The 72089-nt window shown below is 44.7% G+C and overlaps 1 long non-coding RNA gene across 1 annotated transcript; it reads left to right on the forward strand.

Annotated features, from left to right (window-relative positions):
- The first annotated feature begins 40039 nt into the window (after positions 1–40039).
- On the forward strand, positions 40040–51745 carry LOC121002788. The gene is made up of 3 exons (XR_005779330.1): positions 40040–40052; positions 46959–46961; positions 51597–51745. It is a non-coding gene; the product is annotated as an uncharacterized LOC121002788 (long non-coding RNA).
- Positions 51746–72089: the final 20344 nt, after the last annotated feature.

The following is a 72089-nucleotide window of genomic DNA, read 5'->3' on the forward strand; positions in this document are numbered from 1 at the left end:
CTTGAATCTAATGAGATCGTCCTCCATTTTTTGAAGATCATCCTTTAGTTTGTTATCCAGGTTAATAAATTCAGGGTTATTAATCTGTGTGCATAGGGTTTCTTGTGTTTTTTTGATGTTTGCCCTGTAATCCACAAGAGCCTGACTTTCATTGGTGATGATTAAGTCCATTAATTTCAGAGAACACTCTGACAGAATGATTTCCCATTCCTGCAAAAAAGTATCCGAATATATGGTGGTTGGTTTTTTCTTTAGTCTGAGCCCTCTAGGGATCATTCCTTTATCTGTATATTTTTTCAAGGAAGTAAGATCCCACCATGTGCGGAGCTCTCTAGACATGAGATTTTCAAGTGAAGACATTGACATAGTAAGTTGTATGTTCTCCTGGATGGATCTATTGGGTGCATCATATATAGCATTCATTCGCTGTAGTCTATTTTCATCGTCCTCTAAGGGACGCAGCGAAGCATGTGCCATGACAAAAGCACCCTTATGCAAACCGCTTGGTGAAGCTGAGGCAGGGAGTGCACGCAGTCCTGACTTGTGATTAATAGGAAAAGAGAAATGTAGCAGCTCTCACCTGCCCTTCCTTTAGTTGTGAGCACGGATGGCCGTGTCAGGTGCGGGCAGCAAATGCAGAAAGAAGTTGAGAAAAATCCAGCTCCACTTTAAAGGAATTGCGTTTATTCAGCTTGCGGTTAAAAACTCATCCAAGAAATACAAAATTTAGCAGTCTTGTCTTGTCTACATGTTTCGGGCTACCAGAGACATTTCCAGCCCTTCTTCATGACACAGAAAGACATTAAAAGTGAGACCTTTTAAAGGGGAGGGTGCACCTGTGTTCACTGATTGTTTCCACAGGCCTGTAACCGCCCCCAGGAAAAGGTGCCACACTTCCAGTTAACTCTTCTCATGAAAAGTCGCAACCTGTGTGGTTTAGGACCAAGGGGAGTTATAGGTGTGGACACCACAGATGCATTTGCTGCACACATATGATGAAATCCAAAACCTTTTCATCAACTGCAAACAACAGAGTCTTTCCAATAAAAGCGTATCTTAACTGCAATACAACCCACGCTGTGTACTTGATTACCTGCACAAAGTGCAAACTGCAATACGTGGGTTGTACTATTAATGCAATAAAATCTAGGATACGCAAACACATCTCTGATGTGCCCCACCATGGCAGTCGCAATGTGTCTGCAGCTAGTCTGCATTTTGCTGTCTGCCATGGTGGGGACACATCAGATATGATAGTACAAGGCATAGAAAAAGTTTTTCTGCCTAAACGTGGAGGAGACCATAGAAGAAAATGATTAAACAGGGAATCCTTTTGGATTTTTTCACTGAATACACGCCAACCTGAGGGGCTCAATAAACGCCTAGATCTGATTTTGCAGCAATAATTCTCATGCTAATAATATTTTGGCATGTGAATTTCTTCCTTTCCTGAGAATGTTACAACACATTTCTGGTGACCTGATTTCCATTACATTCCACCATGGTTTGCTAGAATATTGCTGTATATCCGGCTCATACCCCATGTATCCTCTATATATGTATACCCTTGTATGACATAGTTTTTTTCATAGTCATTATACTTTTATTTTATTTTCTCTATGCATACATATGGTTATATATTTTTGTTTTTTCTTTCATTTCATTTTCATGAGAAGAGTTAACTGGAAGTGTGCCACCTTTTCCTGGGGGCGGTTACAGGCCTGTGGAAACAATCAGTGAACACAGGTGCACCCTCCCCTTTAAAAGGTCTCACTTTTAATGTCTTTCTGTGTCATGAAGAAGGGCTGGAAATGTCTCTGATAGCCCGAAACATGTAGACAAGACTGCTAAATTTTGTATTTCTTGGATGAGTTTTTAACCGCAAGCTGAATAAACGCAATTCCTTTAAAGTGGAGCTGGATTTTTCTCAACTTCTTTCTGCAACCTTGCCAATAGTAGCAAATGGAAAGTTTGCTTTAGAAAACTCCATGAATCTCCTAGAGGGGCAAACATTAGCCAAATTATTTATACCCCCACAACAGAAAAAAAAACCTCCTCTGAGAGCTGAATCCTCTACTATCAGAGGCAAGCAAACCCAGCTGCATGGCCTCCTCCTCAGAGGGGATTGAGAGAGACTGAGACCCCTGCACACTGAATGAGACAGCCCCACTGTCCTTGGGCTGAATATGACAGGAAGGAGTCGTCTCCTCTCTCTCTCTAAGATGCCTGTCAATACGAACAGCTAGAGACATGGCAGACTCTAACGAGGCTGGTCTCTCATAAAAAGCAAATGCATCTTTCAATCTTTCCGAAAGACCATGGCAAAATTGACTTCGGAGTGCAGCATCATTCCAACCAGTATCAGCTGCCCATCTCCGAAATTCAGAACAATTTATCTCTGCGGACTGTTTACCCTGGCATAAAATACGCAGTTTAGATTCAGCCAGAGCAATACGATCCGGGTCATCATATATCTGCCCCAGGGCTACAATAAATTCATCCACCGATGGGAGGGGCCGTGCCCCCACCGGCAGCAAAAAGGCCCAAGACTGAGCATTATCCCTGAGCAGCGAGATGATGATCCCCACCCTCTGCTCCTCATCACCAGAGGAATGGGGAAGTAGGCGAAAATGGAGTTTGCAAGCCTCTCTAAAGCGAACAAAATTCTTACTACCCCCGGAGAACGTATCCGGAAGCGAGATCTTAGGCTCAGAACAAACTCCATGAATGCCAGCAGAACCGGTCACCTGAAACTGAGACAAAGTTTTACGGAGATCTGCTACCTCCAGCGAAAGACCTTGCATGCGGTCAATCAAGGCTGAAACCGGATCCATGCTTAAGACGGTTATGGCGGTTTATAATGTCACGGATGATGTTGGAGATAGCTGGAACTTATAAATAAACATCCGACTTGCTTGATCCCAAACTAAGGAGCATATGGGTGAGCCCTATAAAACCCTAAGAGCTCTCCCTGACTGCTATGCCCATGCAAGGGTCTGAATGGTAGACGATTGCATGCCCACGTACCTAAGACTGTGTGACACCCGAAGACCCTATGATAGTGAGGGGACACGACCACCGGCTCCCTGCACTTAATACGGACGGAGTCAGGGTCACCTAGAATTAAGCCAGCAAGGAAACACAAATAAAGAAAAAGACTTATGTTAGCAAACAGCAGCAGCCTCCAGCAGTGAACACCTCATCCAGGAAGTAGTATAAACCACAAAGGGAGGCAGTATGGGATGGAATATAAAGGGAGACAATTAGTCTAAATAGGTGACACCTGGGAGAAGGAAAGGAGATGACAAAGTGAAACCAAAACAAAGAACGTCATGCAAGAGGTAGAGAAGAACGTCTGCCAGACCTTCTCACAGAACTGGCGGTGACAATTATATGATCAGTGTGTGCAGCTCCACAAGACTCGTCATTCAGGTCTCCAACACTAATGAATGTCAAATTTGCATAGACAGACAGTGAGAATTCCTTCCTGCCTCTGTAGGCAAACTTGACATTTAGGCAAATGGGAAAGTTGGGGTTGCATTTTCTATAATGGCAGTGCTGTGGTTCTGTCTAGCATAAGTAGGAGAGGTTTTGTAAGAAATTTCAGAAGATTTGCAGCTTTCATAATCTATCATATTGTCTAACAGTCTGTCACGGACGTACCGAGACATACGGACGTCCCGGCGACAGTGAGTGGCAGAAGATCTGTGAGACTGGCAACATGTGGTTTGATCTGACAGGTTTTCCTTGTGGATCAATAGATGTCTGTGTTGTTTCTGGTAATGGCCACACCCCTTGCCTCCAGGTGTTGCTTATGTGGTAATTTAGCCTTCCTTATTTATAGTTGCTTCTCCCACTATGCTATGCGGTTTATAGCTTCTGTGCCTGTGGATTGTTTGTGGTTGGATCTCTTCTGAGTTCCTGGTGCTTCCATAGCCTCTTGGAAGTTAAGTCTTTCCTTTCCCTTTTGTATTTTTTTGGGGGTTCTGTGTGTTGCATTTCTCCATTGTTTGTACTAGGCCTGAAGTAGACTCCTGTTGGTCCTTCCTTTTGGAGGAACAGGTAGTCCTGTTTCCCCCATACCTCCTATAATCAGTGTGATGCTTCCCTCCCACACCGAAGCATGACATTATAAACCGCCAAAACCATAATTTTTTGTATGTTTGTGTGCAGCCATGGATCCTATTGGCAGTCGCTGCTATGTGTGGACTATCTGCAATCCGCCCCCTTTACCTCTGCTGAAATTATATTTTCACCCCGGATGAATAGTAATAATATAGTTTTATAGAACTGCATGGGTGAGTGCCGCCTTTTTGACCTTCTGTTATAGCTTACATCTTTTTCTGTTTTGACTGTTTAACTAAGACATTACCCTCTTTTATATCTGATTTTGCAGATGTATTTTCTGAGAGTGGATGCCAGGATTTACCTCCGCATCAGGAATATGATTGTCCTATCAACCTTATTTCCTAAACTAAATTGCCAAAATCTAGATTGTATAGCATTTCTGGACATACAAGACTGGCCATGAGAGAGTATATTGCTGAGAGTTTGACTAATGGACACATAAGACCTTCCAAGTCTCCAGTGCAGCAGGGTTATTTTTTGTTAAAAAAAAGGACGGAGGTCTTCAGCCATGCCTGGATTTCCGTGAACTCAATAGGACTACTGTCTGTGATCCTTACCCTCTTCCTTTGATTCCCGATTTGTTTGACCAGATTGTTGGTGCCAAGGTGTTCTCCAAGTTAGACTTAAGGGGGGCATATAATCTGGTTAGGATCAAGGAAGGGGATGAATGGAAGACTGCATTTAATACTCCTGAGGGGCACTTTGAGAACCTGGTCATGCCTTTTGGGTTGACTAATGCTCGCGCTAAGGTGACACATACTCGGCCTTCCGGATCTCTACTTCCGTTGCCTTTCCCGTCCAGACCATGGACTCACTTATCCATGGATTTTATCACTGTTCTACCTAATTCTTCAGGCAGTTATTCTGGTGGAAGTTGATCGTTTTAGTAAAATGGTGCACTTTATAGGGTTGCCGGTAGTGTTGGTCGAGCACCAAAGTGCTCGGGTGCTAGAGTAGAACACCTCGGGATGCTCGGGTGCTCTATTGAGCACCCGAGCACAATGGAAGTCAATGGGAGAACTCGAGCAATAAACCAGGCACCCCCTGCTCTGAAGAGGGGAGGGTGTCTGGTTCCCATGAAAAGGTCAGAAATTGATGGAAACACCACTGAAATTGTTCAGGAACAGCATGGGGACGATGTCTGGATGCATCTTGGACTCCCAGGTCGCTGCTTGGAACGATGTTGTCCGAGTAGTACGCCAATTTTACAAACTGACAATAATACGCACAAAACCGAAGATAAAATCGATTTTAGAGGAAATATTGTTAGGAAACATTCTTTCCTGTATATTTATGTCACGACTGTGACTGATCCAGACAGGTCTGGGAGGAGAAGGTCGCAGCGACTTGCTACTCGCGATAGCTTGTGAGTTTGCTCCGTGGTTCAGGGTATGTCATCTGGGTTTTGCCTTGTGAACCTTTTTGTCCTGACTGGGAGTTTGTAGGCATCCTTCTCAGGTGAGTCCTGTCTGCCACTCCCAGCTACTATATTAGTTTCAGTTTCACTTGCAGTCATTGCCAGATATAGTCCTTACTTCCAGTGCTACTCTGACCTTGGAAGGAGATCGTTTGATGGTGTTGCTGTGGAGCTCTTGTCCGGCGTGGACTGTCGTGTTTGGGATCGCCTTCTCTGCTCGTGACTGGATAAGTCTATCTCTGCTGTTGTTTGTTTGTTGTTGTCTTCCCCTGTTGTTTTCCTAGACGTGAGTGATGGTGACTAGCGCTCCCATCGGCCTTTCCCCAGTCCAGTGTTAGGGCGACTGAGGGTTTAGGCATCCTGCTCGCCGCACGGGTTCACACCCCGTCTAGGGTATCAGGGCAGGCAGGTGCCAGCTTAGGGTTACTCAGGGGTGGCCATTCTATTTCCCATCCGTAGATAAGGGTCCCCCTTCCCCTCCGTCTGGTGCGACACGACTGCTGCTGGGATAGCGGTCGTGACAATTTAATTGTATATAAATTGCAAGTGCTGCCAAAAATTGCAAGGAAGAGGCACTCTGATACAACCTGTATATCACATAAAGGAGGGCCTCATTCACATTGTGGTACAGATGTTCAGGTAGTGGGACTCCTACACTCATAAAGTCTATGCACTAAGTGAAAGGGCTGCCAAAAATTACAAGGAACCGGCACTCCAATACACCCTTTACTACACATAAAGGAGGGCATCATACACACCCTTGAAAAATTATGATTGATGGCCTGCTGGTGACTAGTGATGAGCGGGAGGTGCCATATTCGATTTTGCAAATATTCGATTGAAATCGAATATTCGGCATTATGCTATTTATCGCGAATAATATGCAATTTAATTAATCGCGTATTGCGAATCAGAAAGAGACCAAAAAAATTAGACAAAAAAAAAAAAGATTATAGCACTACATTAGTGAAATTTCAGTCTATATGTGTAATTTACGAATATTCGCTATGTTGCTAAATATTCATCTTACAATATGACGAATATTCTACAAAACAAATATATAGCACTATATCACATATTTGTTTTTTAGAATATTATTTTTTTTCCCCCCAATTAGTACAGTTATTGCCCTTCTGCATACTCCTCCCCGACAAGCGTCCCCATCACCATGGGAACGCCTGGTGGTTAGAATATACCATCAGATCTGAGTTTTCACGATCTAACTCAGATCCGATGGTATATTCTAACCACCAGGCGTTCCCATGGTGATAGGGACGCTTGAAGTTAGAATATACCACCAGGGCGCTGTGATCCGCGCAATTAACCCCTGAGGTGCGGGTTAATTGCGAGGATCACAACGCCCTATGCGCCCTCCCCCCCAGTATTAAAATAATTGGTGGCCTGTGCGCCCTAACCCCCCCTCCCCAGTATTAAAATAATTGGTGGCCAGTGCGCCCTAACCCCCCCTCCCCCAGTATTAAAATCATTGGTGGCAGTGGCCACAGGGTCCCCCTCCCCTGGCACTGGTGGCAGTAGGCAGTTCCGATCGAGTACCAGCGTAATGGCTGGGCTTCGATCGGTTACCATGGCAGCCAGGACGCTACTGAAGTCCTGGCTGCCATGGTTAGTTAATCACTCAGCAGCATTTACTTACCTGCGGGGTTCTCCTCCTTCTGCGAACTCACAGGTCTATGCGGCGCATTGCTAAAGGCAAGTAAATGCTGCTGAGTGAAACTGCCTGCTGCCACCAATGACGGGGGGGAGGAAGGGGGACCCTGTGGCCACTTCCAGGGGGGGAGGGGGACCCTGTGGCCACTGCCACTAATGATTTAATACTGGGGGGAAGGGGGGTTAGGGCGCACTGGCCACCAATTATTTTAATACTGGGGAGGAAGGGGGGCGTACTGGCCACCAATTATTTTAATGCTTGGGAGGTGAGGGGGAGGGCGCACAGGGCACTGTGATCAGCGCAATTAACCCGCACCTGAGGGGTTAATTGCGTGGATCACAGCGGCCTGACGGTATATTCTAACTTCATCACCATGGGAACACCATCTAAACTCTTGATTCCTCCCTGCTTCTTGCTTGTGGGTCAATGAGTCATTGTACACAATTCTGAATTAAATATTTCTTTGCCCAAAATGGCTGTATTTCAAATGGCTGTATTTCAAATGCCTGAATCAAACCCCTGTATGTAAATGGTGTATCTCACAGGGTCTAAACCAGTATAGGCCTGAATTAAATATTTCTTTGCCCAAAATGGCTGTATTTCAAATGGCGGTATTTCAAATGCCTGAATCAAACCCCTGTATGTAGAGTGTGTATCTCACACGGTCTGAACCAGTGTAGGCCTGAATTAAAGATTTCTTTGCACAAAATGGCTGTATTTCAAATGCCTGAATCAAACCCCTGAATGTAGAGGGTGTATCTCACAGGGTCTGAACCAGTATAGGCCTGAATTAAATATTTCTTTGCCCAAAATGGCTGTATTTCAAATGGCTGTATTTCAAATGCCTGAGTCAAACCCCTGTATGTAGAGGGTGTATCTCACACGGGGTTATCCGCAGCAAGTTCTGAGGGAGGCCTTTCATAATGCATCTGAATGTGAGCGAAGCTTTCTCTTGATTCCTAGAGAGTCAAGGGAGCAGAAGGAGGAGACGATTAGAATTATTTCTACATTTGACACAAAAAATAAGGAAGTCAGGGAAATTATCAACAAATACTGGCCGATCCTCCGGATGGATCCGGACGTGTCAGATATTCTATCCTCCTGTCCAAGTATTTCATTTAGAAGGGGGAGATGTCTTCGGGACCGATTGGTTCACAGCCACTATTCAGGACCGGTCCCAAGGGGAACATGGCTCGACCGCAAGCCATTAGGCACATTCCGATGCGGGTCCTGCCTAGCCTGTAAAAACATTAACCCCTCTAAACAGAACATCTGTTCACTTACGGGCAGAATGTATGATATACGGGTCTTCATAAACTGCCGCAGTAAGGGAATTGTTTACTTGGCCCAATGCACGTGCCCAAAAGATTACGTCGGTAAAACATCCAGGGAATTCCGTAGACGAATCCTGGAACACGTGAATGATATAAAAAACAAGAAGGACACACCGATAGCCAGTCATATGTGGGATGTCCACAACGGGGAGTCCCGATTAATTCAATTCTCCGCTCTGGAATTAATCAGACCATCCCCAAGAGGGGGTGATTAGGATCGGAGGATCCTCCAAAAAGAAACGGAGTGGATCTTCCGGTTCCGCTCACAATCTCCAGGCGGCTTAAATGAACAACTAACCTTCTCCAGTTTCCTATAAAATACACAGTTATCCTGTCAGAACCACTTTTCAGCTTCTTTCCTCACTTAAGACGAAATTGGATATCGACACGCGAAGTGTCTATTTTATTATCACTAGGACCTATCCAATGATCTAGGTCGTATAAGTATCGTATGTATCTGTCACACATTGCACTAACGACTACCCTAGCTCCAGGTTGGAGGGCAAATATCTCCAATCCTTACCCATGAGGTGTCATACCAATATCCCTAACGCATGAGATGCTAACGGTCTGGAAATGAATTCATTATGTATCACAATTCTAATATTGTTGGTCTATCTGCTCTCTCATATGATCAGGATGTGACACTTATTTGGGTGTAACACAAAATACACAACCCCCATCCTGAGGCATATATATGTGTATGTATGTATATATTTATGTATATATATTTATATATATATGCATGGAGGAGTGACCCACACGAGTGTCATTTTTATGAGTGGGGTCACCTCCTCGAATTGATTATTAACAGCAGACCCCCATAATCCCGTTGCCGGATCACCCTACCTACTGTCTGTAGTAAGATTAGGTCTCTGATGACCTCACGTCAGTAACGACCAGCACCTCCCCTTAGCCGGCCCTGTACAGTGGGTGGAACGCATAGCCACGCCCATAGGGCGCCGTGCTGGAACGCAAGCATGACTGCGCTCCGGGCATCGCGCTCTTCTGATGACGTCGCAGGCCTGGATTGGCCGGTTCATGGTGGAACGCACGGCCATCTTGGAGCCTCGGCGTGCGTTCCACCTAGCATGATTCAATATATGAAAATATAATTAACTTGAGTACACTATGGCGATTTTCACTTATAGTAGTTGGAACAGGTAAGGGGTTTGGTGGAGGCACGGATGCATAGGTTTACATCCATATCTTTTATTATGACATCTGTCAACAGGTGATTGGTGAGTCACTTCTAAGTACCGCCCCACCTGGGGGTTTAAATCAGCTAGGGACTAGCACACAAATTGGAGCCTCATTTTCAGTGCCCCCTGGAGCACCCCAATCTGCAGGTCACCGCTTGGGACTCATACAGCACCAGATAAGTATCTACCTATATCATTGTTCTTATTGGAATTTGCTGGCATTTGTTATAACACATCATCGTTGTGAGACCTTTGGCGGTTATAACATATCATCACTGTGAGATCCTTGGCGGTCATATGTGACCTTGGGGTTGCTCCAGTTATTATTATTTTCTATTGTTTTCTCTCTTGATTTTGGTTCATGTTTTTTGAACCATTGGTGTGTGGCCACCTAGCATTGAGGGTGGGCCACCTTATTACCTTCATTGTCTCCTGATGAGCCTATATGTTATAGGGGAAACGCGTCGAGACTGGAAGGGAGACCAATACTCTCTATTGGATAATTATTGACGCATTGAATGACCCGGGCATCTATTTGGGCCAATCTTTGTGGTAAGGGCTTTTTCAAGGACAGACAGTTTTAGGCACGGGGACAGGGTGCCTCTACCATCTGGGGGCATCTCTGGGCAGAGAATAGACCAGGGACACCCTAGGGTTATACCAGGGACCCCATATGGTTGCCCAGTACCCGTTGTCAGTAATTGAGCTTCTCCATCTGTCTCTTGTCGGCCGCTTACAGCTGTTTTGTTGTTTGTCTGTGTTGTATATATTCATTTCCCCAGAGGGGGATATTGTCTATATTATGGTATAAGAATAAAAGTTAAGTTTTAGGTAGTTGGCTTCTGTGACTCAGTTTCTTTACACAACTACCCAACCAGTATTTTTTCAGTCAATTAAGGTGTATCTCACACGGCCTGAACCAGCGTAGGCCTGAATTCAATATTGGTGCACCAAATGGCGGTATTTCAAATCCCTGGATCAAACCCCTGTTTGTAGAGGGTGTATCTCACACGGCTTGAATCAGTGTAGGCCTTAAGTAAAGATTTCTTTGCCCAAAAAGGCTGTATTTCAAATGGCTGTATTTCAAATGCCTGAATCAAACCCCTGTATGTAGAGGGTGTATCTCACACGGTCTGAACCAGTGTAGGCCTGAATTAAATATTTCTTTGCACAAAATGGCTGTATTTCAAATGCCTGAATCAAACCCCTGTATGTAGAGGGTGTATCTTAGAGGGCCTGAACCAGTATAGGCCTGAATTAAATATCTCTTTGGCCAAAAAGGCTGTATTTCAAATGGCTGTATTTCAAATGCCTGAATTAAACGCCTGTATGTAGAGGGTGTATCTCACACGGTCTGAACCAGTGTAGTCCTCAATTAAATATTTCTTTGCCCAAAATGGCGGTATTTCAAATGGCTGTATTTCAACTGACTGAATCAAACCCCTGTATGTAGAGGGTGTATCTCACACGTCCTGAACCAGTGTAGGCCTGAATTAAAGATTTATTTGCACAAAGTGGCTGTATTTCAAATGGCTGTATTTCAAAAGCCTGAATCAAACCCCTGTATGTAGAGGGTGTATCTCACACGGCCTGAACCAGTGTAGGCCTGAATTCAATATTGGTGCACCAAATGGCGGTATTTCAAATGCCTGAATCAAACCCTTGTATGTAGAGGGTGTATATCAAACGGCTTGAATCAGTGTAGGCCTGAATTAAAGATTTCTTTGCCCAAAATTGCTGTATCTCAAATGCCTGAATCAAACCCCTGTATGTAGAAGGTGTATCTCACAGGGCCTGAACCAGTATAGGCCTGAATTAAATATTTATTTTGCCAAAATGGCTGTATTTCAAATGGCTGTATTTCAAATGCCTGAATTAAACCCCTGTATGTAGAGGGTGTATCTCACACAGTCTGAACCAGTGTAGGACTTATTTAAATATTCCTTTGCCCAAAATGGCTGTATTTCAAATGGCTGTCTTTCAAATGCCTGAATCAAACCCCTGTATGTAAAGGGTGTATCTCACACGGTCTGAACCAGTGTAGGCCTAAATTAAGGATTTCTTTGCCCAAATTTGCTGTATTTCAAATGACTGTATTTCAAATGCCTGAATCAAACCCCTGTATGTAGAGGGTGTATCTCACAGGGCCTGATCCAGTGTAGGCCTAAATTAAAGATTTCTTTGCCCAAAATGGCTGTATTTCAAATGGCTATATTTCAACTCCCTGAATCAAACCCCTGAACGTAGAGGGTGTATCTCACATGGCCTGAACCAGTGTAGGCCTGAATTCAATATTGGTGCACCAAATGGCGGTATTTGAAATCATTGAATCTAACCCAAATGTATTAAGGGTGTATCTCACAATGACATCTGCATCAAAGGCTGCCTTCAATTTTTTTTTTGCCCAAACGAGTGTTTGTTTAACAACTGAATTTGACAGCAATATATAAGCCTGTAATTTCACACGTGCTGATGCTGCAAGGCCTGAAAATAGTGTTTTTTGTCAAAAAAAGTATGTTTTTAAAAACCTAGAAAATTATGGGTGTATTTCTAGCTTAAATTGCACACTGACTAATACAGATGTTGTAGATTGCCAAAAACGTGTTTTTTTGATAACAGAATATAAAAAAGCTGTATATATTAAACTTGAATTTAACACAGCAGATCAGGAAAATACTGTTTTTTGACAAAAAAAAGTGTGTTTTTAACCCCTTAAGGACACGGGCATATTTCACCTTAAGGACCAGGCCATTTTGTTGATAACTTTAAAACGCTTTGACTTATCCAGGCCATTCTGAGATTGTTTTTTCATCACATATTGTATTTCATGACACTGGTAAAATGAAGTAAAAAATCATTTTTATTTATAAAAAATACCAAATTTACCAAACATGTGTAAAAAATTGCAAATTTCCAAGTTTCAATTTCTCTACTTCTATAATACATAGTAATACCTCCAAAAATAGTTATTACTTTACATTCCACATATGTCTACTTCATGTTTGGATCATTTTGGGAATGATATTTTATTTTTTGGGGATGTTACAAGGCTTAGAAGTTTAGAAGCAAATCTTGAAATTTTTCAGAAATTTTCAAAAACCCAATTTTTAGGGACAAGTTCAGGTCTGAAGTCACTTTGCGAGGCTTACATAATAGAAACCACCCAAACATGACCCCATTATATAAACTACACCCCTCAAGGTATTCAAAACTGATTTTACAAACGTTGTTAACCCTTTAGGTGTTCCACAAGAATTAATGGAAAATAGAGATACAATTTCAAAATTTCACTTTTTTGGCAGATTTTCCATTTTAATAATTTTTTTCCAGTTACAAAGCAAGGGTTAACAGCCAAACCAAACTCAATATTTATGGCCCTGATTCTGTATTTTACAGAAACACCCCATATGTGGTCGTAAACCGCTGTACGGGCACACGGCAGGGCGCAGAAAGAAAGGAATCTCATACGGTTTTTGGAAGGCAGGTTTTGCTGGACTGTTTTTTTTTACACCATGTCCCATTTGAAGCCCCCCTGATGCACCCCTAGAGTAGAAACTCCATAAAGGTGACACCATCTAAGAAACTACACCCCTCAAGGTATTCAAAACTGATTTTACAAACTTTGTTACCCTTTAGGTGTTCCACAAGAATTAATGGAAAATAGAGATACAATTTCACATTTTTGGCAGATTTTCCATTTTAATATTTTTTTTTACTTTTACAAAGCAAGGGTTAACAGCCAAACAAAACTCAATATTCATGGCCCTGATTCTGTAGTTTACATAAACACCCCATATGTGGTCGTAAACTGCTGTACGGGCACACGGCAGGGCGCAGAATGAAAGGAATGCCATACTTTTTTTGGAAGGCAGATTTTACTGGACTGTTTTTTTTTTTTACACCATGTCCCATTTGAAGCCCCCCTGATGCACCCCTAGAGTAGAAACTCCAAAAAAGTGACCCCATTTTAGAAACTATGGAATAGGGTGGCAGTATTGTTGGTACTAGTTTAGGGTACATATGATTTTTGGTTGCTCTATATTACACTTTTTGTGAGGCAAGGTAACAAGAAATAGCTATTTTGGCACCGTTTTTATTTTTTGTTATTTACAACATTCATCTGACCAGGTTGTCACGGATGCGGCGATACCTAATATGTATACTTTTTATTTATTTATGTAAGTTTTACACAATGATTTCTTTTTTTAAATGTTTTAGTGTTTCTATAGTCTGAGAGCCATAATTTTTTTAGTTTTTGGGCGATTACCTTAAGTAGGGGATGATTTTTGCGGGATGAGATGATGGTTTTATTGGCACTATTTTGGGGTGCGTGTGACTTTTTGATCGCTTACTATTACACCTACTGGTAAGTGGAAGGTCTGTGCTATAAGCAATGCGCCGCACAGACCTTTCACTTACCAGTAGGAAGAGCGCCCGGCCAGCCACAGACAGTGCAGGCAAGTATAATGCTTCTAAAATTGCTAAGTAACCATGGCAGCCAGGACTGCAGTAGCGTCTTGGCTGCCACGGTAACCGATCGGAGCCCCAGCGATTAAACTGGGACTCCGATCAAAACTCTCCGCTGCCACCAATCATGGGGGGGGGGGGTGATTTTAATTAGGGGGGGGAGAGGGGAGGCCGCACTGGCCACCAATGAATTTAATACTGGGGAGGGAGGGGGGGCCGCACTGGCCACCAATACATTTTATAATGGGGAGGGAGGGAGGGGGGGCCGCACTGGCCATTAATGAATTTAATACTGGGGAGGGAGGGGGGTCTGGCCCCTGCTGCCTGGCAGCACCTGATCTCTTACAGGGGGCTATGATACGCGCAATTAACCCCTCAAGTGCGGCACCTGAGGGGTTAATTGTGCAGATCACAGCCCCCTGTAAGAAATCAGGTGCTGCCAGGCAGCAGGGGGCAGTTATGTCCACAGTTCTTAGTATATTTTAACTTGAAGCGTCCCCATCACTATTGGAACGCCTCTGTGATAGAATATACTGTCGGATCTGAGTTTTCACGATCTAACTCAAATCCGATGGTATATTCTAACATAGAGGCATTCCCATGGTGATGGGGACGCTTCAAGTTAAAATATACCATCGGATTGGAGAAAACTCTGATCCGATGGTATATTAACAGGGACTCCTGACTTTACATTGAAAGTCAATGGGGGACGGATCCGTTTGCAATTGCACCATATTGTGTCAACGTCAAACGGATCCGTCCCCATTGACTTGCATTGTAAGTCAGTACAGATCCGTTTGGTTCCGCACGGCCAGGCAGACACCAAAACGTTGCAAGCTGCGTTTTGGTGTCCACCTCCAGAGCGGAAAGGAGGCGGATTGGAGCCAAACTGATGCATTCTGAATGGATCCTTATCCATTCAGAATGCATTGGGGATGAACGGATCCGTTTGGGGCCGCTTGTGAGAGCCCTCAAACAGATCTCACAAGCGGAACCCCAAACGCAAGTGTGAAAGTAGCCTTAGGCCTCTTTCACACGGGCGTTGCGGGAAAATGTGTGGGTGCGTTGCGGGAACACGCGCGATTTTTCCGCGCGAGTGCAAAACATTGTAATGCGTTTTGCACTCGCGTGAGAAAAATCGCGCATGTTTGGTACCCAAACCGGTCGGTGTTCTGTAGATTGCTATTATTTTCCCTCATAACCATGTTATAAGGGAAAATAATACATTCTGAATACAGAATGCTTAGTAAAATAGCACTGGAGGGGTTAAAAATAAATAAATAAATAATTTAACTCACCTTAATCCACTTGATCGCGGAGCCGGCATCTCCTTCTGTCTTCATCTTAGCTGTGTGGAGGAACAGGACCTGTGGTGACGTCACTCCGGTCATCACATGATCCATCACATGATCTTTTACCATGGTCATGGACCATGTGATGACCGGAGTGACGTCACCACAGGTCCTGTTGCTCCACACAGCTAAAATGAAGACAGAAGGAGATGCCGGCTCCGCGATCAAGTGGATTAAGGTGAGTTAAATTATTTATTTATTTATTTGAACCCCTCCAGCGCTATTTTACTAAGCTTCTGTATTAAGAATGCTATTATTTTCCCTTATAACCATGTTATAAGGGAAAATAATACAGATCGGGTCTCCATCCCGATCGTCACCTAGCAACCGTGCGTGAAAATCGCACCACATCCGCACTTGCTTGCGGATGCTTGCAATTTTCACGCAACCCCATTCACTCGCTCGCTCGTGTGAAAGGGGCCTTAGTGTCTCCATATTCATAGTTTTTTCAGTTTTTGGGGGATTATCTTAAGTAGGGTCTCAATTTTGCGGGATGAGATGACGGTTTGATTGGCACTATTTTGGGGTGCATATGAATTTTCGATCGCTTGCTATTACACTTTTTGTGATGTAAGGTGACAAAAAATGGTTTATTTAGCACAGTTTTTATTTTTTATTTTTTACGGTGTTCATCTGAGGGGTTAGGTCATGTGATATTTTTATAGAGCCAGTCGATACAGTTTTACACAATAACAGCTTGTTTAAAACAAAAAAAATGATGTTTTAGTGTCTCCATATTCTGAGACATAGTTTTATTTTTTTTTGGGAGATTGTCTCAGGTAGGGGCTCATTTTTTGAGGGATGAGGTGACGGTTAGATTGGTACTATTTTGGTGGGCAAACGTCTTTTTGATTGCTTGCTGTTGTACTTTTTGTGATGTAAGGTGACAAAAAAATTGTTTATTTAGCACAGTTTTTATTTTTGATTTTTTACGGTGTTCATCTGAGGGGTTAACGTATTTTTCGCCCCATAAGACGCACTTTTTCCTCCCCAAAAATGGGAGGAAAATGCCCCTGCGTCTTATGGGGCGAATGCTGGCAGTTTTACATCGCTGGACGCGATGTACAGAGCGGGGGCCGGGGGAGGGACTGGGAGGAGGAGCTGGGGGCCGGCAATAGCGGTGGGGCGGTGCGGTCACTGTACTATAGCCCCGCCCCACCGCTCCGGTATACTAATATAAAATGTATTATTGAATTGAAAGTTATTACACATGCCCCCCTTACTCCTAATAGTACCGTATATCCTAATTGCTTCTCTATAATGCCGGCAGGTAGGCCGGGCGGGCGGCAGCGTAACTCACTGATGTCACGTGCCTGCTCCGCCTCCTTTTTGAATGAAGCAGGCGGCGCAGGCAAGTGACGTCAGTGAGTGACGCGCCGGCCGCCCGGCCCGCCTGCCGGCATTATACAGAAGCAATTAGGATATACGGTACTATTAGGAGTGAGAGGGGCATGTGTAATAACTTTTAATTCAATAATACATTTTATATTTGTAGTCTGGGGAGGCGGCGGGGGGGGGGGGCACACGGAATCTGTGGATGGCACAGTTAAGGGGTGGGGGTCTGTGGATGGCACTGTTATGGGGTGGGGCGTCTGTGGATGGCACATATATAACACTGCCATCCACAGACCCCCCCCCCTGTAACAGTGCCATCCACAGATCCCCCCCCTGTAACAGTGTCCGTCATCCACAGATCCCCCCATAAGTGTCCGTCATCCACAGATCCCCCATAAGTGTCCGTCATCCACAGATCCCCCCATAAGTGTCCGTCATCCACAGATCCCCCATAAGTGTCCATCATCCACAGATCCCCCCATAAGTGTCCATCATCCACAGATCCCCCCATAAGTGTCCGTCATCCACAGATCCCCCCATAAGTGTCAGTCATCCACAGATCCCCCCATAAGTGTCAGTCATCCACAGATCCCCCCATAAGTGTCCGTCATCCACAGATCCCCCCATAAGTGTCCGTCATCCACAGATCCCCCCATAAGTGTCCGTCATCCACAGATCCCCCCATAAGTGTCCGTCATCCACAGATCCCCCCATAAGTGTCCGTCATCCACAGATCCCCCCATAAGTGTCAGTCATCCACAGATCCCCCCATAAGTGTCAGTCATCCACAGATCCCCCCCATAAGTGTCCATCATCCACAGATCCCCCCATAAGTGTCCATCATCCACAGATCCCCCCATAAGTGTCCGTCATCCACAGATCCCCCCATAAGTGTCCATCATCCACAGATCCCCCCATAAGTGTCCGTCATCCACAGATCCCCCCATAACAGTGTCCGTCATTCACAGATCCCCCCATAACAGTGTCCGTCATTCACAGATCCCCCCATAACAGTGTCCGTCATCCCCAGATCCCCCCATAACAGTGTCCGTCATCCACAGATCCCCCCCATAACAGTGTCCGTCATCCACAGATCCCCCATAACAGTGTCCGTCATCCACAGATCCCCCCCATAACAGTGTCCGTCATCCACAGATCCCCCCCATAACAGTGTCCGTCATCCACAGATCCCCCATAACAGTGTCCGTCATCCACAGATCCCCCCCATAACAGTGTCCGTCATCCACAGACCACCATTAGTTCCAAACCCACCAAAAGCACACCTTTTGGTTAAACATTTTTTTTTCTTATTTTCCTCCCCAAAAACCTAGGTGCGTCTTATGGGCCGGTGCGTCTTATAGGGCGAAAAATACGGTAGGTAATGTTATATGTTTATAAAGACGGTCGATACCTAATATGTATACTTTTCCCCCCCCCCTATTTTTTAGCAATATAACAAAATAGCAAAGACAGGTGCACTCTGCGGTCTTACTAAACCCTCAAACTGATGTTAAAATTGAGAGATTAGCCAACATATCCTACGGTGTAGGACATGTCTGAGCCCGAGCACCGCGCCAAGGTTTCTCAAGTAGCTCGGGAACCTAACACTCACCTACCTGCGCCGTATGGGCACTACCAGGAGCCAGTGGGCAAATTACAGGAGCATGAGGCCGACTCACAAACAACTCACCAGTTACCTCCAGCATGTAGCCATGCTTGCAAAGGGAGGAGGAAGGAGTCTGCGAGTCCCACTCAAGACTGGCTGGTATGGCCCAGGCCTCACAGGTGCACCTAAATGTAGCCTGTAGATGGAAAACAGGCACATTTAAATTGGAGTTTAAACACCTCCAGGCATCTCTATAAATATAAACTGAAAAGAATGGCGTGGCATTAACCAAGCAGGAAATGCTCAAACCCACATGCAGTTGTGCATATATATAGGGGAGCAAATCCTGCACCTGTGGCCCGTTGCTAATGACGATCCCCAGCAAAAATGCATACAATGGAGGATGCCCGCAGCGAACCACAAGTATCTTGTGTAGGATGTCTATTGTGGTACTTGTGGTTCGTTGCGGGCATCCTCCATTGTATGCATTTTTGCTGGGGATCGTCATTAGCAACGGGCCACAGGTGCAGGATTTGTTCCCCTATATATATGCACAACCGCATGTGGGTTTGAGCATTTCCTGCTTGGTTAATGGCACGCCATTCTTTTCAGTTTATATTTATAGAGATCCCCTATTTTTTACCAATTTTTTTTTTACTTTTTTGGGGGAAAATGACTTTTTGGGTTATTTTTACTTGAAACAGAATTTTTTGGGGGGAAAACTTTATTTTTTCAACTTTTTTTTTCACTTTATTTTTTCAACTTTTTTTTTCACTTTATTTTTTGTCCCACTTTGGGACTATAACTTTTAGGGGTCTAATCCTTTACAATGAATTCCATTACTTATGTATTGGAATGCATTAGCTGTATGAGTAATACTGTGTGTATTACTCATACAGCTTCCGGCCTATGAGATCCAGGGGGCTGGATCTCACAGGCTCGTCACCGGAAGGCTGCGCAATGCTTTCCTTAGGCATCTAGCTGTCTTCCATGCCATCGGGTCCACCCTACAGCCGCATGGGGACCCGATGGCACCGCCGATCTCCGCCGCAAACCGCAATTAAAGCCGCAAACCGCAGGTCTGAATTGACCTGCGGTTTGCGGCGATCGCCGAAATGGGGGGGTCACGGGACCCCCCCACGCATTTAGCCAAGGTGCCTGCTCAATGATTAAAACCCCAGAAAATGATGGGTGTATTTCGAGCTTAAATTGCACATGACTAATCCAGATGTTGTAGATTGCCAAAAAAGTGTTTTTTTGGTAACAGAATATGAAAGCTGTATATATTAAACTTGAATTTTACACTTGCAGATCAGGAAAATACAGTTTTTTGACAAAAAAGTGTGTTTTTAAAACCCCAGAAAATGAAGGGTGTATTTCTAGCTTAAATTGCACACTGACTAATCCAGATGTTGTAGATTGCCATAAAAATGGTGATTTGCAATGTCCCAAAAGCTCAGATGCAGTGCTAGTGCACTGAGCATGCATAAAATGGCCGCCGCCGCCGCCCACCTAACTAACAGAATTATAAAAGTTTAATTTTTTTGGTCAATGGGCTTAGGGCAGGGTAAAACGATAGTGCCCTGCACCCACACAACTATTTCTTTGTGAATCGCTGAGTTAGATTCTCTCCTATTCTCTCCCGGAAATCACAAGTCCAGCAGCATCCTCTCCCTACACTTGTAACAGCAGAGTGACGTGCAGCGCTATGTGACTCAAGCTTATATAGAGCCTGGGTCACATGCTGCTCTGGCCAATCGCAGCTATGCCATTAGTAGGCATGGCTGTGATGGCTTCTAAGGTCATACAGTTAATCGCTTGTTGATTGGCTGCTCTGCAGCCTATCAAAAGCGCCAAGAAAGCGCCGAACACAGAACACAAACTTTTACTGAAATGTTCGGGTTCGGGGTCCAAAAATCCTAAAGTTCGGGTTCGCTCAACTCTACTTCTGATGATTGATTATGTGCAGATTGGATATTCTACCTCGGGACACTCGTACTGTCTAGTCATGACAGATCACTTCACAAAGTGTGCAGTGGCTGTATCCACTAGAGACCAGACAGCAGAGTCGGCCGCTGAAGCGGTCTGCAAACATTTTATACAGGTGTTTGGGTGTCCACGGAGAATTCATTCGGACCAGGGGGCGTGTTTTCAGGGTACTCTAATGAATGAACTGTACCAGCTGTATGGAATCGAATGTTCTCGTACTACTCCGTATCACCCCCAAGGAAACGGGGCGTGCAAACGCTTTAACCGCACCTTGCTCCAGATGCTGCGGACTCTGGAGGATAACCAAAAGGCATTGGTGGCCCGAATACCTACCTGAACTGATGTGGGCCTACAATAACAGGGTACACAGTACCACCGGATACTCTCCACATGTGCTCATGTTTGGGAGAGCCAGTCAGGAGATTGAAGACCTCCACATGCCCAACCCGATGGAGCCACCACCAAGAAGTACCACCGCATGGGTGCAAGAGCACCGCCGCCGGCTGAGAGCAATCCACAAGCTTGCGGGGGAGCGCCTGGGGCAAGTGGTACACCCCAACCCAAGACCAGTGCAGAGAGATGGGTATGCCCCGGGTGATCGGGTGATGGCGACGCCCTTCTGGGTAGTTGGATGGGCGGTGGGAGGCGGTCCCATATATGGTGAAAAGGAGGGTAGACCATGCCATCCTGTTCTATGAGGTAGAGTCAATAGGGACTGGGGGACCCTCACGAAACTTGCACCGTAACATGTTGAGGCGTTGTCATTTTGATGAGCCAGTGTGCATGGAGGAGATGCCTCCTCACACTCAGAATACAGAGGAAAGCCCTTCTGAGGAGGAATGGTGGGTTGTCCCTGCCCAGATACCCACAGAGGCCCCGGCTGTGGCAGGTTTGCCACCCAGAGAGAGTGCTGAACAAGTAGTAGCTCCTCCCCTGACAGATGTGCCTGACGTCCCCAGTGCTTCTGAGCCTTCCACTCTGAGAAGGTCTACCAGGGCCAATGCTGGTGTGACCCCACAGCGCTATGCGCAGGATGAGTTTGTATGGGGGGAGTTGCCGAGGTCGACAACCACTAGTGGGGTGGCAGTGTTAATTCTGCTCGCAGTAGGTAAATTGTTCCGGCTACCATTAGAGGGCGCCGTGCTGTGCAACACAGGGGTCTCAGCTCCAGGCTGAGTGTCTGTAACTTTATTTCATGCTAACTGTATTTTAGAGCTGTAGTTTATATTGCTGTGTTTCAGTAAAGAAGTTTTTGTTTGCAAAAGCCGGTGTCTGTGTCGCTTTCCTTGACTGTGACTTCGCTGTATCCTGGGGAGACCACCCCGGTACACAGCTTACACATGGAAGCTGACAGCACAAGGTTGACATCCTTATGCTGTCCAAATTTTTAAGCCCCATATAAATGTATAGGTCCATGTGCAATCTGTAAAAAATGTGGTCTTGTGCATGTGGCCTTATCATGTACAGTAGCTGCGATGTCTATGTAATTCTTCATTAACATATGTGTTGGAGGCTCCTTTGCAAATTCCACCTAAAATGCTGGACAAAATAACACAGCATAATGCACTTGCATTTATCCATTAAAATGATGGCCCCATGACAAATAACCGATGAACCCCTTTATAGTCTATTAGGTGCTGTTGGTGTTCGTCATGTGATGGGACTGTCTTTGGCTTGCATTCCATTTTTTCTGTTTCTAAAATGGAATGCCCAATGCACCTGTGAACAAAGACTAAGCTAGACTTATGTGCAGTCATACAATCATCCTCTTCATCTTTATCTCCTTCTTGTATGACATCCAGTGCACCAAACACATGGTTTTCTCACTTCAAACCTTTTATGTAACCTTTTATCATATGCCTTGTGTCTTCACTGCTTCCTGCTCTCCCCTCTCTTCATGTCTCCAGAGAGGGAGCATGTTATAAACTGAGCAGCAGATATTTAAGTGAGTAACAGAACAGCAGACTTAAAGATGGTGTGCAAAAATAGGGAGTTTTTTGGCAAACCCCCTTCCTCCACTTGACAAGACCTGTAAAGGGAAGATTACTCACCTGCTTTCCATTGAAAACTCCCTGCTCCTTCTCCTCCAGGCCTACTCAGCTGGGCTTCCTTGCTGTAAACATACGGTTTGACAGCATCGCAGGCAATCATTGGACGTGGAGGCTAGCTCCCTTTATGTCATAACAAATAGTCCCATGTCACAAAGTAATCTGGTCTCCACTGTGACCAGCAATTGGCTGTGGTGATGAAAAACTAGATATTTACAGTGAGGGAGCCCAGCGGAGCATTGCAGAGGCAGCACGAGAAAGCAGGTAAGTAATCTTCCTTTTACAGGTCTGGTCAAGTTGAGGGGGGGTTACCCCCCCATTCTTGCACAACCCCTTTAAGGTGGCTATGCAAATTATTCTAAACTTTATCAAAACAGATGATTTCAACCAAAATGAACACTTTTTAGGGGAACTTTAACAACAAATCATCATCTAAAATAAATTGTCCATGTTTGAAATTGTCACCTGATAATCAGATGAAAAATCTTTTGTTCAATAAAAGATCATTTGTGGATTAGAAATCTTTCTTTGCAAGAACGTACCCAGAAAGATCTTTCTCCCTTCGCCCATTTTCATTGAACATACCTGGCCAATTTGAACAAGTGTAATGACCAATATGCGTAATAATCGTTCAACAGATAATTGTTCAACTGCTGTTCAACCATCAACCTACTTCTATGTAATGTGTGTGGCCACCTTAAGTCACAGTAGAAGATCTGCGACAATTTGAGGACAGTGAGTAATTACAGCGCTGCCTTAAATATTGCAATAACAGGACACGTAGACATCCATAAATAGAGGAATAATAGTATTTGTGAGAGCGCAGAGGAATTTTCAGGAACTCGCGTTCTTTTCTTTGTAATCCCACCTATAGAAAGCTCTGGTGGCATAAAAACAAGGGTGCAGCACGAATCTAGGCAAAATAATGAAAATTATAAATGATAACTAACTACTTTTGATCTTTTGTGCAATCATCTGGTAAGCATTCAGCCACGTATAGGTACTTTTCTATATTTTTATAAACTCTGAATATTTAAAGCTGTCAGTATATTTGGGACTGTGGAAGGACATCAGATAACTTGTACCCCTGCAAACATGTTGAGGAAATACAAACTCTATGAAGATGATATCCATGGTCTGATATATATACAGTACAGACCAAAAGTTTGGACACACCTTCTCATTCAAAGAGTTTTCTTTATTTTCATGACTATAAAAATTGTAGATTCACATTGAAGGCATCAAAACTATGAATTAACACATGTGGAATTATAAACATAAAAAACAAGTGTGAAACAACTGAAAATATGTCATATTCTAAGTTCTTCAAAGTAGCCACCTTTTGCTTTGATTACTGCTTTGCACACTCTTGGCATTCTCTTGATGAGCTTCAAGAGGTAGTCCCCTGAAATGGTTTTCACTTCACAGGTGTGCCCTGTCAGGTTTAATAAGTGGGATTTCTTGCCTTATAAATGGGGTTGGGACCATCAGTTGCGTTGAGGAGAAGTCAGGTGGATACACAGCTGATAGTCCTACTGAATAGACTGTTAGAATTTGTATTATGGCAAGAAAAAAGCAGCTAAGTAAAGAAAAACGAGTGGCCATCATTACTTTAAGAAATGAAGGTCAGTCAGTCAGCCGAAAAATTGGCAAAACTTTGAAAGTAAGGGCTATTTGATCATGAAGGAGAGTCATGGGGTGCTGCGCCAGATGACCTGGCCTCCACAGTCACCGGACCTGAACCCAATCGAGATGGTTTGGGGTGAGCTGGACCGCAGAGTGAAGGCAAAATGGCCAACAAGTGCTAAGCATCTCTGGGAACTCCTTCAAGACTGTTGGAAGACCATTTCAGGGGACTACCTCTTGAAGCTCATCAAGAGAATGCCAGGAGTGTTCAAAGCAGTAATCAAAGCAAAAGGTGGCTACTTTGAAGAACCTAGAATATGACATATTTTCAGTTGTTTCACACTTGTTTGTTATGTATATAATTCCACATGTGTTAATTCATAGTTTTGATGCCTTCATAGTCATGAAAATAAAGAAAACTCTTTTAATGAGAAGGTGTGTCCAAACTTTTGGTCTGTACTGTATATATATATATATATATATATATATATATATATATATATATATCTCTTGTTTGTGTGGAGGGGAGGATTGTCTAAGCAGTAATACAGCCAATAAGTGTCACTTGCTAACTATCTCAAAGGGTGTGTTGTACTCTAGAAATGATGACAGTATCCATAGCCTTTTACAGTGTGTAATTTATCTGTATATACGGCACATGCATCATACAGAAGTCTGGGTAGCACTTACCATAAGTAGTAGGTCTATCAGTAGGAACAAATGGGTTCAAAATTATAATAGTTAATACAATCTAGCAGCACAACCACCTTAAAGAGGACCTGTCACCTCTCCAGACATGAATATTTTAGTAACAACTTTCATTGGATCTGGAACATATTTTTATTAATCCTATGTTGAAACAGTCACAGAAAATAATGCACTATAGTAATAGATGCAAGCATAACATATGGACTAAGCCCACACTGTAATGATAAAATCTGACAGTCTTAGCCAATACATTTTGATCAAAACACATCTGTGCCCAACTATGCAGTGCCAAGGTGGTCTCAGTTCAGGCGGGTTCTACGCTAAACCTACCTATGCCGTTATGCATTTATGTTTAGGAGCGCAGACCCTGCGCATATATTGTGTTGCTCTTAGTTACCTCTCTGTGCATCAGCAACCGGTGGGAGGAGGAGCACACACAACTGTATGTACCACCTTAATCAAGGTCGCCTCTTAGATAGGTGGGGCAAAAGTGCACATGAATACCAGAGTAGGAGCACATTCACACCTGAAGGTGCCAGTCCTTCAAGACAAATTAAACAAATCACAGAAAAAAGATACAAAACATCCTGCACGATATGATTGTGCATTATTTTCTGTGACTTTAGAACTGTAGCCATGCACATCCGCATATTTACTATCATATCTTGAAGGATGTTTTGTATCTTTGTTTCTGTAAACCTATGTTGAGCACGGTGGCTCAGTGGTTAGCACTGTGGTCCTAGGTTTGAATCTGACCAAAGACAACATCTGCATGAAGTTTTTATGTTCACCCCATGCTTCTGTGGGTTTCCTCTGGATACTCTGGTTTCCCCCAACTCTCCAAAGACATACTGATAGGTTACTTAGATTGTGAGCTCCATTTGGGATAGCAAGTGATGATAAATCGCTACTAAATATGTCAGCACTATATAGCCTCTTCAGACAAGCCTACAACCAGTGACCCTGCTGCTGGTATACTGCCATAACCAGCTTTACCCTCACCTACTGTGTCCTTCCTCCATATCTTGTACATTGCAAGCCTCACAGGCAGGGCCCTCCCTCCTTCTGTACCAGTCTGAAATTCGTCTTGTTTATGCTTAGTGAAATTGTCTTTACTAAGTATGTACACCCTTTATCATATATACAGCGCCATGGAATGAATGCAGCTTTAAATAATAATAATAAGTACAAAAATGATAAAAAATATATTTATTTCTAGATCGCAGATAAATGGATACTAACAAGGATACTACATTGCCTGTGATTGGAGTGAGAAAACTGACTCTAACATGCCGGTTGTAGATAGGATAATAAGATTGTGAGCTCTACTGGAGACAAGAAATGATGTAAGTGATCATTTCTGTACTCTGCTCCAGAACACATTCGCACTATGTAAGCAATTGTCCAACTGGACCATCTTATATAATAATAAAATTAGCTGGCAATGTGTTTGTTTTATGGGCAGCAGGGCCGGCATTACTAGGGGGCAAACTGGGCAATTGCCCAGGGCCCCCATCATCTAAGGGGCCCCTGCTTTAGTGCTGCTGTTCAGCTCAATGTTTGTGGAAGCAAACGGGCGGACAGCTGAAAAGCTGCACTTTACAATGCAGTGTACAGTCCCCTCCCTCACATATAGGAGAAATCATTACCACAGTGCTGACAGTTCTGGACACCAGCAGCGCTCTTCTACTGGAGCTGTAGGACCTGCAATGATGTCAGATGCAGGAGGCGGAGCATGTGACCAGAACAGGAGGCGGAGCTCAGCAGGGCAGTAAAGTAATATACTTAAGTAATATAATCCTCTTATACCTCCTGTTATGTAATATCAGAGTACATTATAAGAGGAGGTATGAGGAGAGGACTACAACTCCCAGCATGTCCAACTTGTTATGTAATATCAGAGTACATTACAAGTGGATGTATAAGCAGGGTCGGCGTTAGGGGGGAAAACTAGGCAATTGCCCAGGGCCCCCATTGTCTAAGGGGCCCCATGCTTCAGTGCTGCTGTTCAGCTGAACGTCTGAGGAAGCAAACGGGCGGACAGCTAAAAAGCTGCACTTTACAATGCAGTGTAAGGTCCCCTCCCTCACATGTAAGAGAAATCATTACCACAGTGCTGACAGGAACGGCGATAATGTCAGATGCAGGAGACGGAGCTCAGCAGAGAAGAGGGGATGAAGGACCTGCGATGACCTCATCATCATGTGACCATAACAGGAGGCGGAGCTCAGCAGTGCAGTAAAGTAATGAAGAAGAAGAAGACCAGCCATGCATGGGAAGAAGTATGGATTCAATATAAGTGCCATGGAAATGCTGGGAGTTGTAGTCCTCTCCTCTTATACGTTCCCTTGTAATGTGCTCTGATATAAAATAATAGACATGCTGGGAGTTATAGTTCTCTATTGTTATACCTCCTGCAGTAATGTGCTCTAAATTAGGGCCAGGACCATGGATAGGGGAGGGTAGTCATCTGCCTAGGGCACCACTTAGCTACCCATAAAGGTGGGGCGCACTCATGCCTTTCCAACTTCACAAGCCTCAGGCCGCTAGGCCTCAAGACTGTGAGGCATTAGAACAGAGCAAGAAGCTGCAATTAACTTCCTGTTATGTACAAACCGGATTCCAAAAAAGTTGGGACACTATACAAATCGTGAATAAAAACTGAATGCAATGATGTGGAGGCGGTAACTTCTAATATTTTATTCAGAATAGAACATAAATCACGGAACAAAAGTTTAAACTGAGAAAATGTACCATTTTAAGGGAAAGATATGTTGAATCAGAATTTCATGGTGTCAACAAATCCCCAAACTGTTCAATCGTCTTGGGCCTTCTTTGTTGCACCTTCCTCTTTATAATGCGCCAAATGTTCTCTATAGGTGAAAGATCTGGACTGCAGACTGGCCATTTCAGTACCCGGATCCTTCTCCTACGCAGCCATGATGTTGTGATTGATGCAGAATGTGGTCTGGCATTATCTTGTTGAAAAATGCAGGGTCTTCCCTGAAAGAGATGACGTCTGGATGGGAGCATATGTTGTTCTAGAACCTGAATATATTTTTCTGCATTGATGGTGCCTTTCCAGACATGCAAGCTGCCCATGCCACACGCACTCATGCAACCCCATACCATCAGAGATGCAGGCTTCTGAACTGAGCGTTGATAACAACTTGGGTTGTCCTTGTCCTCTTTGGTCCGGATGACATGGCGTCCCAAATTTCCAAAAAGAACTTCGAATCGTGACTCGTCTGACCACAGAACAGTCTTACATTTTGCCACACTCCATTTTAAATGATCCCTGGCCCAGTGAAAACGCCTGAGCTTGTGGATCTTGCTTAGAAATGGCTTCTTCTTTGCACTGTAGAGTTTCAGCTGGGAACGGCGGATGGCACGGTGGATTGTGTTCACTGACAATGGTTTCTGGAAGTATTCCTGAGCCCATTCTGTGATTTCCTTTACAGTAGCATTCCAGTTTGTGGTGCAGTGTTGTTTAAGGGCCCGGAGATCACGGGCATCCAGTATGGTTTTACGGCCTTGACCCTTACGCACAGAGATTGTTCCAGATTCTCTGAATCTTCGGATGATGTTATGCACAGTTGATGATGATAGATGCAAAGTCTTTGCAATTTTTCGCTGGGTAACACCTTTCTGATATTGCTCCACTATCTTTCTGCGCAACATTGTGGGAATTGGTGATCCTCTACCCATCTTGGCTTCTGAGAGACACTGCCACTCTGAGAAGCTCTTTTTATACCCAATCATGTTGCCAATTGACCTAATTAGTGTTAATTGGTTTTCCAGCTCTTCGTTATGCTCAAATTTACTTTTTACAGCCTCTTATTGCTACTTGTCCCAACTTTTTGGGGATTTGTTGACACCGTGAAAATTGGAATCAACGTATTTTTCCTTTAAAATGATACATTTACTCGGATTAAAGGTTTGATCTGTCATCTACGTTCTATTACAAATAAAATATTGACATTTGCCATCTCCACATCATTGCATTCAGTTTTTATTCACAATTTGTTTAGTGTCCCAACTTTTTTGGAATCCGGTTTGTAATATCAGAGTACATTACAAGAGGAGGTATGAGGAGAGGACGACAACTCCCAGCATGTCCAGCTTGTTATGTAATATAAGAGTACATAACAAGAGGAGATATAAGAGGAGAGGACTACAACTCTCAGCATGTCCAGGCCATTATTATATAATATCAGAGTACATTACAACACCCTGGATATGCTGGGAGTTGTATACCTCCACTTATAATGTACTCTGATATTACATAATAACGGATTGGACATGCTGGGAGTTGAAGTCCCCATCCTCTTTTATGTCCCCCTGTAATGTGCTCTGATATTAAATAATAAACATGCTGGGAGTTAGTCCTCTCCTGTTATACCTTCTGCAGTAATGTGCTCTGAATTAGGGCTGGGATGATGGATAGGGGAGGATAGTCATCCGCCTTGGGCGCCACTTCGCTACACATAAAGGGGGGCGCACTCATGGCAGTCCAACTTCACAAGACTCAGGCCGCAAGGCCTCAGAACAGCGCAAGAAGCCGCAATGATATCACTGCAACCTCCTGTTCTGGGTCTCGCATGATGACCTGATCACGTGAGACCCAGAGCAGGAGTGGTGATGTCATTGGGACCACATGTATCAGGACGCAGCAACACAAGCCACAGATAAAACGGTGGTCTGCATCGCAGACAGCGGCGGAGGGGCAGGAGGGAGGCGTTTTTTTTTTTTATTATTCTAAATGTCCACACTGCTGGGGCAGAGATTGTGGCAAACCTAGCCACTTACAGAATGTCTTTGTATATATCTTGCTCTTTCTGTAATGTTATTGCCTATATGGTCTGTGTAGTAGAATGGATACTCTGGCTACATTATTTCCCTTTTGTTAGGCTGTCTGTACGGCTCAGTGTGTTTACTGTTCACTATGTTCAATGCATTGCTTTTCTGTACCTCTTCTCCTCCCCCTTTTTCCTGTCCCATTGTTTCCCCAGCAGGGTGTTGTCTCAGGGACACTGGGAGACTAGTTTAAACTAGCTGCTCTGTCCCTCCTCAATCTCCTATCAGCCCTTGCTATTGTCTGGCCCCACCCTTCCTTGTACCATAGTCATCTATGTACCCTATTGTATGTAAATGATGCTGTTGGGGGGTTTAAAGTAGGTGTGCTATGCCTAAATAAAGCTAGTTGACTCCCAAGCTATGTGTCGTCTAGTTCTTGGGAATAAGGCATTATTGCAAGGCTACCTGGATTATTGTATGCTGTTCCTGTCTACCAGCGGAGTTATTGTGGATTATACGGCCTCTCCGCTACAGAGATCATTATATATACTTGGCACTACTGGGGAGGAATGGAGGAGCATTATATACTGGTACTACGGGTACATTTTTTATATATATATATATATATATATATATATATAGGCACTACTGGGGAAGCATTATATATTGGAACTAGTAGGGGGCACTACAGGGGAACATTAGAGCCACTGGGAGCATTATGGTTATATTATTACTACTAGAGTACTGTAGGGGCGTTATTATTATTTGACGCAATATGGAGGGCATTGCTACTGATGGGGGCTATCTTGGAGAATAGTATTACTATTTGGGGCACCATTACTAATGAGGGAAGTCTGGGTGTATAGTATAGTAAAGTGTTTGTGGACGGGGGGAGTACAGCAGGCACAGTATTAGGGGTAGCTTTAAGAGGTTCTCCGGGTATTTTCATATTCATGACCTATCCTCAGGATAGGTCATCACTATCAGATCAGTGGGGATCCGACATCTGGCACCCCCGATGATCAGCTGTTTCTGCTGCTGTATGTCTATGGGACAGCAGCAGTGAACAGCACGCGCTGTCTCCTCAAACAGCTGATCGGTGGGGGAGCCAGGTGTCGGACTGTGTTTTTAGCACATTATTAGATTTGGGGCCCAACTTTTGATTTTGTCCACGGCCACATTTTGTCTAAAACCGGCCCTGATGGGCAGCACTGTAGCTCTGTGGTCAGCATTGTTGTTTGTGACACTGGGACTGGGATCCTGGGTTTGTGTTTCCTTTGGATTCTTGGTTTCCATCCACACTCCAAAAACTTACTGATAGGTGGTTGTTTTCTTATTAGTCACGATACATGTAACTGAAAAGGCTTAGAAAAAGGGTTGGATGCTAGTTCAATTTGGCATTCTGAATGTCATTATTTGCAATGATATATATATATATATGGCCCATTATGTTCTAATACCTGCAAAAGCGCCAATAACCCTCATCTGAATACTACAATTAGCATGATGCTACATCTTGAAGAGACAATATATGACAGTGAAATATAGACAGGAAAGGACAGGTCAGCTAGTATAATTCTCATAAATTGCCTTCTTACATACTGTATTATAGGTTACATTGCCTTGGTTATTTTCCAGAGAACTCATCAAGAGATTGCAGATGACAACCGGTGATTATTGTCTAGTTGCTGTCTGTCTGAGAAGCTGATTTCTGGACATTTTCTCTCTGTGTATTTGATTATCTCTTTAAAATGTGGAATCACTACAGAATAGAGACACTGGTTCCTTTCACTGGGCATAGATGATATGTCTTCCTTTTTAGGTTCATTTTCCATTTTTCAGTTAATTTGTTCACTTTCACTTAAATTTCAGACGTGTATGTCTTTTATAGAACATCATTACATTATCCTGTTACCCTCCTCCTTCCCAGGTCACCTCATCTTCAGCGTTGTTCTCCTTCTTCCTATTCCCCTTTGTCTTAGACCTAGCCAGTATTGTTTCTTAGAGGAGAGCTTCATGTCAGTCAACAATGACAGTGAATCGTAAACTCCGGGAATGAGAAACAGATACCAGCACCAGAGCAGTTAAAATCATCAATACTTTATTTCTTCGCAAAGGAACCAAGCATACATCATATTATATTCCGTTTGGATAGTAGGAGAAGTCTCCAGGACCAAGCAGAAAATGGGGGGTAATATGTGCCCTCATGGAGAGTGCCTAGTAGACATAAGAATTATTGTAGGTCAGGCAATGCTCCTCTAGGAAAAATATATAATTTAGCTCTTTCCAAAAAGAAAAAAAAAAAGTTGAGCCTCAGATGCCACCCCAAATAGTAATGAAGGCATCTCATCTAGAGCTAGTTCTGTCAGTTCTGCACTGATAAGGGGAAATCACCCTGAAACAGCTGTCTGCAGATGAGGTACTGGGTTAGCTATAATCCTAAACTATGTTTTAAGACCTGTTTTAAAAGGTTGAGCATTAACTTTTAGGATTGCTACCTTATATCTATCTGGTGGCTTTGGAGGCCACCAGAAGAGAGAGCTAATTTGCAAGTAGAATATGATACAATAAATCCTTGATGTCTGTGCTGCTGCTGATTTTATTGAGGACTAGCAGAAGGACCCGGCTTCGCACGGGTACATTTCATCTATTTCATTTAATGTTTGTGTGTGTCGTTAAAAGATATTAACAGTATCCACAATAACAGTGAGATCTACAGTACCCCGTCCCTTCAACAGTGACCTCCACAGCGGCCTGTCCCCTTAACAGTAACATCTACAGCGCCCTCCCCTTTAACAGTGACCTCCACAATGGCCGCCCGTTTATTAGTGACCTCCACCGTACCCCGTCTCGTTACCAGTGATTTCCACAATAACCCGCCCCCTTAACAGTGATCTCTACAAAGCTCTATTCCGTTAAAATGTGACCTTCACAACACCCCACCTCCTTAACAGTGACCTCTACAGCACCCCAAACCTTAACACTGACCTCCATAGTGGACCGCACCCTTACTTTGATCTCCACAGTTCCCTGTCCTCTTAACAGAGACCTCCACCGCACCTGCCCCTTTAACAGTGACCTTCACAGCATCCCGTCCCCTTATCAGTGACCTCCACAGCAGCCACCCCTTTAACAGTGACCTCCACAGCATCCCGCCCCCTTAACAGTGAGCACCACAGCAGCCCGGCCCTTTAACACTGACCTCCACAGTGGCAGCCACTTTATTAGTGACCTCCACAGTACCCCATTTCCTTAACAGTGATTTCCACAACACCCCATCCCCTTATCAGTGGGTTCAACAGCAATCTGCCCCTTAACACTGACCTCCATAGTGAACTGTCCTTTTAACTGTGACCTCTATAGCAGCCTGCCCCTAGGGTGGCCAGAGGTCCGGTTTTAGGCAGAACAGTCCAGCTTTCAGACTCCCCGTCCTCCGTCCGGCGCAGGACCTGGGCGGACACAGGGATGTTCTTTTGAACAGCTCATTCTCAGACAGCAGCACTGTGCTAATTGAGCGTGAGCTGCAGGGAGAGAGAGCCACCCTCCCTCCTACCCCTGCAGCTGACAGAAGTTGATTTTTACCTTAATTTGTTCAATCCCCGTCGGCTGCGGAGTGGGAGGGAGCGTGGCTTAGCGGGACCTGGGGGCGGGGTTTTTAAGTCCATCTTTTGAGGGTGGCCTGAATGGCCACCCTACCTGCCCCTGTACTGAGACCTCCACAGCACTCCACTCCCTTAATAGTGTCATCCACAGCACCATGCCCCTTTAAAGCTGACCTGCAGCAGTGAAGAAAAATGGCTGGGTTGTTATGGAAACCTGGTGTAAAACTGTGTGTATGTGGATACTAAGGGCCTGTGAGCTTCTATTGGCTGATATGTGACCGTGTGTATGGCTGTTGGGATATGAAGAGAAAGACTTGCAGGCTTGTATTGGCTAATGGAGGTCATTTTTTGGTAATATCTCAGGAACGGTACGTCCTAGAGAGCTTTGACCGCCACAAGATTTCTTTCCAGGTAGCAAGGGATGTATATACCAAGCTTCGTTGAAATCGATAGTTGCCTTTTTGGGTGATCGCAGAACATACACACATACTTACAGTATATACATCCTTCTTTATAAATATAGATTAAATAAACTACTGAACATTTAAACCACACTGGTTCTGGTATCCTTTTCCTCAGGAGCATAGGCTCCTCTCCAGCCCCTAATTCAGATGTCATAGTACCCCGAGGGACAGGAGGGACTGATTCTCCACCAGACAGCACACCCTGCCCGAGGGGAACCTTGCACCTCTCCCTAAGACGTCTATCAAACCGTACGGCCAAAGACATGGCCGCATCCAAAGAATCTGGTTTTTCATGAAATGCAAGGGCATCTTTTAATCTCTCAGATAGCCCCTGACAGAACTGACTACGGAGTGCAGGATCATTCCACTCCGAGTCAGTTGCCCATCTTCTAAATTCAGCACAATACAACTCAGCAGTTTGTTCTCCCTGGCACAAGCTGCGCAACTTTGATTCAGCCATAGAGACCCAGTCTGGGTCATCATAAATCAGGCCCAGGGCTCCGAAAAATTCATTTACCGACCGGAGGGACTGTGAACCGGTCCGCAGAGAAAAAGCCCAAGACTGGGCGTCACCTTTTAGCAGAGAAATAATTATCCCTACTCTTTGGTTTTCGTCTCCAGATGAAATCGGACGCAGATGAAAATACAATTTACAGGACTCCCTGAACCGAACAAAGTTATCACTTCCCCCGGAAAACCTATCAGGGAGAGCGACCTTAGGTTCCAGGCAGACCTGGTTTCCCCCCGGCGGCACCAGATGCCAAAGTACTCTGACACCGTGCAACCGAATTGCGGAGGTCAGCTACCTCCAAAGACAATCCCTGCATGCGATCAAACAAAGCATTAGTAGTTTCCATTTTTAAAACAGCAAGGGAAAAAAATGACTGTATGGTGGGTTATAATGTCACGGAAGGTAAGATAAGGGAAGGAAACAGAACACAACAAGGCAAACAAAACAACTGACTGCCCCAAATGCTAGGGAACAAAGGGGTCACCACCTAGCAATCCCTAAAACACTTTCCCTAAGCTGCTATGCCCATGTGCATATCTCGATGGTAGATATGCACATGCCCACATACCTAAGACTATAACACACTGAACCAAACCCTCAGCTGTAGAGAAGAGGGAAAGAGACACCCAGCTCCTTCAACAACCGAAGGAGCTAGCGTCACCCTAGAGGCCTAGTAAAAACAGACACAGAAGGAAAAAGGGAAAAGGACTTATCTGGAGATGTGTTGGAGCAGACGATCCACCAAACTTCCGGAGCTCACACAAGGCAGAACTATAACCCACAAAGGCTATAGGGAGAAGGAGGAATAAATAGCCTCACCAATTACCTAAAGAACAACACCTGGGAGGAGGTGGGATTCAGTTCAAATCCACAACAAAACAAACTGTCAGATCGAATCAGGTGCAGCAACTCTGACAGATCTCCTCAGAACACCCACAGGGCAGGGCGTGACATAGTCATTCCTGGAGTGAACATTGTGGAGGAGACCTGTGTGGAGGCCATGCCCCTGGGAGGTAAGCTGACCGTTTTCTTTGACTTTGTCTAATGATAATGGAGCACGGGGAATACAGCTTTCCATGCACATTAGTTATCTGTCAGTCAGACAGCTATTCCTTCTGCTCCCAATAGACATGACTGGTTATTTTAGCTGAGCATGCATGTGTTCTGAATGGAAAGAGTGGAGTAAATCATTGCCTTAAACCTCTGGCAGAGGCGCATCTCCCCAGTGAACAAAAGGGCATGTTGAAATCCAACAGCTTGATCCTTCTTTCCCTTGGCATCTACCATCAGAGGAAAATTGGGACAAATCTATACACATTATGTCGGGTGGTCCTGCCAAAATCAGGAAGTTTGACAGAAAATGGGGTAGGAGATGACTAAAAAGTAAGTACTCACATTATCAATCCCCCACTGCTGCTGGTTGGCCATTGCTCCAGTCCCTGCTCCTCTCCATTTTCTGCTCTCAAGCTCAACACCGGAATCAGCTTGGACTGCCCGCTCAGCCAATCTCTGCAGAGGATGCACTGCTAATGAAAGGTATTAAAGGTGTTTTGCCATCACAGACAATGGGGGCATATTGCTAGGATATGCCCCCATTGTCTGATAGGTGCAGGTCCCACCTCTGGGACCCGCACCTACACGGAGAACGGAGCGGAGACACTAGTGGAGGGCACACTGCGCATGCACAGCCGCCTTCCATTCATTTCTATGGGGCCGCCGAAAATAACCGAGTGCTGCTTTGACTATTTCCGTCAGCCCCATAGAAATGAATGGGAGCGGGGGTCACGCATGCACGGTGCGCTCCCATTCACTTGTATGGGAGGAGCGCTTGGTGGTGGCCGGACCCCGGGTCTCCAGCCACAACTCTCCCTGCTTTGTTCGTGTTGTAGGTTCTTGTCTCTAGCAATATGCCCCCATTGTCTGTGATAAAGTTTGATGATATGCACCAAAAGGGAGGGAATTCGCTGCACAGAAGGGGAAGGGGGTGCACTGATCTTTTTTTTTTAAACAAGCCGCAGCCTTCTGATTATACAACAGGACAGTGGTGATGAATTCTGATATATGCTATACTAGCCCTTTAAGCCCAACTACAGAATAAAGACTGCCATTTACAGCATATTTTTTCTGTGTTTGTAGCGGCACACAATTGTAATAGCAAGATGCACATATGGGGTAACATTAAAATTTATAGGATGTTGTACAGCAGTATTATTTAGACATTGTATGGTTGCATTATTTGTGCACAGTATGGACATACATTATTTGAGAATTCCACAGCAGCATTATTTAGGTATTGTATGGTGCTATTGTCCAAACACTGTAGTTGATTACTATATGATATTAATAGCACAACAAATCAAACTTTTTTTTTGGACAGTGAAAGGCGGTATTTGGGCATTTTGTGGCAGAATTATCTAGCAAATGTATGGTCCTTATTTTTAAAAATGCATGGCAGTACTATGAGGACAGTTCAAAGTTATATTATTTAGCACTCATGTGGCAGTGTTATTTTAGTGCTGTACAAAATATTTATTTGGGGTGTTCAAAATTTGGATTGTGCGTATTAATTTGGTTGCTGTGACTAAAATAGTAGTTCAATATGTTTCTTTGGAAAATGATGTACAGTAACAGTACTATATTCTTTGATACCCTAAATTATGTTTTTGTTCACTATGGGATGATGATCTATAACCCAAAGGATCATGTCCTGTATATACTGCGGTCAGTCAGACTGAAAAGCATCCTGTAAGACTTGTTCCCAGCATTTTACTTCCTTCATGAGTCAGGAAAGCTTCAAGAATGCAGTGACACTCATCAATATATGGGAAAAATTTTCCCTTTCTTGTTCATTTTAATATTTGATTAAGTAATGTGTACAGTAGGTATAGCACAGCAATAAACGGATTTAGGTATTCTGATACAAGTAGGTTAAGCAGCAGTTGCAAATGTGGCATGTAAATATAGAGATAGAAACCTATGATCCAACATCTCAAATATGGTAATCAATGGGATGGGGGTGTCTGTCACAATGAAAAGCTGGAAATATTGGACTTCAGTTTTGAGAAAAGATAACTTAAAGGTGTTCTTATTCATATATAAATACACATGTGTTACAAACCAGATACAGATCTGATATGTCACTTGAACAGATTTGGCTTTGGGCTACTCCTAAGAGCATTGTCTTAATGGCCTCCAGTATTTAATCCCTATCCAGGGATCTGGACTCCACTGCAGGGGAATCACCAGGCTGCTACCTCTTGGAGTACTCTCTGTTTAAATAACTGCTGACCCATAGGGGTCAAGGGACGCTGAGCACCGAGGGATCAGGCAAAACTGTAATCAGGGATAGGTCAAAGTAAATGGAAACCAGAGTTTGTGTGATCTGATTAACAATCTGAAGTCAGGGCTAGAGATGAGCGAATATTTCAAGATTCGGTTTGTTTCAGATTTGCCAAATTTTTCAAAAGGTTTGGTTTGGGTCCGAATCTATTTGTTCCAAACCAAAGTTGCTCCAATTGCCTTGGAAATTGCTATATAACCCCCTCTAGTCCTCTAAAACACATATTTTTAATGAAAAGCTCCTATCTAATCTCGTCAATTTTTTTACACTTTTTTTCATTTTCCCTCACCTGTCCCCTCTGTCTAATACAACATCAGGTGTAACTGTATCTACTTTTATCTTTGCCGCCGCAAACTGCCGTTATTGTTTGGCCTGTTTGGCCACAACTGACTGCAATTTCCTCCTGCCTGGTGGAGACAGAACACTATTGCTTGCTCATGTGCTGGGCGCCATTATACAAGATTTGTCCGACTCGAACCAGAAAAGATTCGGGTTCGATTCCGTTCCTAAAAAATCACAGAATTGGAAAGAATCTCTAAATCTTCAAATAGATTTGCTTATCTCTAAGTCAGGGCTGGCAGCTCAGGGTCAGAACAGTGATCAGGCAGAGATCAGGCCAGGCTGCAAATGGTTAAATCCAGGAAGCAAGCAGAAGTCGATACACAGTCATGAAGGACACTAGCAAACTAGAACCAATTGCTCAGGCATGTTGTCACAGGGGAAGGTGCCTAAAGAGGCCAACCACTGGCTGGAGAAGATTAGGGTATGCGGTGGCCCTTCATGAGCTACAGGGAGAGCGTGCATCCTATGGGCAGAGCAGAAGTAGGCCTCACCCTTTAAGAAAGAGAGAAATGCTGACAAGAAGCATGCTGCAGTGTCCGTGAAAGAGCTAAGCTTCTTCAGTGACTATAGAAGGGGAGCAAGTGAGCAATGTGTGATTTAATAAAAGTAACTCACTCATGATTTATTCATTCCAAGGACCAAGGAGTATTCTTTGCATAAGGAGGGAAGGTGAGAATTAATTGTAGGTAAGGGTTCTATGGATAATCAGACTATGGAATATAAAGCCCCAAGAGGTTGTAATGGCAGACAAGATTCAAAAAGGGCTAGAAAATGTTTATCTAATGAAAATAGGCATTGAATGATGTTTTGATCCAAGAAAGGCTGATTTAAAGGTCTTTTTTCAACCTAAGTATCCTAATATTGTAAAAATGATCAGTATTTCATATACATACCACGTAATTTTCTGTACAGCCTGGTAATTTATTTAGGCCTAGTGGTTATCTAAGGCAGTAATATCTATTCTAACAGTCCGAGTTGTATAACAGGATGCTAAAGCAGAAAAAGAAGAAGACGGTTCTCCGATAAGGACCAGTCTATACAGTATTCCACCATTCGATGTCACATATGCACACTTTATCCCTTTTTTTTCTTACCTGTTCCATTGATATCTTCCTTTTCACCTTTTTTCTTCTCTTATTTTGCTTTTTGGGCTTTAAACGGCTTCTTGTGGGCACTGGCCTCAATACATTAACCTATCGTTAAGGAAAAAGATCCAGCACTTTCAGTTAAAATCCTCGATGCGCTTTATTTCATTTTGTAGCAAGTGACTGACAAAGACATAATCCTCCACCCAAACAGCAGTTGATGCGTTTCGAACCTATCGTTATAAGATTTTTAGAGACATTTGATATTTATTTATGTATCAAATGCATTTTCAGATCATGGATGGAGATTGACTAGTTCTTTATATTATCCATATTACTCTTTGACTTTGTTATGAATGTTTTGCATGTTGATTTCTGATTTAAAAAAATAAATAAAAAATGTGATAAAAAATATTTAACATCAGTAGAGCACAGTGATTCAGGAATTATTCATAATTCTAGGATATTTACTATGCACATAATTGCATTCTTGGATTTTTAAACTCTCGTGTTTGTCTGCTAATAAAGACACTTATCATTGTGGTTATAAATATTATCCGATTTAGAAAAAATAAAATAAAAGTCATTAAAAAAAGGAAAGTGTTACATAAGAAAATAATATATTACGGAAATGAATGGCACTCAGTGACTCATATTGAATGATGTTATTGACTTCAATAACTGAAAGCAAATTTTCAAATGTAAAGGCGGGACATGTCAGCAGGATTAACCTTATTAAACCAGGTGTGATGCCTGATAGGGTTGATCATGCCGAGTAAAATGTTACCATTTATAAATTTCTGTGAGTAATCAAGTAATCAGTGGTGCTTCTTAGTGCACCGAGGCGCAAGTCCAAGCTCTCGGAGTACCATATCTTAAACGCAACCCACTCTCTGCTTCTTCTTGATAGACAGGTGGAAAATGAGACATCTCTGCTGCTTAGTAAGTCAAAGTAGATGCTCTGTGCATGCACTGATACTGGCAACGGCGCAAGTTCGGGATTACAGAATGAGGCCAGATGCGTGGCCCTGTCAATCAAGGGAAATGGGGCAGTGGTGGGAACACCAGGGCGTTGAAGATCTGGTGCTCTAAGAGCTTGAGCCCACTTCTCGGTGCACAACTAAGCTAACTTGCATATAAATAAAACACGAAGAATAAAGATGGTAACATTTTACTCAGCATGATCAACCGTACCAGGCATTATGCTTGGTTTAATATGGTTGATCAGGTTTACAACTTTAAAGGAACACTCCAGTCAGATATAACTAATAAAGTGGCAGGGCCTGATGGAAGACGCATGACATCTTCTTAATAGAAAGGAGTGAATTTCTTTCTCTCTCTCTTTGAATTATACAATGTACTGTATGAGTTTTGCCTGGAAGATTTATGGTAAACCAATTTATATGAAAATAAATCTAATAATATAGAGCTAATAAAAGGGAGGCACGTGTACTGGAGATGTAAATTAGCAACCTTTGCTGCAATGTATAATATTTTCTACCTCACAAATATTTGCACAGTCTGACTTGAGGCCATACAGATAAAATATCTTTAAAGGGTTTTTCAGGTTTGCATCAATGTCCTATAAAATAAACATTTTTGAAGGTAGCTGTAAATTTGTAATCTATTTCTTTTACCTTTATTGATCCTATCTTTTGTTCTGGGCTGTGGTCACATGACTTTAAGGGGCTTACATAATAGAACCCACCCAAAAATTGTATTTTGGAAATGACATCCCTCAAATTATTCAAAGCTGATTTTAGAAATTTTGTTAACCCTTTAGGTGCCCCATATGAATTAAAGCAAAATGCAGGTAAAATGTAAACAAAACATTTTCATTTTAATTGCTGTTATTTGTAACACAGCAAGGGTTAACAGAAGAAAAAAAAACTTAATTTTCATTGTAGAGATGAGCAAAACTTTCAAGATTCAGTCTCTTTCGTGACAATATATATGTGTTGTCTGGGAAGGGGGGTAATTCTTTCTCATTATGGAGAGCGCCTAGTACGTGTGCGCAGTATTGTAGGCCAGACAATGTCCTTCTTAGTTTCTAGGAAGGACATTAAAAAAAAGATTTCCTAAGCCTAATCTGAATCCAGCAGATATAAGATGTTCTAATTTTCATATACATACAATATAAATTTTCCAGAAACCCAGAGTAACATTGACTGGATTACAATACTCCTCCTGCATACTCGACACCCTCCATAATAATAAATAGTACCCCACCCAAGGCCTCTCAGGCAAGTTTCGGTACTCAGCTCTGTTAACCTCTTAGTGACCAGCTTGTTTTGGGCCTTACTGACCAAGCGTTTTTCTTCCTTTTTTCATCGTCGCGTTACCAGAGCTATAACTTTTTTATTTTCCTGTCTATATAGCTTTATGAGGGCTTGTTTTTTGCGTGACAAGTTGTAATTTTTAATGGCGCCATTTTGGGGTACATATAGCTTTCTGAATAACTTTTATTAACCATTTCTTCTTGGTGTATAGGAAAAACAGTAATACTGCCACTGCATTTTTACTTCATAAATTTTATGGTGTTCACTTTTCGGTATAAATAACATAATATCTTTATTTTCTGGGTCACTGCGATTACAGTGATACCAAATACATATAGATTTTTTCCGTTTTACAACTTTCAGTACAGAGATTGATCCCATCATCTATTTATCCCCAGGACTGTGACTGTGACGAGGGGACATCCTCTGCGTCTGGAGGAAAGAAGGCTTGTACACAAACATAGAAAAGGATTCTTTACGGTAAGAGCAGTGAGACTATGGAACTCTCTGCCTGAGGAGGTGGTGATGGTGAGTACAATAAAGGAATTCAAGAAGGGCCTGGATGTATTTCTGGAGTGTAATAATATTACAGGCTATAGCTACTAGAAAGGGGTCGTTGATCCAGGGAGTTAGTCTGATTGGAGTCGGGAAGGAATTTTTTATTCTCTTAAAGTGGGGAAAATTGGCTTCTACCTCACAAGTTTTTTTTTGCCTTCCTCTGGATCAACTTGCAAGATAACAGGCCGAACTGGATGGACAAATGTCTTTTTTCGGCCTTATGTACTATGTTACTATGTTACCTCTTTTCCACAATGCATGCAAACACAGTAATAGATAAAAACTTACTCTGAAAACGTATTGATTGAACAGTTTAAGGCTACCATCAAAAACCTTGTGGAAAACATAGGAGAAAATTGATCTATGAAACACAAGGACATGTGCATAAATAAACATTCTAGAGATGAGCAAATCAATTCTATCAGTTTTTAATTCTTCCTTTAAAAAAAAATAATAATACGTATTTGAAAGTTTCTGAAACGTTCGATTAAGACCCAGATCAATTATGGACTAATCAAATACGCTCCAATTAGCCTAAAAATGTATTGTATATAACACTTCCTAGTCTCCCAAGAGTCACCCACCCAATATTTAACTGAAATTGGGGCATGAATCTAAGTTTCCATTCAAAATGACAAGAATATCCCACCCAGAATTACATTTCTCTCAATCAGACATACAAGCTAGCTGTCTTTCAAAAAGACAAAAAACAAACAAAAAAACAATGTCTCAAGAAATATATTATCTTGCTTAGCTGGCTGGCCTTGGTGAATAATCTTTGTGGTGCTCTTTATTATTAGGGAAACCAAAAAATATTAATGATGTGTATTGTATGCCAGGCAGCACTGCTCTTGATTTCTTTGAAAAATAGATGCAAATGTCCATGTCCTAATTCTGATGGCATTAGACAGGATATGTCCTGTTTTCTTTTTTGTCAGGCAAGCTAATTTGCATATCTTTGGGTTACTTGGAAATATATTCAAGTTAGGTTTTTTTCCAAAACAGAAAAGAACACTAACATTATCTCATGACAGCTGAAATACAGATTTTCTAAATATATTCTTCCTAGAAACCGAGAGTAGTGTCGCCTGGCATACAATAATCATGCATGTTTTTTTGTCTCCCTTATGATAAAGAGCACCCCGAAGACTACCCCCCAAGGCCAGTCAAGCAAACAAGGCAGATTTCTCTTGTCTTTCTGGAAAGAGAGATAGCTATTGTTTCATTGAGAGATGTATTGTGTGGGATAATCTAGTTCTTTTATCTTACTTTTAGTTGAATATTATTTTAGGGTTTCTCTCTAGTTCATCTGAAATTAACCTCAAAAAGGGTGAAATAGCTTTGCTATATTGATGACCTATCAAGTGAATAGGAAGTAGCCATCCCATTGAAGTGAATGGGGATGGTGGAGCTGTAATTACACCTGCCCGATGGAAAGCAGGTAAATGGAGAAGAGAACACTGCTCGGCTCCCTTTGCAACTGACGAGCTCTCTCTACTTTCATTGACAAGGCCAGGCATTCTCACTGCATGGCCCTGTTAATCAAAGTGCAGAGGGCGTGACATTTGCATAGAGAGCTGAGCCTCTAGGTGTAATGGCAACACCCCCATTGCTCCTAGAGGCTCATTTGCATGTAGTAAACCATCATTTTCCTCAGCAATGCGGGCACATATGAACATGGAACCAACACGGATGTCTTCAGCTGCAAAGCGCACATGTAACAGGTCAGACAGTGTCATAGGGACAAATCTGCTGACAGATTCCTTTTAAAATTCGGAGTGCTATTCCAAGTCCGTTTACTAGTCCAACAGCATGTCATATGTTCTACAGAAAAAAATTAGATATTACATAAACAGAGCTAGAAACACTACTTGCAGTGGTAAGTCACTCTATTTAATAGTTACACACCACTCTTGGTTTTCACATGCCGCTCTAAAAATAAAAAAAAGTTAATGATCTGTCTTATCTCTGTGCGTCATGACATTATAGCTGTGTGTGACCATGCTCAGGTGAAAGTTAACTTCACGTAGACAAATTTCTATTTAGATTGCACTTAAAAACTGTGTAACACTGGCGCTTGTACTAATAACTATATCTAACTGTCGCTGCAGTACCGCTGCAAAACCGCTATTGCTGAAAGTAATCTAAAACATCAAAGAATACAAATAGGTCCCGCGCGACCCTGAACTCACACCTATTAAGACACCTTAGATATAGGTATACGTGCGTATACAGCATAAAACCAAGTATGTGACTTACTGAGCTTCGCTGTAGCTTGCTGCCCGTGCTGCTCCTCTCTTGTATACTGGTGCTGCTTATTGGGGTGGGGTAAGAGGTCCTATCAACTAGGGTAAGATAGAGTGTGCCCCGGCCGGTGGCACCACTGTAAGTCCTATCCACTTATTCGCTCTCAAACAGAGCGCTTAGTGACGTCACTTACTGAGTACGGATGCCTGAGAGTGTCAGAAAACCAACGTGTTTCGGATACTACGATATTCTTCGTTAGGGATGTACACTGGCTCTCCTGCTATTCCTTATATAGGCTCCTCCGCCCATCCCATTTTAACCCATAATGCACCTTGCACTATTTCATACTCAACCTGCTTCATTTTTTCATTCAAATGCAAATAGTTCAATTTCTAAATTTAACCCTGCTGGTACAGTCCTGATCAAAAGTTTAAGACCACTTGAAAAATGGCAAAAAAAAATCATATTTTTCATTGTTGGATCTTAACAAGGTTCCAAGTAGAGCTTCAACATGCAACAAGAAGAAATGAGAGTGAGACAAAACATTTTTTGAGCATTCAATTATTTGAAAATAACGATTAAACTGAAACAGGCTGTTTTTCAGCTGATCCAAATTTTAGGACCACATGCCTTTAAAAGGCCAAATCTGTAAAAAGATGTGGATTCATTGTCATTTTCTGTCAGGTAGTCACACGTTGTGATGGCAAAGGCAAAAAAACTCTCCCTTTTTGAACGTGGTTGGGTTGTTGAACTGCATAAGCAGGGTCTCTCACAGCGCGCCATCGCTGCTGAGGTGGGACGCAGTAAGACAGTCATTTGGAATTTCTTAAATGATCCTGAGGGTTATGGAACAAAAAAGTCAAGTGGAAGACCCAAAAAAAATTCACCAGCACTGAGCGGAGGATCCAATTGGCTGTCCGTCAAGACACTGGACTATCCTCGACCCAAATTTAGGCCCTTACTGGTGCTGACTGCAGCCCCATAACCATCAGATGGCAACTGAGACTGAAGGGCTTCAAAAACAAAAAACGTCTTCAAAGACCTTGTCTCTTTGAATGCCACAGAACTGCTCGTTTGGACTTTGCAAGAGAGCACCAAACATGGGACATTCAAAGGTGGAAGAAAGTTTTATTCTCTGATGAGAAAAAATTTAACCTTGATGGTCCTGATGGTTTCCAACGTTACTGGCATGACAAGCAGATCCCACCTGAGATGTTTTCTACGCGCCACAGTGGAGGGGGCGCCATAATGGTCTGGGGTGCTTTTTCCTTCAGTGGAACAATGGAGCTTCAGGAAGTGCAGGGGCGTCAAACAGCCGCTGGCTATGTCCAGATGTTGCAGAGAGCATTCCTCATGACTGCGGGCCCTCGTCTGTGTGGTAACGACTGGGATTTTCAACAGGACAACGCTATAGTACACAATGCCCGCAGGACAAGGGACTTCTTCCAGGAGAATAACATCACTCTTTTGGCCCATCCTGCGTGTTCCCCTGATCTAAATCCAATTGAGAACCTTTGGGGTTGGATGGCAAGGGAAGTTTACAAAAATGGACAACAGTTCCAGACAGTAGATGGCCTTCGTGCGGCCGTCTTCACCACTTGGAGAAATGTTCCCACTCACCTCATGGAAACGCTTGCATCAAGCATGCCGAAACAAATTTTTGAAGTGATCAACAATAACGGCGGAGCTACTCATTACTGAGTTCATGTTTGAAAGTTGGATTTCTGTTTTGGGGGGTTAAGTTTTTTTTTGGAGGTGTGGTCCTAAACCTTTGATCAGCTGAAAAACACCCTTTCTTTTTCTCCATTGTTTTCATTAAATTGAATGCTCAAAAAATGTTTTGTCTCACTCCCATTTCTTCTTGTTGCATGTTGAAGCTCTACTTGGAACCTTGTTAAAATCCAGCCATGCGAAATATGATTTTTAGCCATTTTTCAAGTGGTCTTAAACTTTTGATCAGGACTGTATCAATGTGTTCATATTGAAAATCCAACATGTTTCTGCTTTTGACATTCTTTTTATATAGTATCCCCCTCTTTTATCTCCCCTTACTATTTCAAGTCCACTAAACAATGTTCCTTTACTCTGTCCCCCATGTTTCTCTTTATAGTGACGAGATAATGGATGACCATCATATTTTCTCTGAATATTATAAATATGTTCCCCTACTCTTCTACTCAATGTCCTTTTCATACGACCTATGTATATTTTCTTACATGGTCAGGTCAATGAATAGAAGAATCCACGACTACTGCATGTCATATAGTCACCTATATCATGCATATATGTGCCATCAGTATTTTTTATTTGTGTAACTTCTCCAGTTTTTCTAGTTGTCCTCAATTTTCTACATACCGCACACATGCCACATTTTTCTTACATTGGTTGTCTGTGTGTTTATGCATCTATTTGTCGATGCCACCATATTCCCTACATTTGTGGCCTTCCTATACCGTATATAAATTTTGGTGCATTTGTGATACATTCACCTATTATTTTATCATCTTTCAAAATACCCCAATGTTTTTTAATAATATTTTTAAATATTCTAGTTTAACAATTATATTGTGTGATAATTGGCGGTATTACTATTTTCACCCCCTCATTCTCTCCCTCCACATTTTACCAGTTATCTTATTATTAGTCATATCATATCTATCTAATTCACCTATCAATGTTTTTTTGTTCTATCAACCTGTCACTATTATAGCTTTTTAGCTCAAACTTTTGTTGTAATGCCTCTGCTCCCTTTGCATAATCCTCCATTTTGGTGCAATTTATTTTAATCCGCATGAATTCTAGCCACTGCGGAAGATGACAACTTTCACGTGAAATGAAAGAATTAGCATCAGTAGGTTTGTTATATGTCCTAGTGCATATTTTTATTATTCTCTATATAGATTGTTAAATAAAAAAAAATCATTTCTTGTGTGCAACAGGTGGGTGTAAACTCAAGATAAAAATCGTTTTTATTTTTATTTAATTCATAAAAAAATATATCCAATTCATCTGCCCCTCCTCCCCCAAATAAAAACAACATCATCAATAAACTGTTTCCAGAGGACGAGATTCGTCCGGAGCTTGCCATTGGGGTGAATGGCCTCCTGTTCCCATCGCTCCACGTATAGATTTGGGAACCCCAGTGCTAATCTTGTCCCTAGTGACGTCACTAAGCGCTCTGTTTGAGCGTGAGTAAATGGATAGGACTTACAGTGGTGCCACTGGCCGGGGCACACTCTATCTTACGCTAGTTGATAGGACATCTTACCAGTGTAGCACCTGTGTACAAGAGAGGAGCAGCATGGGCAGCAAGCGACAGCGGAGCTCAGTAATTCACATACTTGGTTTTATGCTGTGTACACACGTATACCTCTATCTAAGGTGTCTTAATAGGTGTGCGTTCAGGGTTGCGCGGGATCCATTTGTATTCTATTTATATTGATTTATACCCAGATAAACCTGATGTGAACCACAGATTAGAGTTAATGAAGCAGAGGCTCAATATGAGTACACACATGAGTCAGGCTGTTCAGTTCCTTTGCGTAGGTCTTTGTACTTCAACATAAAGCACTAAGGTATGATTTTTTGTAAGTGCTGTGTATGACTCAAAAAATGTGATTGCATCAATCAGACATGTCTGCGAGTTCAGACAAAGTACACACTGTACCTATGTCTTATATCTATCAGTATCATTGCTAAGCAAACATTGTGAGAGACAAGAGCAGTGGAGAAGTGGAGGACAGGAGTGGTGGTAGCAATGATGGTAGATAGTAGTTATTTGTGGCGGCCGTCATTCTGACTCTCCCAAGGGATGGGCCGTGATATGAGGGCACAGTTCTTTACTGGCAATAAAGTTCAGGCACAGTTCACAGCATACATGGATAGGCAGACCCTACACAATTTTGCAATTGCCACAGATCCAAATTGTTGCCTAACTGAGTTACTCTTCCTAACACTACACTTTTTTCTCTAGCTCAAGGGGTGCAATATTTCTCTTACATCTTTTTGCACTAACATACCTTCTCTTACTTTAGCTCTGTACTAACAATGTGGTGCTACAAATTCCTTAGTCCTTAGCAGTTCCTTGGTCTACCATCAAAGTACGACCAGGCTCCCAAAGCCTTACATCTCCTTGACAAGTTAGCTGTGGAGTTTGCAAAGAAAAGGGTGTTAGTCAGCACATCCCAATGCGCAGGTGCACGCTGCCATGGCTAAAAACATAAAGAAAAAAAGACAATGCAACAGCATGTATTTTGTACAAAACCATCTGAGGCCCGTCTGCCGAACGTCAAGGCGATCTCTGTAAGACGGGTCCTAAAAATAAATACTGCCTGTTATGCGCCATAATGGCCGCCATAAAGTTCAGGAAGTGTTGGATCCACATGCATGCTGGGTCCACTCTGCCTTTTACCATTTTTGGTGCCATAATGGCCTCCATTTCTTCCAAGGGATGCAGGTACCAACATGCATGCCGAGTCCACTCTATACCTTTCCTTGTGCCAGACAGCTTCCAATGAATGTAGTCACGAGAGCAGGCCACAGCTTTATACTTAAACTAATTAAAATCAGCCTATGGGGCAGACAGGCTAATCAAGTGGACCCAGCATGCATGTGGATCCAACACTTCCTGAACTTTATGGCGGCCATTATGGCGCACAACAGGTAGTATTTAGTGTTAGGACCCGTCTTACGGAGATCACCTTGACGTTCGGCAGACGGGCTCAGATGGTTTTGTACTAAATGCATTTGCCAAGCATCTCACTTTATAAATAAGCGTAGCATTAGCACTATAGTATTTTTTGTGACTATGGCATTATTGTACTTCATCTGGTTTGCAGGGTGCTGCTGCATTGTCTTATTTTCTCTAAGTTAGCTGCGGAGTCCATAAGTTTCTCAGGCAAGTTATCTCAGCACCACCTCTTAACACTGCTCCAAAATGTCTCTTTTGGTCTCTTGTCCACTCAGAGGCTGGTTCAAAAGTTTTTTCTTTATTCTGTCTCTCACCACACTAGTCTACTCCTCCCTATGGGGAGCGTGGCACAGCCAAACTTAGCAAGTACTCCCTCTGCAGTATACACAGTATTTGCATAAAAGCCCACTTTAACCCTTTAAGCAGTGGAACACTGCATGGCAGTGGGACACTGTTCAAGCATTTTACTCCTCCCCTATTTAATGATACAATGATAATGTTGGCTTCCTAGTATACTACTGGCATAAATACCAGCTAGGAACGGCCTATATTAGAAATGTCATGCTCCGTACACCAAAATGATCAGTGCTCTAATCCATGTTTCCTGGCTTTCTAAAGAAATTGACTTTTAAAAGGAAGACACAACACAGTCTCGTATTATTGGTGCCCAACAAAACTTATATTGGGTTGGTGTTTTATTGTTGTGTCTGTAGTTTGAGTGGAAGAATAGTGCTGCATGCAGCATGGCAGTTACTTTAATAGGCCAGGTCCCTGACGGAAGTACAAGCTACAGTGCACCGATAGTAAGTCTGCAGCTAACGGCTCTATTATATAGGCCGAGGAACAGGACAGTTATCGGGGTTGAGAGTTGGTACAAATGTTTGTTCCTGAGAAATTGCCCTGTTAAAAGGTACTCCTGAGAGCATCTTTTACAAATGCAGTAGTTATGTCCACAGTGCCCCGTCACAGTAGTTATGCCCATATTGTGCATATTGTGCCTTGTCACAGTAGTAATGCCCACACTGTGCCCCTTCACAGTAGTTATGCCCACATTGTGCCCCATGACAGTAGTTATGCCCATATTGTGCATATTGTGCCCCTTTACAGTAGTTATGCCCACACTGTGCCCCTACACAGTAGTTATGCCCACATTGTGCCCCCTCACAGTAGTTATGCCCACATTGTGCCCCCTCACAGTAGTTATGCCCACATTGTGCCCCATCACAGTAGTTATTCCCATATTGTGCCCTGCCACGATAGCAATGCCCACACTGTGCCCCTTTACAGCAATTATGCCCACATTGTGCCCCCTCACAGTAGTTATGCCCACATTGTGTCCCCTCACAGTAGTTATACCTACATTGTGCCCTGTAACAGTGGTTATGCCCATATTGTGAATATTGTGCCCTGTCACAGTAGTAATGCCCACACTGTGCCCCTTCTTCACAGTAATTGGGCCCAAATTATTCCCCCTCTCAGTAGTCCACATAATGTCATGTAACAGTAGTAATGCCCACATTGTGTCCCCTCCATTAATAAATGCAAATAATCAAAAACACTGAATACTCACCTGTTTCCCCGATGATCTAACACATCCGTCATTCCTCAGCAGCAGCCCAATGTGGTACATTGCATTGCATTGCATATCTGTATAGGAGGAGTGTACGGGCTGATTTCTGAGCCTACACCGATCCTCCTATACTGGCCATCATCGCAAAGTGTGACTTACTGGAGAGCGCAGGTAGCTGACTTGTACAGTGAAGCAGGGAGCGGATAGTTCTCTACTTCACCATCTCATTCAACTGCCCAGGCACCCCCTCATCTCTTTGCTCATAGGGCCCAGCTTGCCCTTCACTCGCTACGCCTCTGCTTTATCACCATAGATGCTGCCGTCAATCGCAGCTTTGGCATTTATGAAGTTAGACAGAGAATAGAGGCTCCCTCAGTCGGCCCTGTGATGTGATGACCATGGCGGGTGGGAGCCTAGCAATGGATCATCCTCTCCCTCCGCTCTGTGTTGTCTAGACTAGGGATGAGCGAAGTTCTTGAAAATTTGATTTGGCTGCTTCTCCGAATTTAAAAAAAGATTTGCTTCGTGATGAATTACTTTGCCACTAAGCACCCATAAGTAGTGGGTGCAATGACAGGGAACAGCGATTGAGCCGCCCCCCCCACCATTAAACACCTCAGATGCTGCGTTCATCGATGATCGCGGCATCTGACATTAACATTAGGTCTATAATAAATCTTGATTGAAGATCCAGAGCGAAATCTTGTGGAGCACGTGATGTCATCACGTCGGATGGCATGGTGACGTCATACGTCACCGAGCTCTAGATTTTGCGCAGGATATTCAATCAAGATGGTGGCGGCGGGCTCTTCATGCTTAAATGCATGAGGTGGGTATGATTTTCTTTTTTCACCCCTTTTTAGGGAAATCAATTAGTTACCACAAAGCACAAGAAAATTAGGCTTTGCAGAGAATCAAATTTTCCCTGAAATTCGGATTGAAGTCCACTTTGGACACTTTGATTCACTCAACACTAGTCTGCAGTATTAACAAACTAGGCTTTGTTCAGGGATTCTGGTACGTTTTACGTCAATAGTTTCAGAGCTATTCTTCCCAGAAAAAGTCCTGAAACCTTGATGGAAATCTGGAGAACTGCATTCTATTCAAGTGGGTTCTTCAGAATTTGCTTAATAGAAAAGAGGCATGACTGCCTTGGCTGGCTCCATTATGACAGAAAGCCGGGATGCTAGTGTAAACAAAGTCTTATAGTCAGAAACCTACAAGAATAAGGTCTTTTTCACACGGGGCGAGATGTCCGCGCGGGTGCAATGCGTGAGGTGAACGCATTGCACCCGCACTGAATCCGGACCCATTCATTTCTATGGGGCTGTGCACATGAGCGGTGATTTTCATGCATCATTTGGGCGTTGCGTAAAATCGCAGCAAGCTCTATATTGTGCGTTTTTCAAGCAACGCAGGCCCCATAGAAGTGAATAGGGCTGCGTGAAAATCGCAAGCATCCGCAAGCAAGTGCGGATGCGGTGCGATTTTCACGCATGGTTGCTAGGAGACGATCGGGATGGGGACCCGATCATTATTATTTTCCCTTATAACATGGTTATAAGGGAAAATAATAGCATTCTTAATACAGAATGCTAAGTAAAATAGCGATGGAGGGGTTAAAAATAGAAAATAATTTAACTCACCTTAATCCACTTGTTCGCGCAGCCCGGCTTCTCTTCTTTCTTCTTCTTTGAGTAAAAGGACCTGTGGTGACATCACTGCGCTCATCACATGGTCCGTCACATGATCCATCACCATCTACACACCTCCTAACCCAAACCTGAACTTCTGTGAAGAAGTACGGGTTCGGGTTTGGGTACCAAACATACAGATTTTTCTCACGCGCGTGCAAAACGCATTAAAACGCTTTGCACTTGATGGGAAAAATCGCACATTTTCCCGCGAAGCACCCGCATCTGTTCCCGCATGTCACCCGCAACGCCTGTGTGAACCCAGCCTAAGGCTACTTTCACACCAGCATTTCTGCTGGATCCGGCAGGGCTCATCAAAAACGATTCCGTTACTGATAATACAACCGTCTGCATCCGTTATGAACGGATCCGGTTGTATTATCTTGTATTATCTATGTATCAGCTCACTGCGGTTTTCTCTCCGTTATGGGAACGCAACTAAACAGAAAATAATGCATTTTGGAGCATTCCGTTCTGTTTAGTTACGTTTTGTCCCCGTTGACAATGAATGGGGACAAAAAGGAAAAGGTTTTCTCTGGTATTGAGATCCTATGACGGATCTCAATACTAGAAAATAAAAAACGCTAATGTGAAAGTACACGGGGCTTTTATTCTTGTTTGAGTACCATTTGGTCATACTGTAAATATATTTAAAGCACAAAGAACTGCTGTATACCACAGTGATACTAATGGATCAGAAACCTTGCAGTGAATTACATCATTCTGTCCTTGGTGGAATCAGTAAAGTGGAAGTGGAAGAACAATATTTAAAGGGAACTGAGTAAAACTTTGAATTTATACATTTTTATATCTGCTCTTTTTCTGACCTTAAAGGGCTTGTCCCTGGAAAAATATTCCACAGTTTTTTAAACCAGCACCTGGATCTGAATACCTATGTAATTCCATGTAATTAAAAATTTAGCATAGCCTCTGAGTTATTCAATAAAATCTACCTGTATAGCGCCACCTTTTTGTTATTTTCTTTTCAATTCGCTGAGGTGGACGCACATGCTCTCGTCGATCCTTCAACTACCTCCTGAGCTATGATAGGGCAAGGGTTGCGGCAGAAAGGACACATCCCCTGAGTTGCCAGCTTGAAATAAACCTAGCAGAGCAACTGATGCAATGAATCGGGAGATCTATGGTTTTATGTGAGGTACAGGGCTGGTTCTAGTTTTCTAGTTAGAAAGAGATTGTTAAGTACTGTATTATTAATTTTTTCATTGATCTTGGGATAGCCCCTTTAAGAGCGCCCCCTTGCCAAGCTATCAGTAACCGACGGTTATCTCTGTATACACACCTACACGTGGAATGCTATCAACTGCTGAATTCATAAAAAGCAGACATTTCAAGGAATAAATTATAAGTTGTGTATGGTGTGTGTATGATAAAATCAAAAACCCTAAATTAATGGGTCAATAATGATAAGTGTAGGCCAACCCTATAAACAGAATATATAACAAAAAATGGGTGGCCTTGTTAAAGCTTAACTTTTAATCAACAATAATATAAGATAATAGCCCATAGGTACAATAATATTCAAATATATGTGCTGCACGAGTGTGCCTTGATTACCAGTGCTCAGTAAAAAAGGAACAGTCTTACCACAGGGTCACAAAGTGGTGCCACCATTAGGGTCTCCAGGATCCAAGTGCTGGATCTCTGACCTTATCTCGCCCTACTTGGCCTGGACTTATACCTATCAAAGGAGAACCACAATCACCCTATTAAGGGTGACCCCAGTGGACAAAAATAACTCACTTACCTGGGTATCCCTACCAATTTCCCTACGCAGCCTAGTGATTGCCCAGCTTCGTCAGTAGAGGTGGAGGGAGACCCTAATGTCGGACCTGTTCTTCCCTACGCGTTTCTCTGGCCTCCAAGTTTTGCACTATATGTCTGATATAGTGGCCATTATAGCGCTGATGCTCACACCAGAGCAGAAGAGATACATTTGTGTACAGTGCCGATACTTAGATTCATGTGTTAGGAAGGTGTCTTGATAAAATAGCGGCCATCACAGTGCTGATGCTCACACCTGAGCAGAAGAAAGACACATGTTTATAGCGCTGATACTTAGTTCTAAGTGTTAGGCAGGTTTCTTGATCTAATAGTGTCTGAAGTGCTCCTGATGAAGTGGGGTAGTTTTGTATCCCATTAAAACGCGTTGAGCCATGCACAGTAACAAGCTGGCTATTATCAGTGCCAGGCTGTGTCACGTCAGGCAGGGTTGTTTGCTGGGACCAGCTGGTTATCACCTTCACCAGGCTGTGTCACAGTAGACAGTAGAGCCGTGTACTGTAACAAGCTGGTTAAAATCATTGTAACGGAACGCCTAGCACCCCGACCGGGTACCTCCGTCGATAGCTGCTCCTAGTGCTTCCAGAGGACTCCAAGCACTCCACTTGACACCGTCAGCACTGCAGACCCCACGAACCGCCGAAGCTTGGTGGAGGTCTCGCCGTCTCCTACCCACCCTGGACCTACGACAAGGCTCCAGGCTCCAGTGGGTGAACCTCTCCTAAATCCAGAGACAGGAACCAGGAGCAAGCTCTTACAAGAGCTTATACTCAGGGGAGTATTGTGATATAGCAATCCCCAAGAGTGTAGTTATTCCATCCCCCAAACATGAGCCAAGACTTCATGAAGGTATAAAACAGGAACTCCTTTATTGAGGGCTACCCGCCCGTATTTATGCAGGTCCCCATCTGGTGGACACGCCCCTAGTGGACCAGAAGGAAGACTGCGACACAGGACAGATATGCAGCAACTCAGGATACACAGACACAACACATCCCCACAATGCATCATGGTTTCCTCCTCTCTGCCCTGGAGAGACCCGAGGAGTAATCCAATTATCTCTCAAGACAAAGGGAAATCGCCAATACACATGTGGGGACAACCGGACAGAAATCACCACCCAAACACACAATGTCACACCCCCACAGCAAACACAGGCATTTAACATATTCCCAGATAGCTCAAGTCTGAGTGCATATCATTAGGTGAATGGCACTCAGAATACACAAATACAATACAATTAGCTATCTGGGTACCCTCACATAACAAAATACAATTGCAAAGACAGATTTAAGCTGTGCGGCCGGTCTGTCTGCTCCTTTAAAGTTAGTATGGGCCATAATCCTGAGGCAAGAGGCTGATAAACAGGCCTCTCCAAAACCCAGTGGCAAGGTTGGTTTCGCCACAATCATTATCAGACTGTTACGCCAAGCCGGATTGTTTGCTGTAATCAGTTGGTCAAACTGTTACCAGGCTGTGTTGCGGCAGACCATAATCGGTATTGACGCCTCCGACATTGCGGTCATCTATTATTGTTTCTGTCCACACCCTATACCAGTTTGTGGACCAAGTACCTGCAATGCCTGTCCCTGACTTCACTATGATAGATCTGTCATAGTTGACCATCAGGGATAGTCACTAATCCTAGGCATATTGCACAAAGCGGTGTGTCAGTGTACATCTACAACTGACACGCAGCGATCACTACAGCTCTCATAGGTAGTAGCTTGAGTTTAGGGCTCTACCATCTGAGCTGTATATGCCTTTTGAGTGCCTGTTGTGTCAGAATTAACTGGGTTCACACCCTATATTTTATACTTGTATAACCAATAAACATTTTTTGTTTTATTTTAACGTTCTAGTCAGGCTTTTGAGATTAAAAGCGACGGAATGAGGCGCAGACATAATGTAGTGCGGATTGACTTAGGGGGAAGACCACAGGATAGTAAAGGGTTAATGTCTGTTTGCTTGGTTAAGGGTTGGTTTAAGGGAGGAAGGGGAGGATGAGCAGATTGGCGGGCAGTATATATTGGCAGGAGGAGGGCCGTCAGTCAGTGGCTAGTGTAGAGCAAGTGCGTTTAGCAGTGTGGCAAGATGTCGTCGCTGGAAGATTTATTGGAGGCGGTTAGGGCGGCTGTACAGGTACACGGTGCGGCTCGTTTACAGGAAACCATGCAGTCGGTCCTGAACCCCCCTTCTGCGTCCGTTGAGGCTGCGCGTCCCGGCCAGCTAGGCGCTCTGTTCCCCCGGAATGCCTGAGCCCTGAGACTACTCCTAGATTGCGCCGGCGAATGCGGAGCCCCCCCAGGGACCCTCCGCTGCAGTCTGCGCTGCCCGTTTCTGACTCGGCGCGCAGACGCAGTGGGAGGACAGCGGCAAGAAATGGCAGGCCGGCGGGAGAGGGACGGTCTGGTGCGGGTTCCGTCTCCTGGTCTCTGAGAGGGAGAGGGCAGGTGCGCGCGGCTGTCTCCCCGCGAGAGGCCTTGCGGGGGGTGCGAGTCAGGGCAGTCGTACCTGCGGACGGTGGCGGTGTTTCTGCGGCCGGGTCGCTTCTCGGCCTGGGCCTTCTGAACGGCGGTGAGAGAGTTTTGCCTGCGTCGCGGTCAGTCTCCTCTGATCGGCGACGTCATCATGGTGGGCCTGAGGCGCGGAGTGATAGTGCTGGAAGGGAGAGTGCGTCGCGGCCCCTGGCGGTGGGCCGGCGACATGGCACCTTATCAGGAGCTGCAGTGGTGAATGAGCCCCCTGAACTGCGGCATGAGAATGCGGCTCACAGTGCCTCTGCTGTGGAGCCTGCTTTGCTGGGAGTCGCCGGGATGAGAGGTGTGCGGCCAGGTGTGAGGGCCTCTGCTTCACAAGGGGCTGCGGATGTTAGCCCTATGCAACCGGAGTCTGAAGGGGAGTTGTCGCTGCTGGAGGAAGGTGAAGTTGATCCAGGAGAAGAGTCTGCGGCTGGCGGTATGGACGACGCTGGGCCATCTGGGAGTGACGTCTCGTTTGTGATACCCGAAGGGAGGTCTGCGGCTGCCGGCGACATCGTCCGGGGACAGCCAGGTGAGAGAACGACGTGTCAGATTCCTGTTGGGGGGGTTGGGAATTCAGTGTTACATAGTGGGGGGGGGGGGTTCTGAGGCTTTGGTGAGGGATGTATTGTCGGGTATGCTCGCTTTGCTATCACGGTTGGGCTCGGGTGCTGTTGTGTCTCCGGCGGCTGTGTGGTCGCCGGCTCCGGATTTGGCGCTGGTTCCAGGGGCGGCGCAGGGTTTGCTGGGGGAGAGTGGCGGCGCGGCGGCCGGTGGGCAGGCCTGTGGTTCTGGGCTGGCAGCGGGGGCAAAAGGTGATGTGGTGGACGGTGTTAGGTTGGCGGATTCAGCGAAGGGCGAGATTTACGTGTGTTTTGAGGGGCCGCTGGGGGCTCATTTGAAGCAGGAGGTCAGGGAGAAGATATGGAAGGATGAATATGTGGAGATTTTCTCGTTGCTTCCTTTGGAAAAATTTAATTTGGATAGGGGTAAGCTGGACGAGAGTAAGAAGGAGGAGGAAGAAAGGAGGAGGTTTAGGTTGATTCCGCGCACTTTTCAGAATTGGTTGCAGGCCTTTGCAATTTTGGCCAGCGTCATTGGGGAAAAGACGCCAGAGCACTGCTCGGCTCTTTTTTGCTATATGGATGCTATCGGGGAGGCTCATCGGACGTATGGGGGTGTGGCTTGGCTCAGGTACGATGAGCAGTTCCGGCAGTGGAAGGCGGTCAGGCCTAGCATTCGTTGGGACCATAAGGATATTGGTCTGTGGATGCGGTTGATGGCGGCACCCCGAGGTGGGGGGTTTTAGCCCTTTCGTGGAGCGGCCGGGGGTGCCTCGGCTGCGGAGTCTCAGGTTGGGGGCAGAAAGGGTTGTTGCTGGCAATTCAACGAAGGACATTGCCGGTTCTTGTCCGACTGCAGGTTTAAGCATGAGTGCTCCGGTTGCGGAGGTTCTCATAGCCTGTCTCGGAGCTTCCGGAGGGGGAAGGGTAAGGGATCCGAGGTTATGCAAAAGAGGGGTGACACCGGTGAGGGTGGAAGAGATGGAGCCGTATTTAAGGATGTACCCAAATAGGGAGGCGGCTCGGTTGTTGTTGGAGGGGTTTAACGTGGGGTTTGTTATCACGTGTAGTTTGGTTGGGACGCGGGTTGCTTCCCGGAATTTGTCTTCAGCTTTGCGCTACCCTGATGTGGTGAGGGATAAAATTGTGAAGGAGGTTGCGGCTGGCAGGGTGGTCGGCCCCTTTTCGGAGTGTCCTTTGCCGGATTTGTGGGTATCCCCGTTGGGTTTAGTTCCTAAGAAGGAGCCCAATAAGTTCAGGCTCATTCATTATTTGTCCTATCCGCTTGGTGGGTCGGTGAATGATGGGATAGCAGACGAGTTATGCTCGGTGTCATACTCATCTTTTGATGAGGCAGTACGTTGGGTGCGGCGTTTCGGGCAGGGCGCCCTGCTTGCTAAAACTGATATTGAGGCTGCGTTTCGATTGTTGCCCATTCACCCTGACAGTTTGCATTTGCTTGGTTTTCATTGGGAGGGTTGTTTCTATGTTGATTGTTGTCTGCCTATGGGGTGCGCGATCTCGTGCTCTTTGTTTGAATCGTTTAGTTGTATTTTAGAATGGGTGGTGAAACAGGAGGCGGGATGGAGCTCGGTTTTGCACTACCTGGATGATTTTTTGTTTCTGGGTCCCGCTGGATCCAGGGTGTGCGCGGTTTTGCTGCATACGATGGAAAGGGTGGCGGCGCGTTTTGGAATCCCGTTGGCGGCGGATAAGACGGAAGGCCCGGCCACGGTCATCAAGTTCTTAGGTATTGAAATCAACAGTTTGGCTATAGAGTGTCGTTTGCCTGAGGATAAGGTGCTTGATCTCTTGCACGAGGTTGTGTTTTTAAGGAAGGCTAAGAAGGTGCAACTTAAGCGGGTTCAATCGGTTTTGGGAAAATTGAATTTTGCTTGTCGCATCTTGCCAATGGGGCGGGTTTTTTGCCGTCGCTTGGCTTTAGCGACTGCAGGCATTACTGCTCCTTTTCATTATTTACGTTTGCCGGTGGCTGTGAAGGATGATTTGGTGGTGTGGGAGAATTTTTTGTTGGATTATAATGGTCGGTCGGTGTGGATGGAAGCGGTGGTTAGTAATGTGGACTTGGAGTTGTTTTCGGATGCGTCTGGTTCGTGTGGTTATGGTGTTTTTTGTAGGGGTCAATGGAGTGCAGGGGTTTGGCCGCTGAATGGAGGCAGGCTGGTTTCCTTTCTAACTTGGTGTTGTTGGAGCTTTTTCCTATTGTTCTGGCTACTGAGTTGTGGGGGGACTAGCTTAGGAATCGGCGGGTGCGTTTTTACTGCGATAACATGGGTGTTGTTCAAGCGATTAACAGTCAGTCGGCTAATTCACCGCCGGTGTTGAATTTGCTGAGGCACTTGGTGTTGAGGGGTTTGCGATTGAATGCATGTTTTGTTGCGGTGCATGTCCCGGGAGTAGATAACTCACTTGCCGATTCCCTTTCTCGTTTTCAGTGGGAGCGTTTCCGCGGCTTGGCGCCGGGAGCCGAAATTCGGGGGTTGCCCTGTCCTCAGTGGCTCTGGAGCGTGGCCTTGGGGTGTCAGCGGGCCTGATTAGGCGGTCACTTAGTAACGGTACGTGGGCTGCTTACTCTTCTGTGTGGTCTTTGTGGGAGGATTTGATTGAGCAGGTGGGAGGTTGTAGCTCGCTTGAGGATTTTCGAACGCTATTGGTCTTTTGGTTAGGAACGTTTTATGCTGTGGGTTTGTCTTTTTCGGTGGCGTCAAAGAGGTTAGCGGCGGTCGCCTTTTGGTTGCGGTTGCGAGGCATGGCCGATGTGTCCAAGTGTTTTATGGTGCAGCAGGCATTGAAGGGCTACCGCCGTTGCGGGGTACGGAGGGACACTCGCAGGCCGGTTTCGTTTGCGGTGTTGCAGAATTTGTGGGCAGAGGCGGGATCGGTTTGTGTGTCGGCATTTGAAGTGTGTTTGTTTAGGGCGGCTTTTTCTCTGGCCTTTTTTGGAGCTTTTCGCATCTCAGAGTTGGTGGCAGCGAGTCGCACGAGCGATGGGGGTTTGTTATGGGAAGATGTTGGTTTGGTGGATGGTGTCTTGCGGTGTTGCATTCGCAGGTCTAAAACGGATCAGGAGGGTAAAGGGGTGGTTTTGTGGTTGAGGCCATTGGGTGGGTCAGTACTTTGTCCTGTGCGTTGTGTGGAGGATTTCTTGGAAGTTCGGACGGGTGGCAAGGGGACATTGTTGATTCATCAGGATGGTTCGCGGTTGTCTCGTTTCCAATTTGTCGCTGTTTTCAGGAAGTGCTTGTTGGCTGCTGGTTTGCCCGCTATGGAGTATGCATCTCACTCTTTTCGTATAGGGGCCGCAACCGAGGCGGCTAGGTGGGGCCTAGGGGAGGAGGTTATTCGGCGTATCGGACGCTGGGAGTCGGATTGTTTTCGGTCATATATCCGGCCCCATTTGTTGTGAACGTCTGGTTAGGGGCTGAGAAGGGGTGGGATGTTGCTAATTATCTGACAATTTTGGATGTGGTTTTTAATTTTGTTTGTTTTTTTGCAGGGTCGGCGCCTTGTTTGGCTTGTATATTCGGGCACTCGTATGTCCATTGGGGGGCCTTGCGTGCGGATGTCAGGCGGAACGGACGCCAATTGTGTTTTTCGGCGGAGGACATGCAGATTAGGTGGATTGGTTTGCGGGAGCTTCTTTGGGGAGAGTTTTGCCTGAGATTCATTTGAATGTTAGGTTGGATCGTCCGCCGGATGTGTTGGTTCTTCATGTCGGCGGAAATGATTTGGGGGTCCGTCGGTCCCGGGATGTGATCCGGGATATTAAGCTGGATGTATTGCGTTTGCTGGCGGATTTTCCTGAGATTTTGTTGGTTTGGTCGGAGGTGGTGGCGAGAAGTAGTTGGAGGTTTGCCAGGTCTGTGGAGCGGATTAACAAGGCGCGGGCTAAATTGAACAAGGAGGTGGGGCGCATTGTTCGCAGGCAAGGTGGGATAGTTGTGCGCCATCGGGAATTGGAGGCGGCGTCGCCTCAGTTCTTGAGAGCTGATGGAGTGCACCTTAATGATGTTGGTATTGACATGTGGGCTTTGGGCATTCAGGAGGGTTTGGAGACGGCCCTGAGGGTTTGGCAGGACGCCCACAGGTGAGGTGTCACCGGTGGTCTTCTGGTGGCTGATTGTTATGGGATCCTGGGGGAGCGATTCAATGGTTAAGAGATGCGGGACATGTTGGAGCCTGCATCTCATGTGGTTTGTGAATGCCGAGGATGGGGGCTCCTGTTTGGGCTAAAAGGCCTACAGGAGGAGATACTTGGATACTTCAAGGAGTTGGTGCTCTTGGGTCGGTGAGTGCGTCCGAGGGTAAGCTTGAAGTACAAGGTGAGACGGTTAAGGAAGATGCCGCTGGTTTGGGTTGCCCTCCAGGATCCTTGTTACGGTGCAGTGGGTCATAACGTTAAAGGTTGTGTTAAAGTGTCTGTTGTTATTATTATTGTTATTATTTTATTATTATTATTATTATTATATGTGAATAATAAAGTTCGGCCATCATGGTCAATTTCTCCAAAACAAGACGGTGTCGGTGTGGTTTATTGAAGGGTCAGGTTAGTGGGAATAGACGGAGGAAATTCTTCCATCCTATTAAGTCATGAAAGCGACGGAATGAGGCGCAGACATAATGTAGTGCGGATTGACTTAGGGGGAAGACCGCAGGATAGTAAAGGGTTAATGTCTGTTTGCTTGGTTAGGGGTTGGTTTAAGGGAGGAAGGGGAGGATAAGCAGATTGGCAGGCAGTATATATTGGCAGGAGGAGGGGCGTCAGTCAGTGGCTAGTGTAGAGCAAGTGCGTTTCCCACCCTCTTGTTTAGGTGGTTTATTGGATTGCGTTTGGTGGGGCTGATTGTTATGGGATCCTGGGGGAGCGATTCAATGGTTAAGAGATGCGGGACATGTTGGAGCCTGCATCTCATGTGGTTTGTGAATGCAGAGGATGGGGGCTCCTGTTTGGGCTAAAAGGCCTACAGGAGGAGATACTTGGATACTTCAAGGAGTTGGTGCTCTTGGGTCGGTGAGTGCGGCCGAGGGTAAGCTTGAAGTACAAGGTGAGACGGTTAAGGAAGATGCCGCTGGTTTGGGTTGCCCTCCAGGATCCTTGTTACGGTGCAGTGGGTCATAACGTTGAAGGTTGTGTTAAAGTGTCTGTTGTTATTATTATTGTTATTATTTTTTTATTATTATTATTATTATTATTATATGTGAATAATAAAGTTCGGCCATCATGGTCAATTTCTCCAAAACAAGACGGTGTCGGTGTGGTTTATTGAAGGGTCAGGTTAGTGGGAATAGACGGAGGAAATTCTTCCATCCTATTAAGTCAATCAATTATTAGGAACGTATACCACCTATATTCTGTTTTGGTGTTTTTTATATCTCTTTTAACCCTAACAGATACTTCCTGCCTTCCGTTTGGAACATGCAAAATATGGCATCTACCACACTTTAGATTTCCTCCGTTCTTTTCGTATGAATGACCCAGGTAACCTTCTTACCAGTTTACTCATATGTGAGATGATTAGATGATGCAGGCTATTAGTTTTCAACTAGTGTTAAGTGAGCCGGAACTGTAAAGTTCGGGTCTGTACCGAACTTTGAGAGTTCGGGTACCCGGACCGGAGCCTGAACTTTGCTGTAAAAGTTTGTGTTCGAGTTTGGTATTCGGTAGTGTTGATAGAGCACCAAAGTGCTTGGGTGCTCTGGCCGAACACATCGGGATGCTCTGGTGCTCTACCGAGCACCCAAATATAATGGAAGTCAAAGGGAGAACCCGAGCATTAAACCAGGCACCCCCTGCTCTGAAGAGGGAAGGGTACCTGGTTCGTAGGAAAAGGTCAGAAATTGATGGAAACACCACTTAAATGGTTCGGGAACAGCATGGGGAGGATGTATGGATGCATCTTGGACTCCCAGGTCGCTGCTGGGAACCATGTTGTCCGAGTAGTACGCCACTTTTACAGACTGACAATAATACGCACAAAACCGAAAAAAAAGATCAAAGTGAAAGGTGTAAGAAACAGTCATGTAATGTCTCTAAGTTTCATTATCCTGGTAAACTGTGTTAACATTTAATGTAAAATGCCTGCAGTATTCGTTTGGTCAGAAGATGGCAGCATAGGACCAATTTGCATTGGAGGTTACCATAGAGAAAGTGTATTACTGTGATACTAGTTCTTTAAGGCAGCAGCTAAGTGTTGAAGTGACACGCCCCTTATGTCACCCTGCCTCAGTGTGAGCAGGATGAAGGAGGAAGAGAGACTTAAACTGCAACTGCCTCCATATTGGCAAGATAGAAAACAAGTTCTGTGTTGTGTAAGACGTGTGTGGAGATACTAAAGGACTTCCCTGTACAGCCAAGCTGTGTGAACTTCGGTCTAGAGACGGATGGAGTACAAAGAAACAGTGCATTTAGTGAAGCCAAATTAAAAAGGACTGTGTGCAGCAACTAACCTGTGGAGCCGACATTGGGCTGTGTGGATTGCCCCAAACAATAAAGAGACTCACAGTGCTGTCGAGGTATCGGACAGTAACTGTAATAATCCTGGATTATATTCAACTGGTTTTCCGGCCTGCTGAGGAGGACTTCTTTGTTGCGGATCCTGTGCTGGTTAAAGGAAAAGGACGACATCGGGCCCCACCGTGCACTTCCACAAACTGTAAGCGGTCCACTTGGACCACTGGGATAAGGGGGGTGCTCACCTGCCTTGCTCTCGGTTCACAAAGGCCTGCCAAAAATTACAAGTAACGGCACTACAATACACCCTTTGTTACACATCATACACACCCTTGAAAAATTATGATTGATGGCCTGCTGGTGACCCTCAAACATTTGGAGCAAGGGCCTGCTGATCTGGCCATTTAAAACATTTGTGTTCGATGCCGGAGAGGGAGCCTGAGAAACGGCTACCACATCCAAGGGTGGTCAATGGCTGAAATATGATTGGCTGTTGTTGCCTTGCCCTTTTTTTTTCCTAATTGTGAACCACCCAGAGAGAGTGGGACAAGTTATTAAAGCACAAGCGTCCAAGGAAGGCAGCAGGCTTGCGGCAATTACCCACTCGGAGAGGTAGTGACGATAAATAACAATACAGCACTCCTATGCGGCCCTGTTATTGGAATGAGTACACTTTCTGTTAACGAGGATCTATTGGAGGGCAAGTCTGGTGCCAGCAGCCGACTTGCTCACGGGCTCCACAACGTTCACCCAGTGTGCCGTCATGGTGAGGATTGTGTTGACCAGACTCCTGATCACGTGTTCCGGCCAGCCAGTCACTGTAATGCCAGTAACCAACAAGGCTACGGGATTACAGTTATGGCAGTACTTACCTGCACGTTTATTGGTTGCATAGCAGCCAAGAAACGTGCGGGGAGGAGACTCGAGCATGGCGCTCGAGCATATGCGGTACTCGGGCGCCATGTGCTGAGCATACTAGTGTTCGGGCATTTAATAAAGCTTTTGAAAGGCTGCAGGGCAGCCAATCAATAAGCTTTTAAGCTGTGGGCACATAGAAGCCATTACAGCCATGCCTAGTAATGGCATGGCTGTGATTGGCCGGTGCATCGTGTGACCCAGCCTATATACAAGCTGGATCACGTGTAGCACCGCCCATCAGCTCTGAGTAGTGCAGGGACAGAAAGAAGGCAGCTGAAACGAGGGAGAGTGTTACAAATCTGGCTATTTGTTTTGTGGGTGACCTATAATGATTTTTTGTGGGTGCAATACACCAGCTTTGCACCCCTGACTCAGAAATATAATAATTAATCTGGCTGTTAATTCTGTGGGTGACCTATAGCGATCTTTTGTGGGTACAATGCACCATTTTTGTACCGCTGACACAAAAATATAATAGTTAATCCGTCAGTTAGTTAGATGGGTGATATATAGCCATTTTTGGTGTGAGATACACGTGCACTTTATATGTGACAGGGAAATTAATATAGTTAATCTGACTGTTAGTTCGGTGGGTGACATATTCCCATTTTTGGTTTGAGGTAAACGTGCACTGCATATGTGACAGGGAAATTAATATAGTTAATCTGACTGTTAGTTCGCCCGGTGACATATAACCATTTTTGGTGTCAGATACACGTGCACTTTATACAGGACAGGGACATTAATATAGTTATTCTGTTAGTTCGGCCGGTGACATAAAACCACTTTGGTGTGAGATACACGTGCACTGCATATGTGATAGAAAAATTAATATAGTTAATCCGTCTGTTAGTTCGGTAGGTGACATATTACCATTTTTGGTGTAACGTACAACTGCACTGCATACGTGACAAGGAAATTAATATAGTTAATCTGTCTGTTAGTTCGGTGGGTGACCTAAAAGAATGAGGAGAGCATCAAATAAGGGACGTGGCCCTGGTCGTGGTGCTGCTGGTGCTGGTGGAGCTCCTGCTGCAGGGAGAGGACGTGGGCGTGTATCTGTGCCAGCTACACGCCCAAATGAAACACTTTCCTCAGGTGCACGTAGGCGACAGGACGTTCAGTGTCATTTTGTAGACCCGAATATCAGTGTACGAATGGTGATGACAGAACAAGTAGGGGTGGTAGTAGATTGGATGGCAGACAGTGCCTCCAGTTCCTTCACATTGTCTCCCACCCAGTCCTCTGCTGAAACCGCAGAGTTGGCACCTGCAGCCCATGGTCATCTGTTTTTCACCTCACCCGCTTGCAAATCAGCCAAGCAGTCTGAGCCCCAAGTCATCCACCTAGCCCTGCCCCAGAAGTGGAAGAGATTGAGTGCACTGATTCCCAACCACTTATGTTTCAGGATATGGACATGGGAGGACCACCACAGCACATCTCTGATGATGATGACGAAACACCGGTGCCAACTGCTGCAGCTTTCTGACATGTGCAGACCGGCAAGGAGGGCAGGGGTGAAGAGTGGGTGGAGGATGATTAGGTCCTAAACCTCACATGGAATCAAGGTCATGCAAGTGACGTGTGCAGTTTGGAGGAAGAGGTGATGGTCACACAGCGCCAGCCGCACAGCAAAAGAGGGAGCAGGGTGCAAAAGCAGAGTGGCCGTCCCCTAGACAGTATGCCTGCTACTGCCCACCGGACCCAGGGACTGAGCACACCAAAGCCATCTCCAAGGAGTTCCCTGGCATGGCAGTTCTTCAGACAATGTGCTGACGACAAGACACGAGTGGTTTGCACGCTGTGCAATCAGAGCCTGAAGTGAGGCATAAATGTTCTAAACCTGAGCACCACCTGCATCACCAGGCATCTAAATACAAAGCACGAGCTGCAGTGGAGTACACACCTGAAAAACCACAAAAGATCTCAGACTCCTCTTGCTCCCTCTTCTGCTGCGATCTTGGCCTCTTCCTCCCCCTTTGGAGTGACAGTGGCACCTGCTACCCCGCAAACAAAGGATGTGGCAGCATCTCCACCACCGTCACCCAGCATATCCACACTGTCCCATAGGAGCGTTCAGCTGTCCATCCCCCAAACACTGGAGAGAAAGAGGAAGTACCCCCCTACCCACCCACAACCCCTGGCCCTGAATGCCAGCATTTCAAAATTTCTGGCCTTTGAAATGCTGTCATTCCGTCTGGTGGAGACAAAGACTTTTAAAAGCCTTATGGCGGTCGCTGTCCCACAGTACGTGACTCCCAGCCACCACTACTTTTCCAGGCGAGCCATCCCTGCCCTGCACAACTAAGTGGCGGACAAAATCAGGTGTGCACTGCGCAACGCCATCTGTGGCAAGGTCCACATAACTACCAATATGTGGACCAGTAAGCATGGTCAGGGACATTATATCTCCCTAACTGCACACTGGGTAAATGCAGTGGCAGCTGGGCCTGAGGCGGATAGCAGTTTTGCGCATGTCCTACCACTACCGAGGATTGCAGGAAATTTCTCGTTGCCTCCTGTTGCCTCCTCCTCCTACTCAGCTTCCTCCTCTACCGCCTCCTCATCCGGTCAGCGTAACACCTTCACCACCAACTTCAGCACAGCCAGGGGTAAACGACAGCAGGCAGTTTTGAAACTCATCTGTTTGGGGGGAAACCCCACACCGCGCATGGGCTGTGGATGGGCATGGAACAACAGACCGATGAGTATTTGGTGCCACTGAGCCTGGTGGTATGCAATAATGGGCAAAATCTCGTAGCAGCTCTGGGGCTGACCGGTTTGACACACATCCCTTGCCTGGCGCATGTGCTGAATTTGGTGGTGCAGAGGTTCCTGAAAAATTACCCCGATATGTCAGAGATACTTCAGAAAGTGCGGGCCGTCTGTGCGCGCTTTCGGCGTTCTCACCCTGCTGCTGATTGCCTGTCTGCACTGCACCGTAACTTCAGCCTTCTCGCTTACCACCTCATATGCGACGTACCCACAATGTGGAACTCACCTTGCACATGCAGGATAGACTGTGCGAGCAACAGCTGGTGATAGTGGAGTTTCAGCTGCAGCACGCACGGGTGAGTCGCTCTGCGGAAAAGCACCATTTCACCAACAACAAGTGGGACTCCATGCAGGACGTGTGTGCCATGTTGCGCTATTTCGAGTACTCCACCAACATGGCCAGTGCCGATGATGCAGTCCTCAGCGTTACTATCCCACTTCTATGTCTCCTTGAAAAAAACACTTCAGGCGATGATGGAAGAGGATGTGGCACAGGAGGAAGAGGAGAAAGAGGGATTATTTCCACAGTTATCAGGCCAGTCATTCACAAGGATGAGGAGGAGGTGGATGATGAGGAGGAGAAACCGTGTTCACAGCAGGGTGGCACCCAAAGCAGCTTATAGGCATCAATGGAGCATGGCTGGGGGGATACAGAGGACACAGATGATACACCTCCCACAGAGGACAGCTTGTCATTGCCTCTGGGCAGCCTGGCACACATGAGCGACTACACGCTGCAGTGCCTGCGCAATGACTGCCGAGTTGCCCACATTCTAACCAGTGCTGATTACTGGGTGGCCAACCTTATGGATCCCCGCTACAAGGACAACGTGCTGTCCTTAATTCCATCACTGGAGCCTGATCAGAAGGCGCTGGTAGACGCGCTGCTGATGGCATTCACACCTGACAGCGGGGGCTCAGTGGAAGCACAAGGCGAAGACAGAGAAGGAGTTGGTAGAAGTCGCCAACACAGCTGGGGGACCGCCAGCACCTCAGAAGGGAGGGTTATCATGGCTGAAATGTGGAAAAGCTTTGTCAGCATGCCACAACAACCAGCACCACCAGCTGATACGGATCATCTTAGCAGGAGGCAGCATTCCACAACATGGTGCAACAGTATGTGTGCACATGCCTACACGTACTGACTGACGGGTCTGCCCCCTTCAATTTCTGGGTCTCCAAATTGGGCACATTGCCTGAGCTTGCCCTTTACGCCTTGGAGGTGCTGGCCTGCCCTGCAGCAAGTGTATTGTCCAAACGTGTGTTTAGCATGGCAGGGGAATAATCACAGACAAGAGCAGCCGCCTGTCCACAGCCAATGTGGACAAGCTCATGTTCATTAAAATGAACCAGGCATGGATCCCACAAGACTTGTCTGTACCTTGTGCTGAGTAGACAAGTATACCGGCCGCACCCAGCCATTGTTATACTCCAGCGCACTTTCTCTTTGCATTCTCTTTTATATTTCCCAATGTTTTGGGGTCTTCCCAAATCTATAAATAAATAAAGGGAAAAATACAGTGTTGGCTACCACCTCCTCCTCCACCGCCGCTTCCACCTACAGCGCCACGTCCACCGCCTCCTCAACCTCCTACTCCATTTTGACCTCCGCCTCCTAGTTCAAGGTTTTTATTTTTTATTTTTTTCTATTCTATGTTATTTTAAGTAATTTCCCTATCCACATATGTTTACAGGGCAATTGCCCGGCTCTTACCCCCATTTTGCTTCCTTTTGCAGCCCTCTAGCCCTTATTACGACTATTTTACAGCCATTTTAGTGCACCAAAGTTCAGGCCCGATTGAAAGTTCCACTGGTCCGCTTATCCCTATTTTCAACCCTTCTGCACAGTAATATTAATTAAAGCAATATGAAGTTGAAAATGAAATATTGATAGAATGAAATGTCACATCAAATGTCTCCTCCTGGTGCTCAATAAAGTATACCGCTAGTTTTCTATTTCTTGTGCACATGATGTACTGTATTGTGAGATTGTGAAACAGCTATTTCTGCATAATGTATGTACTTAAACTGTCATTTGGCATTCCAGGCACTAGAGGCCATTGTTTTGCAGCTACAGCCAGCACACTCTGAGATTTGAATATGCAAAACAGATGATGACTCATGCTGCTGCCTGTGAGTGAACCAGGAAGTGTGTTGATCTGGCATGGTGGTGGAAGGATTGTGCTGTGAGGGACTGAATCCGATTCCATCCTGGCTTGCAGATGTCTGGCAGTTAATGGACACTCAGAAGAAGGAGTGTAGCTGTTATACCCTGACTGAATCCAGCCCTTCTGAAAGAGAGGTTGTCCCAGGAAGATCAGTTCAGTGTGTGGACAGAAGGCCTCATCATCAAGCAAGGCCTCACGGTTGCTAAGAGGTTGGTGGCCATCCCTGGTAGGCTGCATCCTCGGGCCCAGAACGGACGCAGGTCAGTACACCTGGTTACTGATTGTTACATTGTGTGGCGCCTGAAGATACAGAGACTAGCCTAGGCCTAGCATTAGGTAGTTAGTTAGGATTAGATCGCTTTGCTAGGCTGTACTGTACTGTGCAGTCATTGACTTGCATGCTCTGCTGCGTTTGCCATCGGCTAGGGGTGTCCTCTGTAGCGGCACAGCACGACCTGCAGGCTCTGCTGTGTCCACCATCTGCTAGGCCTGTCCCGTGGGCAGGGACATTGACTGTGGGTCCGGGGATATAGCGTTTTCTATGCATGTTTGCATTGTTCTTATGTTATCACTCGTCTAAGTAAAGTTTCTGTTCTTGCATAGTAAGCTGGTGTCAGTGTCGCTTTCCTTGTCTGTGACTTCGCTGTATTCTGGGGAGCCCACCCCGGTACACGGCTTACAGTATGACAGGAAGAAATGACACATTGTAGGATTAAAAGATTACTCCGAAAATAAAGTTAGCACCACATACAATTATTTAAATCCACTTCAACATAGGAAACCATATACCAGGTGCAGAAGTAGCAGTCACACCTGTGTCCTGGTTGCTCAGGAGTAACAAATATCCAAATACCCCTCAAGCACATAAAAAGTCATCAGTATTATAAATGGCACATAGGGGAGGGAGGTCTGTTACAGACTTCCAAATTTAAAGTCCATGGTCTCTAGGACATATATTACTTTTCTGTTTATTTAAAGGGGTACAACTATCTCATAAATGATACTTATATGACAATAAGTTATGCAACTTTGCAATGTACCATGGGCTACAATTTGTTTTTAATTCCAAGTCCTAAGATCTCTGCTTTTAGGGAATATGAACCTTTATTGTTTACTTCCACAGGGTAATTTTCCTTATCATGTTTGAAGGGACCTTGACTCTTAGGGAGCCCCTTCCAAAAGATGTTTTTTTCCCTGGGAGATCTGTCTTTCCATATAATTTTCCCATGAAGCATTGCCACTAAGTCTCTATACACATTTGATGCATTTAAAAGGCATCTGTCAGCAGATGTGTACCTCTGAAACTGGCGGACCTGCTACATGTGCACTTGGTAGCTGAAGGCATCTGGGTTGGTCCCATGTTCATATGTGCCTGCATTACTGAGAAAAAATGATGCCGTTACACCTAGAGGATCTTCTCTTTCTGCAACTGCCGTGCCTTCTACACTTTGATTGACAGGGCCAGATGTTATGATGTTATCACTGCCTGGCCCTGTCAATCAAAGTGCAGTGGGCTCAGCAGTTGTAGAGAGAGCAGAGCCTCTAGGTGTAATGGCAACACCATTGTTGCTCCTAGAGGCTCATTTGCATATATTAAGACACCATTTTTCTCAGTAATGCGGGCACATACACTCACCTAAAGAATTATTAGGAACACCATACTAATACGGTGTTGGACCCCCTTTTGCCTTCAGAACTGCCTTAATTCTACGTGGCATTGATTCCACAAGGTGCTGATAGCATTCTTTAGAAATGTTGGCCGATATTGATAGGATAGCATCTTGCAGTTGATGGAGATTTGAGGGATGCACATCCAAGGCACGAAGCTCCCGTTCCACCACATCCCAAAGATGCTCTATTGGGTTGAGATCTGGTGACTGCGGGGGCCATTTTAGTACAGTGAACTCATTGTCATGTTCAAGAAACCAATTTGAAATGATTCAAGCTTTGTGACATGGTGCATTATCCTTCTGGAAGTAGCCATCAGATGATGGATACATGTTCTCATTCTGTTTACGCCAAATTCGGACTCTACCATTTGAATGTCTCAACAGAAATCGAGACTCATCAGACCAGGCAACATTTTTCCAGTCTTCAACAGTCCAATTTTGGTGAGCTCGTGCAAATTGTAGCCTCTTTTTCCTATTTGTAGTGGAGATGAGTGGTACCCGGTGGGGTCTTCTGCTGTTGTAGCCCATCCGCCTCAAGGTTGTGCGTGTTGTTGCTTCACAAATGCTTTGCTGCATACCTCGGTTTTAACGAGTGGTTATTTCAGTCAACGTTGCTCTTCTATCAGCTTGAATCAGTCGACCCATTCTCCTCTGACCTCTAGCATCCACAAGGCATTTTTGCCCACAGGACTGCCGCATACTAGATGTTTTTCCCTTTTCACATCATTCTTTGTAAACCCTAGAAATAGTTGTGCGTGAAAATCCCAGTAACTGAGCAGATTGTGAAATACTCAGACCGGCCCGTCTGGCACCAACAACCATGCCACGCTCAAAATTGCTTAAATCACCTTTCTTTCCCATTCTCACATTCAGTTTGGAGTTCAGGAGATTGTCTTGACCAGGACCACATCCCTAAATGCATTGAAGCAACTGCCATGTGATTGGTTGACTAGATAATTGCATTAATGAGAAATAGAACAGGTGTTCCTAATAATTCTTTAGGTGAGTGTATGTACATGGGACCAACACAATGTCTTCAGCTGCCAAGCGCACATGTAACAGGTTAGCCAGCTTCAAAGGTACAAATCTGCTGGCAGATGTCTTTTAAGGAGAGCCAGTACGCTGCCTAAGCTGCTAGAGG

This window comes from Bufo bufo, chromosome 5 (assembly GCF_905171765.1).
Source record: "Bufo bufo chromosome 5, aBufBuf1.1, whole genome shotgun sequence".
Lineage (NCBI taxonomy): Eukaryota > Metazoa > Chordata > Amphibia > Anura > Bufonidae > Bufo > Bufo bufo.